The following is a 72,089-nucleotide window of genomic DNA, read 5'->3' on the forward strand; positions in this document are numbered from 1 at the left end:
ATAGAAATTTTTGATCATTATCAAACGGGTTTCTTTTCTCAGAAACTCATCTTGGAATCAGAAATAGAAAAATCTATTTCTGTTTCAGGAACTCATTCTGAAACAGAATGGTTATCATTCGCTGCCCAAGCGATGCAGGACGATATTATTACCGAAACCAAAACGTACATGTTTTGTCAAAAGATGCGCCAAACTTATATAGCCTCTAATCAGAAACTTGCCACGTGGCCGGAGGGACGGAGAGTTTTTTAATCAAAGCTCCGCTCGGTTCGATTTACGCCGAACGTGTCCGGGTGCACGAGGGCTTTGATCCCCCCAACTACTTTTCCTCGAAGACCGGATTACAAATGATGTACGGGGAAGGAGTGCCACGTGTCTTTTCTTCTTCCTATAATGAATCGAGCGTGGATTATATGGTCCGTGATGCATGATATGTATGATTTCGCCATTTTAAATCTCAGTGAAATTAGGGATAGAGTGCATTTATTTCACGAAAAATATAACGTTTTTGGAAAATAAATTATTTTTCAGGAAAATAGATAGTTTTTTTTTTGGTTTGGTGATATGTGATTGAAAATTTTTTCTGGTATATGGATCTCATTTGGAAAATAATTTCAAAATGTGTTCGCTTCGTCAACCCGCGCTTGTGGCCTATCGCTGAGGCCGGCTACTAGTGGAGGGAGGAAGAAGGAAAAAGAAAAAGAAAAAAGAAAAGAAAAGAAAAGAAAAAAGAAAGACAAGAAAAAAGAAAAAGAAAATAAAATAATAACAAATTCAAGATGAGCAATTCCGGAAAAGTATTTAGGGAATTCACTTTTCTAATTTTATACATAAATATTTTCCTTGAATGGAAAGTGTTTTCGGTTAACTTATCATTTTCGCGAACCAAACGAGTGAAAAATGAATGATTTCGAAAATATTTTCGTAAAAATGATATCTCTATCGCTCGAGATAATCATTTAATGAAAAATATTTTCATTACCAACGATAATTTATGTCTAAATATTTCTGCACACGATGAAAATATTTTTCGTTCGTTCATTCTTGTAAGCGATACAAGCGATTATTTTTTGAAAAAATGTTTTATGAATCATTCATTTTTCGCAAAATAAACGAAGCCAAAGAGTCACCTCATCGAGCTCGCGATCATGTTGATCCATGTCCACGATTCGTAGTTTCGGTGTGTAGGTTGCGGCTTTAATTAGTTGGTAGGTAAGACGATATTAATGGCCATAGGGACGATACAAGACATGCCAAAGTAGCGAGAGTCTTACGACTGACGTCGGCGTCCCCAGGGTGAGCTTCGGTCGATTGGAATCGAGGCCATTGGCTCGAACCCCGCAAATTGCGCGTAAATTTATTTGGGTCGGGGCTACCTACACGGCCTGAGTGATCGGGACTGAATTGATGAACGTGGCCTATAAGATATTTCATGAGCCTCCGAGTCTTTATGCTTGTGTTCTTTCTCGATCATGATTTTCACCGTAACGATTGTCACAGCATAAATTTTATTTTATTTTCCGAAAACATTTGAAAATCGACATATCTGTCGGATAGTAAAGAGATAGTAGTACATCAAAAAGAGACGGTACATTGATGGCCGCCTCATCAATCATCGTGCCTCAAGAACGTCTTCATCTTGCATGTCAAACGTTTGCATCGTTCAGCTACGAGCTAGGTTTTCCTTTTCATTGTAGACAGCAACGTGTCGTCTCCTACACACGTGAAATGCCCTGAGGAATATTAATTCGATTGCAGAGCCGTGGACGTCGACCGTTCTCTCTTGGATCCAGCGTTCGGGTTCTGCACATCACCAAAAAACTCTTCGTTCTTCTTGTTGACTTTTGGGCCCGTTTGTTCGACATGGGCCGATCATGGCCATGGTCATATCGCACAGTTTCATCTTTCTTTTCTTCTGTTTTTTGCTGATCAGCTGAATTGCTTCTGAAGAGTCTTGTCTGGTAATCTTTTGTAGCTAATATACCCGATGGACAGTTTATTGATAACACAAATGCATGCGGAAAATCGCGTTGATTCGACGCTCTTTCCGTAGGGTTTCTCATGGACTCGAACAGAGTAGTGAAGTATGATTGTGCATGATGTGATTTTAAGACCATGCGGTTCGCAGCTCATTGAGCCGAGAGGGGATTGCCAAATAGTTTCTGAGTCTTAGTCCTGATTCAGTTCCGCAAGTTTACAGTTATATGGTTGCGGTCGAGAACATAAATGCTAGCTGCACAGTCGCAGGGCCATATGCATGCACGGCGATGTGTTTTTTCCTTCCTTACTGATCTTGTACTTGGTTTATACACTTAGAGCTTAACTTCAATCTGCTTTTTCAAGTTCTGCAGCCGCTTCATATAAGTTGTGCTCGAATCATGTATTCATGATGCAATTCAATCAAATGGAGGAAACTGTGCCGACTTTTCTATGTTCAGTTCGACACGTAAAAACTCAAGTATTTACGTTATACACACATCAAATGGCAAGCTTCTGTCCCTCTCTTATCACACTATGCAGACACTAGACAAGAAAGTTAAGAAAAAATAAAACGAGCCGTTAATAGAGATTATATGCGGACGTGGATGTGCATGAGCATCGGAACAGCTAGTATGGGTCTGTGTGTTGAACATATACACGGCAAGCAAGCATATAATTTAGACATCCCAGTTGTGCATAAAATGACAGAATGTGCTGATATTGTTAGGCATAAACTGCTTCAGTGCTTATGTCTTTGAGCAATAAGCAACTACCAATGGACCACCGGATCCAGTTAAAAGAAGCTTCATTGTCAATTCTGATGAAAGACAATCAAACTGCAGAAAGAGCAAGTAAATGTATTATCCAGTTAGTCAGTTTGAATTTGCACCGAGTCTCATCTTGCGCAGAGGGAAAGAAAACCCTAGAACTTCTTCCATTTCTTTTACTTTTGCACCTATTAAGCATAGAATGAAAATGGAATTGTCTAACGTTGTGTACAATGATGAGCAAACAGAAAGAAATTACAATGAGATCATGGATTGCTCTACTAGAACTTGAATATCTAATGATGATGAATTAGAAGCAATCGGTGGGGTATAGAGTTACACTACTACGAGTCTTTTTCTTCTGATTCCTCCAAATAATTTTAAGACATCAACTTGTATGTATGCGTAGTTTCTGCTGCCAAAAAAGCCTTCAGAATACTCAGCTATGAAATTATATGATAATCACTCCTTATAATGGGAAAGCTAGCGGTACAATCCGTCACTCTAAGTTAATCTCGATTGTGGTTCTTTCCTTTTTACGGCATCAAAACTATCTTTACTCAAACACTGTGAATTATGAGTTTTGAACCCTAAATTCTAAATTGCTACAAAAATCAAGATCAATGGAATTAACCAGTGGTTCGACATCAATAGAAATCGATCATCAGGAATCCTCTAGCAGTAATTCTATTACGACTATCCAATCTGACAAAATCAACATAAGATGCCAATGGCTGACAACCAATTCGCAATCTCAATAAGGAATATCCGTAAACAGACAACACAGAAATTAAGCAAAGCAATAATAGCATGCCCTTAACAAGTTGACACTTGAATCATATATACCTTAGCTTACGCATGAAATGCAAGTTTTTCTTTGGCAATGATAGAGCTGAAGCAGTTGGAGGGCAACTCTCCTTTGGCGGGTCATTCTTGATTATTCTTCCTATTAGTTTTTTTCAATAGATTGCCTGCCAAAGGAGAGAAGCCCTACAACCAGTTCGCTCACCTATGTGAAGAGGCATTTTATGAACCTGATATGATGTATTTTGACACTTCTAACAATAAGTACTGTGTCAAAGACCATTGGAGAGATTTATATATAGGGCTAAAGAAGCTCTTCTATATCTTGGGTTTTTTTTTTCCGGATAGAAGATATGAGAGGGTACTTGAAGACAAGGCATATGCTATAGGATATACTGTTGTGATGTGTATAAGAAGTGCCCTGCTTTCTACACATTATATTCCATGCAGAAGTCCTTTCCCTCTTTTTTCTGATGGCAAAAGCTTCTTACACAAATCTGTTTTTGAGATTCTACAAACCATGATGTAGACATCTCTCCCTCTCTCCGCCTCCTGGTGTGGAGGTTGAAAGTAGAGGCAGATGCCTCTTTTTACTCATCGGAAGGTGGCTGCAAGATCCGGTTGTGCGAGGTATATGCTTTGTCATATTCTTCCCAAGGTCAATTTAATGCCGTCTTTGTTTTGAGGGAAGAAAGTAGTGAGCCAACCGGTTAAGGTAGAGAGAGTCAATCACGATCCTAAAAACGTGCATAATCTAGTGCAAGCTCATCCTTCCTTAAATTGCAATTAGTTTGTCCTTTTTCTAAATCGAAGAACTTTTTTAGCAACTAATGATTTAATCTAATTCCGACATTTTTCCCGGATTGAAAAACTGGCAACAGATTATAAAAGATAGGTATGGGAAGAGAGAGTTTCAGCAAGAGCTTGCACTGAAGTTGACTCGATCACGGTTGTTTTTTAGGTGCGTTTGATATTCAAGAATTGCACGTACTAAAAGGGCATTGTAAGCAATGATATTTAGCTTGAGAGTCTATGCTTATGTATCACTTCATAATACATCTTTCACTTCTTGTGATGCTACAATATTATAGTGAAAAGAACCCTCCATGCGGCCACCATTGCGCTCTCTCTCACACCCAAAATCATCGGACAAATGAATTATATGCACGCAATAAAATGAAATCGAATCAAAGCTTTATAGACTTGTCATGAATCTAAAATCCGAATTCAAGAGGTAAGAAGTCAAAATCTTTAGTAATGTGGGTATTAATTAGTCATTTCTCTTAACTGATTTTAGGAGTTCAATCGATTGAGAATTGAGTTGATAGCTAGCTCATTGATGCATGCAAATAAAGAAGATACATTTGTGGTGACTCCGTATAGGAAATATCACGAGTGAATAAGAAAATCAAAGACTTCACTTTGAATAGAAACTGTGCAAACACAAATCGTATTGGAATTCAATCAATGACAAAGTTTGGAAAATACAGCTACTACAACGGAACCAAACGTAAACAAATCGTGTTGAAATGTAATCGATGACAAAGTTTGAGAACACGAAGATACTACGTTGGAATTTAATCAACGACGTAACACCCATGATAGAGATATATGCCGGAATTTAATCGATGACGCGGAATTGAAAACTCCAGCTAAGAAACACGCCAAAATTTAATTGACGAAGCAAGTCTGGAAACAAAAAGTACGGTGCAGGAAAGTAAAAATAATTGAAAGATTGTCTTTTTGTTTGTTTGTGCGGGGGGTTTCTCTAGTAGATGATTGATTGTATTTATAGTGGTTGGTCATAACAGTTCCCGAGCGATTTTCCAGCGGTTGTATCCGTGTCCCTCCATCTCCGAAAGTTTTGTGCCCATATTCTCACGATGTCATGATCTTGTCTCCAAATGGTTGTTCCTTTAAAAAACGTGTGCTTTATAGTGGTTGGTCATAACTGTTCCCGAGCAATTTTCCAGCGGTTGTATCCGTGTCCCTCCATCTCCGAAAGTTTTGTGCCCATATTCTCACGATGCCATGATCTTGTCTCCAAACGGTTGTTCCTTTAAAAAACGTGTGCTTGTTGCTCCACTACTTCAATCACTTTATTCTCCGGTGACTTCAAACTTGTAATTGCATCTTAATGCTCTTTATGCGTTCAACTTTCTCCTGGCGCCTTGATAGTTTACCAATCTCATTAATTAATCACCGACGTGCGCCAATATGGATATTGATCCTTGTGGTCGTCAACAATGGGTCACGTGCTTGATAATATATATGCTTTAGTCACGTCTCTATCCATATCGACAACCTAGTCAGTTTTTGGTGCATATAGTAGTATTTCCATACACGAAGCAATTCCAAAGACCAAATACTATTTATAATATAATCCCCAGTTCTGCACTAAACCTTATTGACATCGATGGTTCAAGACTTATTGCAATCTAATACGGAAGGAAAGCCCATAAGACTCTCAATTATAGAATTCTAAATGTCAAAGAACAAAAAAATAAATAGAAGGAGAAAAAAGATGAGGAGAAATATAGGTGAAAAAAATGAAGAAAGCGTAAAAACATATATGGAGGAGTCTAGTAGAGAGAATTGTAGGTGCAGAGTGTGGCGATGAGGGATGAGATACATATGATGAGCGAAGGAAGCAGAGTGACATTAAGGAGTTAGATGTCGCCCAAGTTCCCAGCCAGAGTAATGGTGCTATCTACTACAACATGAGCGATGGTACCAGCTTTTGTCGAAAGCAAGCCGCCATTATACATTCCTCTCGAAAGCCGAGAAGACATGACGCGAGATAGTAGCGACAAGTTGACACCTGAAACGATGAGGAGTGTGAGGTAAACGCTACAGAATCTAATACATGATATCAAGAGCAAGCCTCTTTGGAGGTGATGCTCAACCAGACTCAAGTTTAGTTTGGATATCGTGTTTGCCATTCATGTTAGGTACCTATGAGTGTAAATATCTGCATTAAAAGCAAAAGTCAATATTGACAAATGCATGCCTAAAAAATAAGGAACCTAAAGGTAAAGGACAGTTTCTCCAGTATTGTGAAGTGAAGGAGCACTAAGTTGCCAAATAACAGAGAAATATACAAACGGGTGGATCGGGTCGGGTAAAAAATGATCTGATCCAAATTGACCAATTTCTATGCAATACAAATCCAATGACCCATATTCGATTCAGAGATATCCGATTCGACCTATATTGCTAAAACCCTTCCTGAAAAACTTATAAACAAACTGAGATGAGAGTACAGAGCGAGTGAGCGCGAAATCGAGTAAAGACGAGAAAGAGTCATAGAGGTAGATTGGATCTAAATAAGTTGTGAACTTATTTACCACCCATATTATTTTTGGTTTTACCATTCCAAACTCATTTGTAACTCATTTACTAAATATAGCTAACTCATATAATAACTCAGCCCATCAAATATAGGTTACGAAATGGGTCTATGACCCATTTTGACAAATCTAATTAAAATCAACATAAATGTGACCAGTACCCTAATGGTTTGGTTCTACTACCTGGAACAACATATTCCCCTTATCACTTGTATAGTTCTTTAAATACAACACGCCATGCTATTTGATGAGACATTCACACTAGAGGTGCGGTGAGGGGTGACTGCATACCACGTGGAACCAATATGGTCAAATAATTTCTAAGGTGACTATTCGAACTCACAAGATAGGTTCTAAATTCCAAAATTTCGGAATTAGGGAGTTCGGGGTCGATTATAAGATTTGGGGTCATACCATCCTACATTCTATCTTGTGCTTGTGCAGGTACCCTATACATGGTACCACCCTAGATAATCTTTCTCAATTAAATATAGATTTATTAATTTATTTATGAATTTCTCTTTTTCTTTATGAAATTTTGACATTTAAATGCGGGCAAACCCCAATCCCACTAGAGAAAACAAATCTCTAACTCCATTTATCCCTCCCTCTCTTTGTGACGAACTTGGCTATATATGTTAATGCTCTCACTAGAGTAGGATAGACTTCCGATGTTATTACCCTTTTAAGAATATATTACTATTAGACATCAACATGCATTTTATCAAGTAATTCAAATGTTTTGTGTTGAATGTTCAATGACAACTTTTTATCCAATGACACTTTCCTAAAAAATGCGGGGTAGAATAAGGTACCCTGCAACCCATGGAACTGACAAGTTCCAAGTTCTAGGATAGTTCCAAAAGCCAATAGAGTAGGTTTCAGGCCAAGGCAATATCCTACCCGTCCTGGAACTTGCAAACCCGTAGGCGCAGTGCATGTCCAAATTAGAAAAATCCGTAAGCTCTCTATTTTCACTTTCCCTTTTCTTGAAGGAAATAAATATTTTTGGTCGAAAGGGAAGTAAGTTCTTAGAGTGCAGCATTATAATATAATTAGCACTGCCTAAGAAATTATAAACCGATCAACTTGAACAAAATCTTACCTTCAAGCACTTCGGCCGAAACGAACATGATAGTCCCGAAATAACATACTGTGGAACGGAGTACGGAATGAATATGTGGAAGCTTAGGAATATGCCAATGCAAACCACAATTTCAGATGCCAATAAAATTTGCCTACAGTCAAATCAACGAGAACGATTACAATTTTTTTTCTTTGGTCAGAGAGAATGATTACAACGAGCATATCCAAAATCGGTAAAATATGATGAGTAAAAGGCGAGGCTAAACTTTCCGTTTTTACCTGTCTTCAAACATGTTACAAATGTAGTTTCCGACTACAATGTTTACGGGGAGAACCGTCAGGCCAAGGCACGCCAGGAATATGGCAACACCACTTGTGGACCAACTGAAGAAATATGTGGTAATGACACTGGATTCTGAAAGTAGTATCTCCATTGCATACTTTAGCATGAAATAAATCAATAACTGTACCTATTAGATAAAAAAATCGTTGATTAAAGGACATTCTGAACAGAGTGCTTTGGCTCCAGAAGAAATTACCTAAAACCTGAAAACATTTTAGGTGAAGAATAAGGATCGAGAATCAAGAGACTTCCCTTCACCAGCAGCTGGTGAAGACATATAAAGATGCGGGAAAGTAGGAATTAAAGATATCCATGTCTGATGGAACATTCAAAGATGCAGCTCAAGTTTAAGCTCTTGGTATGATCACAATATGAATGGAAGCCTTCCCACTTTCTTTTTCAAGGTGGCCTAGTACTTCAGATGTGACAACTCAAGATCAAGTGAAGTACCTATCCACAAAAACTAGAAGGGGCCGAGTACTCCAAAGTCAGAAGCCTATCATTTGAGGGTCTGCTAAGATGCATTACTCTAACGATCACCCTGGATAAGCCCCTCCCATAGAGAACGACAAAAACTCCAAGCTCAGTCTGCAACCTTTCGGTCAATGTAGTGAGAATGTCCATATTCATGTTCAAATCCTAGGACTATGGCAAATTCTCACACTGTGATCAGATGATATCATTAGCTGCCTGAGTAAAATGGACATACTTAACAGCTGGTTTGTACACACTTTATGTATTTAAGCTTTTCAACATCACATTATGATGAATACAAAAGACAATTTATGTGTCAAACTTCTAGAGCTGTAGGAAGGAATGGCAAACCTTAACAGAAGGTGTCAATAACCTATGCGCTGATTGAAGTGAAGTTGCTGCTCGGGGAGATTCTTCAGGAGTTCGTCGCGTCCTTCACATTCGTCATCACCATCTTCATCTTGCTCCTTTCTTCCTGAGCTGATAAGCAATGGTTTTTTTATGCCATTCTCCAGCGCATTACCCTCTTCTGGCTCTGCAATAAGCAAGTCCCTGCATTCTGAACTAATCTTTTATTCTTATAACACTCTCGGGGAGAAATGGAAGAGCTACAGACTTGGCAATTATTTTAGGTTGAAAGAAGATTCACAGAGAACACACACAACGATAATAACACAATAAATCGTCCCAGTCACAGATAATATCCCATCATCTAACACGACATTATTATCTAGACTATGGTGATTGTCCTCCAGGAAACCTGTTCCAATTTAGTCCTCTGGCAGACATCTTGTGCAGTGAAGTAGAATGACAGGCAAAAGCCATATGGCTAGATGCATTACTGCAATCCCGCTTAGAAAAATCAAAATGTCAAGTAAATGTAACTTTTTGGGGGTTGGGTTCAGACTACAGAAGAAAGGGTTTTGTAAAATGAAATAAAAAAGGCTTGTGACAGAGATATTTGCACTTTGCCTGATATCACACACACAGTCAATTACCGAGATCCTGTAGATAAGGTCACAGCTTTGAGTTTATCTCTCAAATATTTGTCTTGATAAAACAAGAAATTAAGCACAACCTTAGCTCCCTTGATGCCAACAAAGCCACCACCCAGCTGATCTAGATCTTCTTGGTTTCCATTGAATAAGGTGCTAGCATTACCATAACCTAAGAATCTCAAATGCTGAAATGGCATATGTCCATCCTTGCCAAACAGAAAGACGTTTGCTCCGATTTTCACAAATTAAGATCTAAAGGAGCAACGGATACTTCTATGCCATTTACTTGACAGGATGTCCTTGTATCAACATTATCAAGTCTAAAAGGATTAGATTAAATGCAAGTGCTTCAACAAGACATCTTAGCCAAGGATATGACCAGCAAATACAGAATAAAAGAAAAATATGAAAACACCATATACCAGCATTTGATTCCTGAGGTGTTTCATTTGCCTCCACCTCAAGAGAAGATTCCTTAAACGAGATCCACAACCATATTAAGTATATAAGCCAAACCACAGCCATTACCCATCCAGGCAAAGTGTCTTGATTAAATGTCAACTTGTACATCTTAAAATTGTATTGTAGTAGTCCAGCAAGAGCAGGACCACAGGCCATCCCAAGAGCACTTGCGCTGACAAAACCCACGGAGGCATGCATGCGGATCTTCAATGGCACACAGTCACTGATGTAACGCTGGTTAACAGCTCTAGCAGAACCTAACCTGAAATTGAAGAGATGCAAGTTTGTTATCCTTTTACTTTCCCATCACAGATGAACTAGCGTGAAGTCCTTCATTATGAAATACAAAAGCAGATGCAAAACCTGCCGCTATTAGATACTTTGGGGTTTCTTCAAGTCAGTAGCCTCTTTTTCTATCATTTCAATGCAATGAAGGCAGTGAGAACAAAAGCTATGGCCAAATTAGAGGAGGACAAAGAGCACGCTCCACCATCGGCGGACTGAATGAACCTCAACGTATTCTAGATGCTCTATGTTAGAATGGTGTCAAATGATGAAGTCTTTTTTTCCTCGTACTTGTTTTTCACTTCTTGCTTTTTATCCAGCGTTTTATAAAAAATTTGGATTTGGCCAATACAACAACCAGAAGTGCATAAGATAGGCAACTGGTCCTATTCTATCTGAAGATAATTGGTTCTGGTCAGAAATCTGGAGCCCAACTAATCTGTTAAGATGCAGAAAATATTCTGCACCTAACTTTCAAAACTCGTAGTTGTGCATGCGGTGTGGCATGGTATCGGAGGAAACGACTTTCAGTATAATCCATTGATTTGGATGCTAAAAGCTAACTGGATCATCAATGGAACCTTGTGTACCACTGTTACAAAGTTGAAAACAAATCATAATAACTAGCCAACTAATTCCACAGCTGATGTACAGTCGGCAGCCTCCTTGCGTAAGAAATCAGAAAAATGGGCTACTATGGATAATAGAATTAAATTCAAGAAAATCGACATTCTTAGTGCACAACTGCAGATTCAAAGAGAGCAGACTCTCTATTGCCTTCAGAAACACAAAAGATGTCCTCTGCTCTATGCGTTAGAAGACCAACGACAACTGCTTTAAACATAAAAAGATAATCCATATAGCTAATTCGACCTCTGTTTCCTATGGCTTTGGTTTTATATGCAAGGACTTCTGCCTTAATACGGAGTACAAATAGAGTCATGAGCTTGAGTAATCCTGATAAATGACAGTTTACATTGGTCAAATGAACTAAAAAAGCATTTATTGTTCATATCACACCATGGACTCATGAGAAAAGACAAGAAAAGGACTTTTTACTTGCCCACAAGAAAGCCGACCCACAAGAAGTATCACTATGGAATCAAGATCATATGCCAACGCGGACATGACATTGCCTACAAAGAGAACGATACTGCTGAATAGAAGAGGCCTGACGTATGATTTATTTGACCAAGCACTGAAATACACCGAGGAGAATATCTGTGCCATTGCCATTGCTCCAATCACAATACCACAAACTGTTGCTGCAGCTCCAAGACTCAGGGCATAGTCATCTGCTGTGGGGACTATGATGTATGTATTGACCATATAAAGGAACGTGTTGGCCAAGTTCAACATAAGTGACATAAAATGATATCTTTGATCTTCAACATGTTCATCAACAGGAGCAGGTAGCTCTTCTTGCAAAATGAGTGCATGTTGTGCCAGAAAGTTAAGGAAATTAGTTGAATGTGTTAATCTGTCCACAGCAGCTTTCATTGAGTCAATGACAGAATCCTGCAAACACGTGGCATAATGAAACAAAATCCAAGACTGGATCCCTACATGAGAGAAATCAACTTTTGGCTGCAGGGAAGAACTAAGCTGGCAACATGATGTACTTGAGCAAGTTGAACAGAGAACTAAATCTAAGGGAAACCTGGAGAGGAAGAGGTGGCTGGTCATTTATTGATAGGTCGCTTCCCTGGCGGTCCTGAAGTTCCCCTAGGTTACGCGAAATTGCACCAACTACAGCCCCTATTCCCTGCTATACTCATGGAAATATCTTAAACAATCAAAGTTTTCGCGTAGACTGTCCATTTAGCAGTAGAGGACATGCAATGCAGTACATTTAATTTGACAATCACAATCCTCTAGAAGAATTTCGATAAGCGACAAGAGTAAAAGAAGATGTAACCATTTCAGCATATTACCAAATTCTTGAGCAATTGCTGCAGCTGGGAGTAAGGGTGATTTGCACGAGTCTTGATATAGTGGTCGGTGAATTGACAACCAAAACGCTTATCAAACTTCTTCAGTATCTTACGCAAACCTATTGCATTTATTTCGATGAAATAAAGAAACTTCAGAAGATCACTTCCCACAATTCTGTAGGCTTCTCTTTCTTCAGATATTTGAGATATATCAGGTTGCTCCTGAAGAGCTTCTTGCTGCTCGCCAAGCTTAGCTATCCTGCTCGCAAGTAGGCCTTGTTGTTCCAACAGGAAAAGGACGATTTTTTCAATCTGGAATCATACGAAGAATGAAGCAGTTGAAACCTGTTTCGTAGACTCAAGTAAAGGGAGAAAAGCATGAGACATTGCATTGTCGATTTTTCCATAAAAGAATTACCTGCACGCACATGCTCTCACACAAACACGACACCCCACCTGCATCACCACTTACTTCTTAAGCACAGAATGCACGCCATCATGTCCATCCACAACCCATGAGATACTAAAAAAATGGATTTTTTTACCTGTGCAACCGTGTAATTAGTGCACTTGCTAAGTAACAAAACAAGGAATTTTCCAGTTTTCAAAGTAGCTTTGAATAGCAACTCATTTCCTATTATGCATACTTAACAATACCCTTTGAGCACTCACTAACATGACCTAAGAAACTAATTGCACCTTCCTTTGAAGCGGCCATATGCTCCTGCAAGCTAAGAGAGAGAGACATAGAAGCCGCAAGTACTCGTGTAGTACATGCCCATATATACTGCAGGTTGAGCACTCTGGCTGTTAACCTGTTGATATTCAATAAACAAAGCTACTTTATCCCTAGCATAGACAAACAAATGACTTTCTTCATCTTCAAAATAAATACAGCTTTTTTTGTTCAATAGGAAAAAGACAAGCAGGCACAGGATTGTCGTTTTGTCAACCTGCTAAATCAATTACATAAAACACTTCGTGACTAGTTCAAAATTTACCAGCCGTTCACAAAAAAGCAAAGCTGAATGAGTCGCATAAAAAATGACTCCAGAGACATACAATAATAAAATAGCCAACCAATATCGCATCCTATTCAGCGACCGTGTTTGAAGCATGAATTTCACATTTTCTTTGCTACTATAACACCAACTCTCATGAACAAGTATATACTTCAAGGGATGTGATACCTGGTTATCTAGCATCCTTGAAAAATCCTTCAGGACACGCCGCGGATCTTGTATTCCAAGCTCAATTTGTTGAGCATATTGTCTCACCTTTTTCTTCATCATCTTATAATCGATGTAGTACCTATAAAAAGAATCAGAATACACCGAATTTAGAGAAAATTTCTCAATGTACAAATATGTGAAAGTAGCAAAAAGTAAAACAAAGAACAATGCTTTAGACAATTAGGCTGCGCATAACAATTTGCCAAATAGTGTTTGATTCTGTTCTTTTGTTCCCAGAATCAGTTTGGGAACAGAAATGCGATTGTTTAATTTTTTGATTCTGGGCACAATTTTGTCAAAAATTGTTCCCAGAATCAGTTTTCAAGAATAAAAAAAAAGTAGCTTCTTGATTCTGGGAACAATTTTGAAAATCAATTTTTTTTTCTTCTCCCTTTTCTTGGTTTTTAATGTAGCTTCTAATGTCCGGCCGAGGACCGCCCTCGCCGGATCTAACGAGAATAAAATATTTTAATAAAAAATATTATTAAAATAAAAAATATTTTACCGGCCATGGCAAAAAAAAATAAAAAAATATATTTTTAATAAAAATATTTTACTAAAAAATATTATTAATAAAAAAATATTTTACCTGCCATGGCCGGTGACCAGGCCATGGCAAAAAAAGAAAAAAATATATTTTTAATAAAATATTTTAATAAAAAATATTATTAATAAAAAAAATATTTTACCTGCCATGGCCAAAAAAAAATAAAAATGTATATTTTTAATAAAAATATTATTAATAAAAAAAATATTTTACGGGCCATGGCCGGCGATCAGGCCATGGCCAAAAAAAAGAAAAAAAAATATTTTTAATAAAAAAATATTTTACCAGACATGGCCGGCGACCAGGTCATGGCCAAAAAAAATAAAAATATATATTTTTAATAAAAAATATTATTAATAAAAAAATATTTTATCAGCCATGGCCCAAAAAAATAAAAATGTATATTTCTAATAAAAAATATTATTAATAAAAAAATATTTTACCGGCCATGGCCGGCAACCAGGCCATGGCCAAAAAAAATAAAAATATTTTAATAAAAAAAATATTTTACCGGTCATGGCTGGCGACCAGGCCATGGCAAAAAAAAATAAAAAATACTTTTAATAAAAATATTATTAATATTTTACCGGTCATGGCCGGCGAGCAGGCCATGGCCAAGAAGGAGGAAAAGAAAAAAAGAAAAGAAAAAAAAGAAAGAAATATTAAAATATTTAAAAATATTATTAATAAAAAGAAATTTTGTGGCGTTACCAAACGCATTTCTGTTCTTTTTCTATTCTAGGGATGGAATTTTGGGCCGTTAACAAACGCCTCAAAATGCTCAGAATCAATTCCGGGCACAGAATAAAAAAGAATCATTTCTGAGCAGAATCTGTTCCCGGACACATAATCGTTGTCATGCGCAGCCTTAGTGTGACCTTTGTTGAAATAGTTTGTTATCATGAAAAGAGGTGAATCTTAGTTATGAAAAGAGATGGCAAATGGTGCTGTCTCTTGAGCATCAAAGAAGCAAACATGTATAGCTCAATCAACGATGGAATCTGAATTTATATCACCATTGGCTGCTGGTAAAAAGGCTGAATTATAGAATTTGCTATTGGATATAGAGTTGTGGTCACAACCAATGGCAGCCATATCTATACATTGTGATTATGAGACAACTATGTCTAGGGAATACAATAAATATACAATTGAAAATCTAGACATATTAGTTTGTGACATAAGTATATTCGACAATTAATTACTAATAAAATTATTTCAGTAATTTATGTTCAGATAAATAATAACTTGGCTGAACCATTCACTAAGGGACCTCGAGAAGTTTAATTAGCAATACTACCAAAGGAATGGGTCTTAGACCAATTGATAATAGTCAAGTATACTAGAAACACAACTTTATAATTTCTAATGAAATTATCAAAGTTCAATGGGTAACAACAGGCTATTATATATTTATGGTGATCGATTACTGGGACACAATGTTAGCACTCACAGAAAGTTAAGAGGATGGGTGTAAGAAAACACTCTTAATGAAGTTCAAGGTTTTAGCAAGGCAATGTAAGTTAATAAGTTAGGAACTTCACATATACGCACATAAGAAGTGGTGCTGTTTCTAGCAAAAGTTGGATTAACTTTTGTAAATGTTCATGAATATAGGAGGGAGCACAAGGCTATAAAAGTGCTAAGGCATACGAAATTTCTAACCGAACGTGTATAAATTCATATGTGTGATCATTTGATTTACAAATGGAATCATGGTTCAAAATTTAATCTACCACTGATTTCGTTAATGGAATTATTTACATTGTTGAGGTGTGGTTCATACTCCTTAGCGATAAGACAGCACGAGGGTCCTACTTGAGGGCTTTTATAGTTTGAGCTCGAAAAAGAAAGTTTCATGTTTCTTAATTAAATGGTTTCCTAATTGAAGTAAGTTTCCTAGAAAAAGGTTTCCTATTTTGAATCAAATTATTGCCTATATATATATGTCCTCTTTCTCTTTGAAAGATGTAACAGAGAGGTGCGATGTGCTAATTAAAATGGAATCCTCAACTGGACGTAGCCCTAGTTTAAGGGTGAACTAGGATACAACTTTGCGTCTCAAATTCTCTTTCTCGCTTTTACTCTTTGTTTTCTTTGTGATTGTGCGCCGAATCCTAACATATATTATTGAAAAGTTCAAATCTTAATAGATACCTTCTTGTACGTATGAACTTATGTATATTAGTATATATAACAAATTGAGTAAGGGATTGTGAAATAGTTTGTTATCATGAAAAAAGGCGACTCTTAGTTATGAAAAGAGGTGACTCTTGGTTATTAAAAAAAATGATTGTTGACTTGAAAAGTGGCGATGGTTCATCATGAAAGGTGGTGATGGTGGGAATAAGGTACCTATTCTCAAGAGATGCGTCGATTGGTTGTCTATAAATAGCATCGAATCATACATTGTTCATCATAATTATTCAAAATAACAACTTCTTCTTCGTAACTCTCCTTCTCTTTGCATAACACATTTGAGGTGAAATTTCAAGAAAGAAATTGAATAATTGTCGAACTCGTTTCTCTGTGGCTCTATTTTATATCTTGGAGGTATATTTATTATAATCACGGCAGCAACAATAGTGGAGCCAAATAATACCTAAAGGGTAGTGATCGTCATCACGCACCAATGCATCAAAGATCTATAACTACTACTCTATCTTCAGCAACAATCAAATTTCCCCAACAAACGAGTTCATCAATTACTCAATTTCTCCATTGGAATTTCACCTTAAATGTGTTATCAAAGTTATGTGTATGAAAAGAGAAGAAGAGTGTTACTAAGTAGAAGTTGTTTTGAATAGTTGTGCTGAACAATGTATGATCTGGTGTTATTTATAGACAACCAATTAACACATCTCTTAGAATAGGTACCTTATCTCCACTATCACCACTTTTCATGTCAATAATAACATTTTTTCATGATAAAGAGTCACATCTTTTTATAATCAAAAGTCACATCTTTTCATGATAACAAACTATTTCAACACTTTTCCACTGCCCTTTTTCTGCTATACATGAATGTGAGCTTATGTAATGACATGGCCGGTTTGATGAGATAATTTTAAGTTGTGATCATGCAGGAATATATAAACTACTTGGTAAATGATCCAATAGATTCATTTTGAAATCTACAGATGTAAAAGAAAATTGAAGGTCTGTTAAGATCACGAATGCATTATGATGATCTTACGTGATTTTAGATTAACAAGAAAACTGATAATGACAGTTTCGAAAAATTTTCAACATTTGACATCTCAAGGAGGTGAAGGGAACTGTTCACTGAGCAACAATGACAAACGTTAGACAGGTGATATAACACCATCTAGAAACAAATTGCATTGCTTTAGATCTCAACATGGGATCGTGATCAAATCACCACCAATGCCTATCTCGATTAGTCTCCCTAGGACTCGAGCAAAAGAAAGGGCAACGGAACCACATTTAACGTATTAGACATACCCTTGCCATTCCGCAATTCGACTTTCCTTCAACTTTTTGCCAAATGCAACAATCTTTCTCTGCAAACAAAGTATAAGAGATAAGAGAATACAAAATAAATAAAAAAGAAGCTAAATATTGCTGTTTTGCAATCTTAATAAAATCATGAGACATGAGTTGGCTATCAATAAGAAGGATAGTGATGAAAGAATATAATGCAAAGTCACAAGTACGCTAGTTAAATGGGCGGGTTGGATGGGTTTGGGTTGGGTCGGAGATGATCCGACCCAAATTGACCCATGTATATGTAAGACAAATTTAGTAACCCATACCCGACCTGAATTGACACTTTTAACCCGTTTTAGCAATTTTTTTCCTTCAATTGTTGCCTTTGAAGAATGAGTGACTCCATGGACCAGCTCATCGAGTTAGTGAGGGAGCTTGAAGGTCGGTTCTGGATGAAACATGAAGATGGTGGTGAAAGTATGGCCTGAGCCATTCATAAATTATGAAACGGGGGCTTTGGTTTTGGGTTAAATATAGACAGGATCTTAATATATTTGGCTTGATGAAACTTCTTCAAAAAATGTTGATGAACCGATAATACCAAGGTCGAGGAGACTGTCTGAGCTTTATGAAGCCACCAATGAGCTTCACCTTGTAGCTTTCTTGCAAATTGTGAGCTGCTTGTCTACGATGATGCTGCCAAAGAAGAAAAATGGAGGAAGACCATGAATGGAGAAATTGAAGCTAGCGAGAATAATCAAACATGGGAGCTTACTGATCTTCCGAAGGAGAAGAAAGTGATCGGTGTCAAATGGGTGTACAAGGCAAAAAAGAACAAGAAAGGTGAAGTGACAAGGTATAGGGCTAGATTAGTCGCGAAGGGATTCAAGCAAAAGGCCAGGATCGACTATGATGAAGTTTTTGGCCTATCATTCGCATGGAAACGAATAGATTAATCATTTTTGTTGCAACTCAAAATTATTGGCAAATTTATCAAATGGATGTCAAATCAACATTTTTAAATGGCATTCTTGATAAGGAGATTTATGTTGAACAATCCACAGAGTTTATTGTGAAAGGTCACAAAGACAAAGTGCTGAGGTTGAAGAAAGCTCTATATGGGCTTAAACAAGTACCAAGAGCATGGAATTCCAAAATTGATGTTTCTTTCAAGGCAAATGGCTTCTCTCAATGTCCATATGAGGATGCACTTATTTGAAGCAAGAAAAATGTGATGTTCTATTGGCTTGCTCATATGTCGATGACCTTGTTTTTACAGGAAATAATTTAGCAATTCTTGATGCTTTTAAGGCATCCATGACGAAGGAATTTAAGATGATTGAAAATGGTCTCATCATGAATTTATTTCCTTGGCATAAAAGTGAAGCAAAGTATAGGTGGGATTTTCATTTCCCAAAAAGGATATGCAGAAAATATCCTTGAAAAATTCAATATAAAAAATTGTACACCTGTCGATACACCAATGGAGTGCGAAGCTGAGCTTTAGAAATTTGATGATGGTGTCGATATTGATCCAACATACTATAGAAGCTTGATTGGAAGCTTGAGATACTTGACATGTAAGGAACTGGATATCATGTACAGTGTTGAAATTGTGAGTCGGTATATTGAGGAACGGAAGTCATCTCATCTTCGTCCAAAATCATCTTCGACAAATGACGTATCACGTTATGAGGAAAGAGTCATTTGGGCCATTCTCACCAAATTCAAAGACTTCTCCCTCTTGCACATGATTTTTATCCACGTGTTGAACAACAAGAAAGAAGGTTGGCAAACTTCCTTCCAGTGTATTGATCGCTTGCATCTTTCGGCACAAGGATTCGACTTTACTGATGTCACCACTTAGAGCCTGCTGAACATCGAGATTGGGAAGAAAACACTTGAAAAGATGAAGCTGAGAATGACTCCTGATGGATGGGTAAATCATAAGGATGAACTGATCCATATAGGCCAAGGAGATGATGAACGAGCAAAGGTTATTCTTAAGGAAAGATTGCCAGAATAGGCTGAAAAGGAAAGGAAGAAGAAAGCCAAGGCACTAGTGTAGAGACAATCCATTTGACCCCATTGACCCAAGAGATCACCATCACCGGTGGAAACATTTGCTACTCCTGCTGCCGCTCTCGCGCAACTCCAAGCTGATGTTTGAGAAATCAAAACTACCATTTTCAATATTTCTTGATACTTAGTGAAACTTGAGCAGTCCATCCTAAATCCAGAGTGTTATAATCCAAACCTCCTACCTCATCCAAGTAGAGAAAACGCACTCGCACCTCCTAAATGATGTTATCTTTTGTGCTCCTGTTTTCTTATTTGCTGCAGTTGGTTGTACCCCCAAACTGTTGAATTAATGAAACTAACTTTTGCATATTATCCACTATTCTTATTATTATTTTTATGCTGATGACAAAAAGGGGGAGAGATTTGATGTGATAATATCTGAGCCAATGTTTGTTGTTTATAAAATATGCTCCAAAAATATTAGCATCACGACAGGGAGAGTTAGACAGGAAGAGTTATATGGATAGTTGATAATGTTTTCTAACATATATCATGTTATCTCTTAATGCACGTGCTTTGATGATTTCTTAATTATCTCATGCATTCTGAAACATCATCAAACTATGGATCTTTGTAGTTCATTCTCATCCTTAAAAATTGTTTAGACTGCGTCTCCTCATTCCTTGAAAATATGGAGATTCAGATATCTGCATTTTGTAAGTTCTTCAAATGCAGATTTTTACTTTTACTGCAACTTTATCAAACATCAACTTCTCACATCTGCGGGACACTAACCTTCCAAGCGTGGGCAAATCCCGTAACACTAACATTTTATTCCCATGAGGACAAACAACCCCTAGACAAATCATAAATCCTGACATTGACTCTTGACTCAAATGACTCTAGAAAAAATATACAATGCATAGGTCTCAACAAAGCACGGGAAATACTTAAAGACTCATTCTCGGCTTTCCCAGCCAGCTCTTAATATTTTTTCCATAAATTTCTCTAGAAGACTCCAAATTGGATGAAACTTGATTCATAGGAAAGAAGAAACATAGTGCTTTCCATACATATATCATCTGGCTACATTGAAGCACGAAATCAAGGAAGCTCAAAAAGATTCTGCCAGCAAAGATGGACTTAACCTCTAAGCAATTTCGCATCAAGTGTTGGATAAGCCCTAATCTCCATGAGATGTTCCTGACAGAAATTGAAGAGGAGGAATATAAAATTTGTATTTCTCAATATGTATTTGTACATGTACATGGCTGTATTTATTGTACAATAAGCAATCAGGAAATAAATAAACATGATGTCATTTTCCTATTTAATCTTCTGAATATTCCATCAATATTCCTTAATGCCGATTGTGCCGATTGTCTGAATCAATTAGTGGAGTCAAAGGATCAAATCAAATCCTTTCTCCAACACTCCCCCTCAAGCCGGCGGCTTATATATGTCGAAGACGCCAAGCTTGCTCAACAGATATGCATGTTGTCTTTGGCATAACGGCTTAGTGAAAATATCTGCAGGTTGTTCCGCAGTTCCAATTCCTCGAGTTATGATAGTTCCTTCTTGAATTTTTTCACGAGTGAAGTGGCAATCAACTTCTATATGTTTCGTCCTTTCATGAAAGATTGGATTTGCTGCTAGTTTAAGTGTAGCATCATTGTCACAAAATAGTTTGCTTGCTCCATCAATTTGTACCCCAAGGTCCGAAAGCAAACCCCGTATCCAAACTATTTCGCAAACAGTTTTTGCCATAGCTCGATATTCAGATTCGGCTGATGACAATGAGACGGTTGATTGCTTCTTTGTCTTCCATGAAATCAAGGATCTTCCCAATTTAATGCAAAAGCCTGTGATAGATCTTCTGGTCATCGGGCAAGTAGCGTAATCCGTATCACAATAAGCTGTCATCTTCATGTCGCAATCACGAGATAAGAGAATTCCAAGTCCTGGGCATCCCTTCAAATACTTTACAACCTTCAATGCTGCTGTCATATGGGACTGCTTCGGACTATGCATGAATTGGCTGAGTATCTGCACTACATAACATATATCAGGTCTAGTCATGGTGAGATATATTAATTTTCCCACAAGTCGCTGATATCCTGATGGGTCTTTAAGCAATGGATCCTCATTAGACGATGATAAACTCGTATCATATTCAAGCGTTGTAAGCTTGACATTCTGTTCAATAGGAATGACAGCCGGCCTACATCCTGATAATCCTGCTTCTGATATGATTTCCAAAACGAATTTCCGCTGACTGAGTGATATTCCTTTGTCCGATCGAGCTATCTCAATACCAAGGAAATATTTGGGAGGTCCCAAATCTTTGATATGGAAAGTAGAATGCAGATAATCCTTGAAATTTCTAATGGCAGAATCATCATTTCCCATAATGAGTATGTCATCAACATATATTAACAAATAAATTGATGAAGCACCTTTGGTCCATGTGAATAAAGCATAGTCATGCTTGGAGTGCTTAAAGCCCGCATGCATGAGTGCATTGGTGAATTTTGCATACCACTGTCGAGAAGCCTGCTTAAGTCCATATAGGGATTTACGAAGACGACATACCCGAGACTCCCCCTGTCGTCGTAAACCCTGTGGAAGTTCCATGTAGATTTCTTCGTCTAGATCACCATGAAGGAAAGCATTATGAACGTCCATTTGATGCAACTGCCAATTACGAAATGCAGCAATGGATAGAAAAGAACGCACAGTCACCTCTTTGGCAACGGGAGAAAATGTTTCATGATAGTCAAAACCTTTCCGTTGTGTGAATCCTTTCGCAACTAGTCGAGCCTTGTAGCGTTCAACTGAACCATCTGCCTTGTATTTGATTTTATATACCCATTTGCAGCCAATTGATTTCCTATGTGAAGGCAATGGAACTATGTCCCAATTATGATTTTTAATAAGGGCATCTAGTTCGACCTTCATAGCCTGTTGCCAGCGTAGGTCACATGCCGCTTCTTCATAAGAAGTTGGTTCCTGTTCTTCAGATATGCGACTAATATAACACATGTGCTCTGGTGACAGTCGACTAAAAGAGACGTATGAAGAAACAGGATAATGTGTACCTTGAGACTCCAATGTAGGGCATATATAGTCTTTAGTCCATGTAGGTGGACGAACAGGACGTCTCGAGCGTCGGGGTTGCTCGGCAATCGATCGTTCCAGGGGTGATAAAGAAGATTCAATATGTGGCTGTGCAAGCGAAGCAGATGAAGTGTCCTCCTCATGTAAAGCTACTGGGGAATCGACTGCTTGGTTTGATGATTCAGGAATTGTTGACATCTGAATCGGTGGAACGAAGATGTATTGTGGGGTTGCAGATAAATCTTCTTCTGATAAGAACTGACGATGATTTGGCTCCGATATAAACGTATGAGATGAAGATGTCAAATCCTCGAACGGAAATATATCTTCATAAAAAACAACATCTCGGCTAACAAAGAAGCGACCTGTAGATATCTCCATAACCCTGTATCCTTTCTGTAGAGGAGGATATCCCATGAAAACACATAGGAGGGCACGAGGATCCATTTTGTCCCGAGGGCCCACAGTCGTCGCATAACATAAACAGCCAAATACTCTTAGATGTCCAATCTCTGGTTGTTTCCCAAAGAGCATCTCAAAAGGAGTTCGTCCTTCAAGAATTCGAGTTGGCATGCGATTGATCAAATAGGCCGCTGTAACCACACAATCTCCCTAAAAGGTTTCAGGAATGGAGGCTTGGTATTTAAGTGCTCGAGCTACTTCTAAGAGATGGCGATGTTTACGTTCTACAATCCCATTTTGTTGGGGAGTGTATGTGCAAGAGCTTTCGTGAAGTATCCCATGAGAAGCAAGAAAAGATTTGCACTCTGTAGTGAAAAATTCACGCCCATTGTCTGTGCGAATTCTTTGAATGGATTTATGGAATTGATTCTTGATCAAGGAAAAGAAATTCGACAGATTGGAAAAGGTTTGGTTCTTGGATTGCATGAGGAACACCCAAGTAGCGCGAGTATAATCATCGACAATTGTTAGAAAATACCGAGACCCATCATGATGTGGAGTGTGATAGGGACCCCAGATGTCTACATGAATTAGAGAAAAAATACTAGTAGCTCGAGATGTGCTTTTTGGAAACGGTGCTCGTGATTGCTTTGCCAAAGGGCAGATTGTACAGTTTGGATAAGGAAAACGAGCACTATGACCCAAACGCCTATGAGAAAGAAAATTTTTATTGCTAGTGGTAGCATTACATGAAATGCTTTTTGATAAATCAAAATCCTTTGGAAAGCTTATCCAAAAATATAGTCCTTGCGCAACACTACCCAAGCCCATCAGTTTGCCAGTCGAATGGTCCTGAAAGAAGCAATTTTCTGAATTGAATATGACGCGACAAGAGTTGTCTTCACAAATCTTAGAAACAGATATGAGATTGAATTCAAATTCAGGAATGTAGAGGACATTTTTTAGGATAATGTTTGGACTAAGATGGACAGTTCCAATTTTGGTAACATGAGTGATGGTACCATTGGGAAGACGAACAGTCACAGAAGAATGAATTTTCTTGTGAACATCAGAAAAAATGTGTTCATCACAGATTATATGGTCACTAGCGCCTGAATCAATTATCCATGCATCAACTGAAACAGCATTGTTATTGCAGAAAGAAATACCTGAAAAACTTGCACTTTTGTCGGTATTCTTTAATTGATTCAGAGTCCTCATAATATGTTGATACTGATCATGAGTAATGGTCTGATTTGCCCTTTCAGTCCCTTGTGCCAAAACTTGGTAAGCTGAAAAATCTTTCTCCTTTTTTTCTTTGTCATTTGGTTTTCCATGCAATTTCCAGCACGTATCAATAGTGTGATATGGGCGCTTGCAATATTCACAGTATTTACCTTTATTTTTGGAATTTGGCCCACTTCCTCTTTGTGATGATGTGGCACTTCGTGGGCCATGAGATGGCTTGAAAGCAGGGGCTGACGTGGCCTGATAATAGCCATTCGATTCGCTCAAGTGACTGATCAAATGATGGCCGTTGGATCCAACCTTTTGATCTTGACCGTCCGTTCGAAAAGAACTTCTAGGGTTCTCCTCTTCTTTTCTGCTCCACGCCGCTTGATGAAGCCCCAAAGGTGGAACACTCCCATGGCTTCCGACGATGCTTGTAACGCTCCGATATGGTGGTTCCGATGGTGCTGTGAGAGTGATGCTCTCAACTCGTCCGTGCTCGGCTGTGGCCAGTCGCTGGCTCTCCTCTTGGACGGCCAGTTGATAGATCCGGCCGAGCGGTGGCATTGGCTCCATCGCCAATATCTGCGACCTAAAATGTGAGTATGTTTCATTCAGAATGAGTAAGAATCGTGTTACTTTCTCCCTGTCCTTCATTGCTCGATATTGTCGGAGTGTAGCCTCGGATCCCTCCAACTGTTCCTCGGCCGCCTCGAGCTCGTTCCACAGAGCCGAGAGTCGGTTGAAGCAAGCAGTGACCGAAAGGTTCCCTTGCTTCAATTCCGACAAGGCTTGAGTGATTGTAAATAGCTTCGCTCGGTCAAGGCGCCCATACATTTCACGGATGTTCTCCCACATTACCTTCGAATCCTCGGTTGGTGGGAGTCCGGCCGCGACGTCGGAAGCGAGGCAATTTCCGATCCAAGTGCGAACCAACTGATTGCACTTCCGCCAATGCCATTGGAGTCGTTCTTCGGTCGGAAAAGTGACGGCTCCGTCGAGGAAGCCGTCCTTGTCTTTCGTAACAAGAGCTCGTCGGAAGTCCCGAGCCCAAGTGTTGTAGTTGTCCGGTCCGGTGAGCTGTAGGTTGATGAGCCGCAGCTCTGGTCCGTCGGCCGGTGACGTATAGAGGGTGTCGCCGGGCTCGGGGCGGCCGCTGCTGACTGGGAACGAGTAGGGCAGAAATCCGGGTTGGAAAGCCGGGTAGGGATTCGTCCCTAAACCCAGTGTAAAGGATCCGGGTCCGTGATTCGGGGCTGTCCAACCCGGTCCTCCATTCGAATTGGTCTCCCGCGGAAGGGGAGTTCCACGGTGCAGGAATGCCATCCTCTCCAAGTGGACCATGTTGTGCCCTTGTCGACTTGGCCCGATGGCCCATTGTCCTTGAATAGGATACCAATGAACTCGGAGGCCACTGGGTTGAACTAGGAATCGGCTGGAACAGGAGCAGATTGAACGGGAGCAGGAGCAGATCCGGCGAGTGCCGCGCGAAAGACCGCTCCTCTTCATTCGGATCAACCAGATCTGAATCTTGATGTTGAGTCGAGTTAGGGGTTTCCTCCATTGAAGAATTGTCGGTATTCGGTATGATATAAAAAAAAAATTGAATTCCTACTCGGGTGCTGATTTGTTTTGCAGAATTGGGATCGCAACAACAAGTCAGAAACCAACCGGAGGCAATTCTAAGGTAGCGAAAGTTAGACCAGGAAGTACTGCTTTGATACCATGACAAAAATTGAAGAGGAGGAATATAAAATTTGTATTTCTCAATATGTATTTGTACATGTACATGGCTGTATTTATTGTACAATAAGCAATCAGGAAATAAATAAACATGATGTCATTTTCCTATTTAATCTTCTGAATATTCCATCAATATTCCTTAATGCCGATTGTGCCGATTGTCTGAATCAATTAGTGGACTCAAAGGATCAAATCAAATCCTTTCTCCAACAGTTCCTTTGTCATTTTTTGAAAATTTTCAATAATTTATCCAGTTATTGTAACTCATGTTTGTGATTTTTTGTGCATACGCTATGGAAAGTTGGATTACCCCTGACATGGGAACCGCCAGCTCAGGGCCCAAACAAATAACATACTGGCAAATGTTTGTGGAGAATCACAAAAAGTTGCTTGAGAATGGACAGAAGTGGGTGAAGGAGACGGCAGATAAATGTATGTTCGTCTCAACTCTAATTGCCACAGTGTTGTTCGCTGTTACTTTCACTGTGCCTGGAACCAATAATGACAATAATGGATTCCCATTAAAGGACTCTATCCTAGTTTTTCCAATTTCAGATGGGTTAGGTTTGCTCTGCTCCGTAATGGCCATCGTTGTATTCTTAGCCATCTTAACTTCGCGGGATGAGCCGCTAGATTTTCTTGACAATAAGAAGATCATAATGAGCCTTTCTTCTCTCTTCCTCTCCTTGACTTTCATGCTGGTGGCCTTCGCTGCAACTCTCACGTTTGTGCTGGATAAGACATTGGAGTGGGTTGTTATTCCCATTACTTTGCCGAACTCTCTTCCCGTGACTTTATTCATAGTACTTCAACTTCCCCTGCTATTCCAAATGGTTAAATCCACTTATGGACCTAGCATCTTTCGTGTCGAGGGCATACGGAAGTGAGGCATAATTATTGGACGAGATCATGTGATTGACGAATTTAATTTACGCATATTTGTCTTCGTTATAGTTGGTTGTAGCTGGGCAAATGCGATAATGTATTTCCTCAAAGTATATGAACAATTACTATTCAAAATTATGTTTCACTACCTTGTTACGAAAAATCTATTTATAGAATGATTTGATCAACTTAAAGTTTCATCCTACATATATTTCTAAATGGAATCTATGTATGCATAAAAGATTAATTTACGCATTTAGTACTAAAATATGTGGACCACGGAAAATTTCTTTTTTGAAAACTACTTTTGTTTAGCTTTTATTTTTATAATTTAGATGCAGGAATATCTTCTTCGATTTAAATATTCAGCCTCCAGCGAAATCTATATAGTGTTTTATTTTTATTTTTTTGACCAAAAAAGGGCAACTCTATTCACCCCCTCTTTGGCTTGATACACACCATTTATTTTTGATTGACTAAAATAACCGTACATGTTAGGAAACAACATCAATCACCCATTCGCCCTAGTTTTTTTTTTTTTTTTGGTGTCCGGGCCAGCTTACGCGCACCTCGACTATTCATCGGGAGAGACTAGCACAGCAACCCACCGCCATGGCCCCCCACTTAAATCACAAGTGCTCAGCTGAGGAATCGAACTTGGGACCAGTGCGCCTAACCACACAATCCCAAGTACGCCCGAACCAACTGAGCTACCTATGGGTGGGTGCCCTAGTTTTATCTTTCCCATTGCTATTCTTCACCTTCTATTTTTATCTCTAACTAACTAAAATATCCTTCTACTTTGCACAGTGATGAATCATTAATTAAGCATATTTTTTCTCCCTCATGTTTTGTTTCCCATTACCGCCGCTTCTTCTCCCATCTTCTTTTTAAATTATGACCTATTAAATTTTGTAATATTCTAAGTTTGTAACTTTAGTCCATAAAATCTAACTTTGCTTTTACCTACCTCATCTTGCTCCACTTGTTGCCTTACCAGATGCCCGGCAGGGCATTCTTTAAGGAGAAATTTTTCCCCATCCGGGATAGGGCCTCGTGTTGTCCCATTGTCATATAAATGAATAGAAATGTTACATAAAAGAATCAACATCAAAGCAAAGTAGTATTTTACATATGGCCTGAAGAATAGGAATAAGGTGACTTTGCCCCAATTTGATGAATTGGGGTTAAAGTTCTTCGAGAACACACTCAAATTTTGCCCAATTTCTTTAATTTGGGGCAAACAAATCTGTAATGACGGCATGTAGAGACTTGTTTGTTGACTTCGTCTTGCTGGGGTTGAATGTTATATAATAAATTAATGTCACGTCAAAAATTCAGCAAGACAAATCGTCGATGGCGTTCAAGTAAATAATTTTTAACAAATGTAGCACTCGAGTGATTGCTCGAAAAGTTTTGGCATTGAAGTAATTGCTGCTGTATAAAAGTAATGGCATTTGTGGAATTTTTACCTGTCAGTTTTTGTGTAGATAATTTAATATTTAGATGAGGACATGTTCGAATCTCCACACCATTAAGAGTAGTTAATTTAATATTTGGATTAATCACTTATATTGTCGCTTCCATATTATCCAATTATTGAGATTAATAAGTACGGCATTTCATCGGCTGAAGATTAACCTAGCTAGCTAATGTGAGCTTCTTCGTCATTGAAATTTTTTATCGCTTCTATGTACTTCATCATACATGACAATCATTAGTGGATAGTTTAAGTTGTCCGAAATACAAATTCATCGTATATCATATGGTTTCTAACACTTTCTTCGCGTGTTGGTTGGCCTAACACATGAACTGCAGGATGCAAATGTCGCTGCATCGAACGACTAAGTGGAGGCAAGAATACTAATACCCAAACAGATATAGAATGACATTAAAGGACTTGTCCCGTGTTCCATTGTTATATTCGTACTACAAATTTAAATATTCTGGAAAATAGATCCATAACATAGATACAAATCTCTCAATAAACTGAAATTGACTCTTAATTAGTGGAAGCAATGAATGGAAAAAACAACAAGAAAATTAATTTGACATACAAATTTCAATTTGCTCATGTGACGTGCTCATTGGTTGTCACCTCAGCGTAAACTCTTCTTTCAAAAGTAAAGACCCCATGAAGATGACTCGTTCTCTTTTCTGATAATGCTACATGTACTGCATGTTGCTCAAGAACATGATATTACGTATGGATGTCGTCTGATGAAAAGTTGATTTTCGCATTCTATATATTGGACCCTCGGAACGATATGGTTGAAAGGCCAACCTACTTTTATGTAAATAGCAATTTTCTTCTCTAAGGCTCCGTTTGTTTAGCAAATAATGTTTTGTATATCTAAAAAAGATTTTTAAAAAGTCATTTTTTAAGAAAATGACAATTTTTCGGTATTTCCAGTGTTTGGATAAGGACAGTAGGAGTGCACGAGAACGAGAGTTGAAAATGAGTCATCTGATTATTGCATTTAGTTTCTATTGCGGAAGTCGGATAAAAGGGAGGTTAGTAAAGACGAAGGGCCTAATTCCAAAAAAAACCCCAAACTTTACACTTTATCCCAATTATACCCTGAACTTTTTTTTGTCTCAAGAAAAACCTCAAACTTTTCTCCGAGTCCCAAATCTACCCTACCGTTATAACTCTGTCCAATTAACGTCAGAAAAAAAAAAAAAAAAAAACAGAACAGCAGCTGTGGCGTGGCCAAGCCTTCGCCGGTGGCCGCCGCCACGGCCCGCCGGGGAAGGAGCGGCGGCCCTCACCTGGGCCTTCGGGAAGGCCCAGGCGAGGGCCGCCGACCCCAGGCGAGGCCTCGCCTGGGGTCGCCCACCCTGGGCAAGGCCTCGCCTGGGGTCGCCCACCTTGGGCGAGGCCTCGGTTGGGCCTCTTGTCGGCCTTCGGGCGAGTCGCCGGCGAGGGCTGCGCCCCCGATCCGGGGAGGGCGCGACCTTCGCCCGAGATCGGGGGGCTGCAGCCCTCGCCGGCGACTCGCCGGGACCGCGAGGTCGCCGGCCTTCGGGAAGGCCCGGGTGAGGGCCGCCGCTCCTTCCCGGCGGGCGTGGCGGCGGCCACCGGCGAAGGCTTGGCCACGCCGCAGCTGCTGTTCTGTTTTTTTTTTTTTTTCTGACGTTAATTGGACAGAGTTATAACGGTAGGGTAGATTTGGGACTCGGAGAAAAGTTTGAGGTTTTTCTTGAGACAAAAAAAAGTTCAGGGTATAATTGGGACAAAGTGTAAAGTTTGGGGTTTTTTTTGGAATTAGGCCAAAGACGAAGAGGTGTCAATTTCAAGTGCACCCAAGCATGTTACATTTGAGGAGTTCCCCGGTAGCTTGAAAAGAGCACTTGGGTTGGACCATAAACAAAAACTTGAATGCGAACATGAGTAGGTAGAGAGAAAAATTAATCGGTGGATCCACAAACTCTCAAGCTAATATAAGCCAATGAAAATGCAATCAAGAAAACCCGCCTACCAAACCGAAAAAGAGAATCTTTTCAAACATCAAACCCTGTCCGACCGACGTCGTCGCCCACGCCGGCCCCCGATGTGACGATTGTGCCACCAGCAGCGGAGTACTCTGCGACGGTCTTTGCTGCGTCGACAATTGTGCCAGCATCGGAGTACTTTGTGCGGGTCTCCGCTGAGTCGACAATTGCGCCAGTCTCTGCTGCGTCGACAATTGTGCCGGCAGAGTGCTCTGCGTCGGCGCCAGCATGACGATCGTGGCAGCGGAGTATTCCACGCCGGCGCCCGATGTGACAATCGTGCCAGGGGAGTACTCCGTAACTGCCCTGGTAGTGGCTCTTGCACAGTCACTTGTGCCGGCCGACTACTACACACCCGCGCCTCATGTGACTGTCGTACTAGGCGATTACCACTCACCGGCGCCGGACGTGACTGTTGCAAAATACTACTTGACGGTTGTGCTAGTGGATTGTCACCTATGTAGCACCGATACGTTCAAAAGGCCGGCGTGTCCGTGTCGGACGCATCCGACATGCTCGGACACGCTCCGACACGTGGTCAACAGGTGTCGAATATCCGATACGTGATCAACGCGCCGGACACGCCGGCGATACGCGAGTCCCTTCGTCACCGAGAGAGATGAGCGTGGCGATGAAGAAGAAGGTGTAGGGGAAGATGAGAGGCTACACGCCGTCATCTCCTTCACCTCGCGCTTCTCCGGCGACAGTCATCTCCTTTGCGTCCCGCTTCTCTGGCGCCGAGGACGACGCCCTCGATGCCGTCATCACCTCCGCATCCCGCTAGAGCGCTTCTCCGGTGCCAACGACGACGCCCTTCGCGCCATCATCTCCTTCGCGTCCCGCTTCTCTGGCGTGAGGACGACGCTCTTTTGAATCCCTACTCTCTCGCTGCTCCGTTTTATGCTTTGGTTTTTTTTCGGTGTAGAGAAATTAGGGTTAGGTGAGAGGAGAATAGGGATGAGCTGAAGTGATGGTCATGGGGAAGGCACGATATTATTGTTGATTTGATTTTCACCATTTTTCCTCCTCTTTTCTCTTTTTTCAAGGTTGAAATAGGCTGCTCTGGTATGGGGAAATGGAACATCCAGAACAGCCACTTTAATGCTGCTCTATTTTTTCCCTCGGCGGACTACTTCCTCTCCACCTCCTCCGAGCTCGAATTTCCAGTCTTATTTATTTATGACAAGCTTCATAAATAAATTGGCTTTTCTCGATTTAATTCCCTAAAAAATTTTAAATTTTAGATTTAATCTCAAATCTATTATGAACTTTTTTTTGTCTCAAAATAAATTCTCAACTTTCATCCAAATCTCAAATACATCATGATCGTCCAAGTCACCATTAATTATCCAACATGGCAGTCCAAGTCGCTATTACTTATCTAACATGGCATGCCACATCAGATAAAATAAATAAAAAGAAAAAGAAAACAGAGATAAAGAGATAAAGAGAAAGAAAAGAAAAAGCAAACAAAAGAAAAACCTTAGAGAGAGAGGCGGCCATGGCAGCTCAAGCTCTAAGCTCCTAGCGGCCATGGTCGCTCGTTCTTCCAGCTTGCGACGGCTAGCTTCGAGCTCACGGCAGCCATGGCCGTTGGAGTTTCGAGCTACGAAGCTCACGGCGACCATGGCCGCTAGAGTTCCGAGCCACGAAGCTCGCGGAGGCCATGGTCGCTCGAACTTCGGGTGCGACGGCCATGGTCGCTCAGCATGATGTCTAAGTGGAGAACACGAGCAAATAGAGCTCTGTTTTCGTTTACTCTCTAGAGAAACGAGCTTTGTTTTTGTTGTGATTTGAGTTGGTGTATTTCGGAATTTGATTTGGGAAATGCTCAGGAGTGCATCCCCACATTTGGAGTTTGAATCCGATCCATGTTAGCCGGCATCTTTCAAGAATGTGAATTGGGTTTGGGATTAACTTGCAATAGAGCAAAATGATGGCATCGCTCTTGCTTGCTTCTCTGCTACCTATCTTAACCCTCAAGAGAATTGCTCACGACTGTTCTCAGTTTCAGTGGCTTCGCTCGTACAAATTTGGGCTTGACGGTGAGGCATCACCTTTAAGGTCTATGTGTAATTCTAAGCTAGCATCTTCCCATTCTCAGGCGGCTTCCTCGGTGCGTCAATCAAGCTTGTGATCTTTTAGGTGAGTGGTGCCATATGGCCATGGCCGCCGTCGCCCCTCTCTCTCCCCTTCGCTTGTCCCCATCTCTGTCTGCTCGCGTGCCCTGCTCTATCATCATGTGCTCGCGGCAACCATGGCCATGGCCAGTCTAGTTTCGTGCTCGTTGCAACCGGGAGCTTGAGCGACCATGGCCGCCAGGAGCTTTGAGCTTGAGCGGCCATGGCCGCCTCTCTCTCTCAAGTTTTCTTTTTTCGTTTTTCCCTTTTTTGCTTTTTCTTCTGTTCCTCTTTCTTTCTCTCAATTTTTCTTTTCCTTCTCATGTGTGTTTTCTAATGTGGCTGTACACGTGGATGCCACCTTAGAGAACTAATGATGACTTGGACAATGAGAATAGATTTGGGACTGAAATGAAAGTTGCGGATTTATTTTGAGATAAGAAAAAGTTCGGAGTAGATTTGAAACTGAGCCTAAAGTTTGAGGTTTTTCAGGGTATTTGGCCCTTTTTCTTATGATATATTGGATGTATTAAGGAAAGTTCCTAATGTCAAGTGGCTCGTTTGGTTAACGTTAATATTTTTAGTGTAAATTCATTCTATGGTTTTTTTTTAATTTATTTATTTATGAATTTGAATCAGATTTAAAAATGATAATTTATCGTGTATATATAAAAATATACATTTAATATACAATGTGTCCCAATATATTGAAATTCTCTATTTTTTGATAAATGACATGTCGCGTGTCGTGTTGTGTCGTGTGTTGGTGTTGGTACAACATAGATTGTTACTACCCTATTTTGCACTGTTCGAATCTCACGGGAGTGTCGTAATTGTAATTGTAATTGTAAATAGTCACTTCCCTTTTCGAGCGTGGGACCGTCCAATCTAAATCTACCATTCTCGCGAAATTGTTAAAATTCAGTCGCAAGGCCACTCACCTGACCGTGCAAGAAATGTCGTTCATACGCGTCCTCGAAATCATCCAGATCACTTGGCAAACACGGGAAAGCTTCATCCATCCTTTGCTTTCGCGATCTCCTCTCTTCCTGCTCTTGTTTGGAACTCACGTCACGCTTCCTTCCTGGCTTATGTAGGCACGGTAATCTACCAGTAATCTAAGATACATGGAGAGCGCAGGAAAAGTCAGGATAAAAAAAAAAAAAGAAGCTCCAAATTTTCGCTGATCTAAAGCTGTCTCACCTGGTAAAAACTTTGCTGATAATCCTCCAAAAGGGACACCGGAACAAGAGATTAATTGAACAACAGTGTTGGCAGGGTAAAGGAAGGAATGGCTGCGAGAGAGAAGCCCGAGTCCAGGGAAATGGTGAAGTGAATTAATGCCTTTTATAGGCAGAGTATAGGAAGATGGCCAAAGTGGGGTCAACATTGAAGGCTTTTTTTTTCGCCCAAAATAATGGCTTTACAAGATGATTATTCAAGGCACAAATTACCATAATAAATAAATTAGGATCAATCAAGGATAGCATATGCACAATCAGATTCAAGTCTTCAGGAACAATTTCTTCAGGACACCTTCCCGGAACATTAGCTTAGCTAGTTTAAGCAAATTGTCAGCTTTGCCTTTTATTTTTATTTTCCATGACCTCTATCTACTTGAGCTCCGACAATGAAATTGCATAGCATATACAGGTGTTGTTTCAGAGAACTTTATCTCTTCAGAAAGTTGGAGTCCTCTGATACCGTGTTCGAGCCGACTTAAATCAAATCTGGTTTCATCTTTTGTCAAGGAGTCATTGCACTCTTATAATCCTTCACCATTGGATTGAGATGTAACGAGTCTCAGCTGTTCAACATATATCGCCCTAGACGGTTGTGATTTTTTTGGTTTTTGATCCAATAGTGAGAAGTCCAAAATCACAACCGTCTAGGCCAATATATGTTGAACAGTTGGTATTTGTTGCATCTCAATCCAACAAAATAAAAGATCATAAGAATACGATACCTCTTAGGGACCATAGATTCACCTTATAGACTAGGCGATACCAAAAAATGACTAGACTTATCAATTGCCCTACGAAACCACTGGGGTTTGCCCCGGTTGTCACCCTTCCTACTTGGAAAGGGGGAGGTGGGGAGCTCGATTCTCCACCTTCTCAGGAGGGCTAGGGGTGGAGACGTGTAGTTTCAGATGTGGATTTCAACTCTCACACCCTGTAAGAGGTAGGGTAAAAGTCTAAGAGTGAGTTAAAAGTTAGAGTAGGACGGATTAAAAATAAAAAATAAATTGCCCTACGAGTAAAAGTATTATTGCCTAATTATGCTTAATCTGTATTTATGAGGCACACGATAACAATCATACAGCATGATTAATTACTAACTTTCATCTCCCTTTTTGGCATTCGATCATGAGTTTCATGTGTGATTGTGAAAATTTAATCGATTGGCTGTATAATTATGCACCTTTTCGTTTTCATTCTTCTTCTAGCAAAATATATTAGATATCTTTTTCAACTTTCTATTTGTACTTTTTTCGCAATTATCTATAGTTGAATTTTTATTTCCGTTTTCGCAGAAATTTTAGTGTTAATTATTAGATGGCTTAATGTCATCCAATAAGCCCATCGAAACAACACCACTTTCGAATTTTCCCATTGACAGAATGATTGTTAGGGATGTATGTGTGTGTGTGTATATGTAACAAGTACTTGAGTTATTTAGCATCAAATGAAAATTTGGTCAATTAACTAAAAATAGTGTGCTTTTGCTAAAAAAAGGTACGAAAAAAGGGCCCCCATATGTAAACTTGAATATGATGTCAACCTCAAAATGTCCGCGCAAGAACAATTATAGATTTCCCTTCAATATTTTATGTGGCAGTTTTATTGACCAATTTATAGGCATGCAGCACTAATGTGTTTGAGTATATATAGATCTCTAGACTATTATATATAGTAAAGAGAATCTCATAATTTCAAGAATTTCAATCATTTTTTCACTTCCCCCGTATCTTTAATGACTTGTTTTACAAATGAATAAATTCATTAATGTTCTTTTATCTCTCAAATGTTTTAGTATCAAAATTTGGAGGTTTCTTACTATGCCACAAAATTTTTAGCGTGGTATTGTGGAGCTGCCCCTTTTCTTTACTTAGGGAGATTATATAAGCTCTAAGCTGGCTAAAGATTTCAAGGTTTGAAATATTCTTCATTTTTGTACATTTATCAAGTCCCTTTTCATCTGATATTTTCATTAATAATTTCCTTCCTTTATTTAATGATTTAAATATTTTATAACAAAATGATTTTTCTTTATTTTGTAAATGTCAATTTCTTGTACACAGCCAAAGCGTTTGCACATTTGCTAATATTTATAAAGGGAAGAGATATAATGCTCATTCATCTCAAAAAGTTAGAAAAAAATTCTCCAAAACAAGGGAAAGATGATGATCGACCATTCTGTTTTATTCTCTTCGGTCAGATAGCTCAAGTAGATGATGAAATTCAATAATATTTAAATTTATGGTTTTTATTCTTTTTCTTCACATCAATCAGGGTTTTTCTATTTACCCACTAATTTACTTCCCAAATTCCCAATTTCCATAGTTGGAATTTCGTCAAGATATTTCACATCAGGAAATCTTCTTTTAGGTTTTTTTTTTATTGTCATATATATTTTTTTGTGATATCGTCAAGTTAGGATGAACAGATCAATCCATCAAAAGAAAATACAAAAACTAAATGGTAATTAGAGGTTTACTATCCTCAAAATCCCGACTTCACTTTTATTTAAGTATTCAGGCGATAATATAGTTACATTGATATAAGTATGAATGACGTATGCATTAATATAAGTATTGAGTCGATAGTATAATCACACAATCATTTTCCTCTTTCACTCATTTTCAATCTGCAGCTCAATGTCCCCTGTTTTGACTCTAATGGGAATAGGGTTCATGCAGAACCTGTATGAAACAAAAATGATTCCCATAACCATAATTAGAACCATGAAGGTTATCGCCAAAAGGGCCCCCACTCCGGCATACTGAGGAGGCTGCCAACTAGGACTCGCCTTCCACTCATGTTAAACGCTGCGAAAGGGACCGAGGAGCTGTTCGGCGCCAATGCCGCGGCAGCAGAGACTTTGGCCGAGGCGATGGTGATGGCGGCGGAGGGGGCGGTGGCAGCGAAAGCGGTAGCAGCAGCAAAGGGGACGGTGACGGTGGCGGCGGCAGCGACGGTGGCGGTGGTGGAGGAGGCAGCAGCAGAGGAGGGGACGGTGGCGGTGGTGGAAGTGGTGGCGGCGGCGGTGGCGGAAGAGGAGGCAGTGGCGATGGCGGCGGAGGGGGTGGCAATGCCGACGGTGGCAGTGGTGAAAGCGGCAGCGGCGTTGGAGGGGACGGTGAAGGCAGCGACCGCGGGGGAACGGGCGGCGACGGTGATGATGACCGGGGGGGGGGGGGGGAGGGGGCGGCAACGGTGACGGCGACTGTGGAAGTGGCGGCGGTGGCGGAGGGGACGGCGGCGGCGGTGGCGGCGGCGACGGCAGGGGATAGGGAAGTGCTGGGGACGGCGTCAATGGCAGAAGCGGAGGTGGCGGTGATGGGGATGGAGGGACGGTGATGGCGACGGTGGCGGTGGAGGCTGAGGAGACGGTGGCGGCGGCGACGGCGGGGGAGGGGGCGGCAGCGGCGAGAGAAACGATGATTAAAACTAAGAAAGCAGCCATTTTATGTTTTTGCTTATCTCTCTTTTCCAGGATAATAATATTTATAGGGGAGAGGGAGATGGGGCAGGCCGCAGGCGTTCACACGAAAGTGTCAAATTACGCTGTCAACACCAAATCGTACCACTACAGCATTCGCAAAGGAATTTACAAAGTTTTGTATTTGATCCATTTTTGTTTAACGAAAATGTTCCTTCTGTTGGCACCCAAAATTACCCCTGGTGGGAGTGGGCCGTTCACAAGTTACAGAAGATGTAAAGTACGGCCCACATGGCGAAAATCCGAAAAAGGCCGCAAGTCAGGCCCAGAAACGTTGAGAAGACCCAAGGTAATTATCGACAGGACACGTCATAGAGGTGTCGATAAGTTTAAAATCACGAGCCTTGCACGTGACATCGACGAGTTCAAGATCACGAGCTTTGCACGTGACGTCGACGAATCCAAGATCACGAGCTTTGCACGGAATTTCGTCAAGATATTTCATATCAGGATATCTTCTTTTGGGTTTTTTTTTTATTGTCACACATATTTTTTTGTGATATCGTCAAGTTATGATGAATAGATCAATCCATCAAAAGAAAATACAAAAACTAAATGGTAATTAGAGGTTTACTTTCATCAAAATCCCGACTTCACTTTTATTTAAGTATTCAGGCGATAATATAGTTACATTGATATAAGTACGAATGACGTAAGCATTAATACAAGTATTGAGTCGATAGTATAGTCACACAATCATTTTCCTGTTTCACTCATTTCCAATCTGCAGCTCAATGTCCCCTGTTTTGACTCTCATGGGAATAGGGTTGTTGCAGAACCTGTATGAAACAAAAAGGATTCTCATAACCATAATTAAGACCATGAAGGTTACCGCCAAAAGGGCCCCCCACTCCGGCATACTGAGGAGGCTGCCAACTAGGACTCGCCTTCCACCCATGTTAAACGCTGCGAAAGAGACCGAGAAGCTCTTCGGCGCCAACGCCACGACAGCAGCGACTGTGGCCGAGGCGGTGGTGATGGCGGCGAAGGGGGCGACGGTAGCGGAAGCGGAAGGGACGGTGGCTATGGCGGCGGCAGCGACGGTGGCGGCGGTGGAAAAGGCAGCAGCAGCGGAGGGGACGGTGGCGGTGGTGGAAGTGGTGGCGGTGGTAGAAGCGGAGGCAGTGGCGATGGCGGCGGAGGGGGCGGCAATGCCGACGGTGGCAGTGGTGAAACCGGCAGCGGCGTTGGAGGGAACGGTGAAGGCAGAGACCGCGGAGGAACAGGCGGCGACGGTGATGATGACTAAGGGGGAGGGGGCGGCAACGGCGACGGCGACGGTGGAAGCAGCGGCGGTGGCGGGGGAGGGGGCGGCGGTGGCTGAGGGGACGGATGCGGCGGCGACGTCAGGGAATTGGGAAGTGCTGGCGACGGCGTCATTGGCAGAAGCGGAGGCGGCGGTGATGGGGACGGAGGGCCGGTGACTGCGACGGTGGCGATGGAGGCTGAGGGGACGGTGGCAGCGGCGACGGCGGGGGAGGGGGCGGCGGTGGCTAGAGAAACGGTGATTAAAACTAAGAAAGCAGCTATTTTATGTTTTTGCTTATCTCTCTTTTCCAGGATAATAATATTTATAGGGGAGAGGTAGATGGGGCAGGCCGCAGGCGTTCACACGAAAGTGTCAAATTAAGCTGTCAACACCAAATAGTACCACTACAGCATTCGAAAAGGAATTTACAAAGTTTTGTATTTGATCCATTTTTGGTTAACGAAAATGTTCCTTCTGTTGGCACCCAAAATTACCCCTGGTGGGAGTGGGCCGTTCACAAGTTACAGAAGATGTAAAGTACGGCCCACATGGCGAAAATCCGAAAAAGGCCGCAAGTCAGGCCCAGAAACGTTGAGAAGACCCAAGGTAATTATCGACACGACACGTCATAGAGGTGTCGACAAGTTTAAAATCACGAGCCTTGCACGTGACATCGACGAGTTCAAGATCACGAGCTTTGCACATGACGTCGACGAATCCAAGATCACGAGCTTTGCACGTGACGTCGACGAATCCAAGATCACGAACTTTGCACGTGACGTCGACGAATCCAAGATCACGAGCTTTGCACGGAATTCCGTCAGGATATCTTATTTTGGGTTTTTTGTTTTATTGTCATACATATTTTTTTTGTGATATCGTCAAGTTAGGATGAACAGATCAATCCAACAATAGAAAATACAAAAACTAAATGGTAATTAGAGGTTTACTTTCCTCAAAATCCCGACTTCACTTTTATTTAAGTATTCGGGCGATAATATAGTTACATTAATATAAGTATGAATGACGTATGCATTAATATACGTATTGAGTCGATAGTATAGTCACACAATCATTTTCCTGTTTCACTCATTTCCAATCTGCAGCTCAATGTCCCCTGTTTTGACTCTCATGGGAATAGGGTTCTTGCAGAACCTGTATGAAACAAAAAGGATTCTCATAACCATAATTAGGACCATGAAGGTTACCGCCAAAAGGTCCCCCCACTCCGGCATACTGAGGAGGCTGCCAACTAGGACTCGCCTTCCACCCATGTTAAACGCTGCGAAAGGGACCGAGGAGCTGTTCGGCGCCAATGCCGCGGTAGCAGCGACTATGGTCGAGACGGTGGTGATGGCGGCGGAGGGGGCAGCGACGGCGGAAGCGGCAGCAGCAGCGGACGGGACGGTGGCGGCGGCAGCGACGGTGGCGGTGGTGGAAGAGGCAGCAGCAGCGGAGGGGACGGTGGCGGTGGTGGAAGTGGTGGCGGTGGCGGTGGCGGAAGCGGAGGCAGTGGCGATTGCGGCGGAGGGGGCGGCAATGCCGACGGTGGCGGTGGTGAAAGCGGCAGCGGCGTTGGAGGGGACAGTGAAGGCAGCGACCGCGGGGGAGCGGGCGGCGACGGTGATGATGACGGAGGGAGAGTGGGCGGAAACGGCGACGGCGTCGGTGGAAGCGGTGGCAGTGGCGGAGGGGACGGCGGCGGCGGTGTCGGCGGTGACGGCAGGGGATGGGGAAGTGCTGGCGATGGCGTCAATGGCAGAAGCGGAGGCGGCGGTGATGGGGACGGAGGGGCGGTGATGGCGACGGTGGCGGTGGAGGCTCAGGGGACGGTGGCGACGGCGACGGCGGGTGAGGGGGCGGCGGCGGCGAGAGAAACGGTGATTAAAACTAAGAAAGCAGCCATTTTATATTTTTGCTTATCTCTCTTTTCCAGGATAATAATATTTATAGGGGAGAGGGAGATGGGGCAGGCCGCAGGGGTTCACACGAAAGTATCAAATTACGCTGTCAATACCAAATCGTACCACTACAGCATTCGAAAAGGAATGTACAAAGTTTTGTATTGGATCCATTTTTGGTTAACGAAAATGTTCCTTCTGTTGGCACCCAAAATTAACCTTGGTGGGAGTGGGCCGTTCACAAGTTACAGAAGATGTAAAGTACGGCCCACATGGCGAAAATCCAAAAAAGGCCGCAAGTCAGGCCCAGAAACGTTGAGAAGACCTAAGGTAATTATCGAATGGACAAGTCATAGAGGTGTCGACAAGTTTAAAATCACGATCCTTGCACGTGACATCGACGAGTTCAAGATCACGAGCTTTGCACGTGACATCGACGAATCCAAGATCACGAGCTTTGCACGTGACGTCAACGAATCCAAGATCACAAGCTTTGCACGGAATTTCGTCAGGATATCTTCTTTTGGGTTTTTTTTTTATTGTCATACATATTTTTTTGCGATATCGTCAAGTTAGGATGAACATATCAATCTATCAAAAGAAAATACAAAAACTAAATGGTAATTAGAGGTTTAATTTCCTCAAAATCCAGACTTCACTTTTATTTAAATATTCAGGCGATAATATAGTTATATTGATATAAGTATGAATAACGTATGCATTAATATAAGTATTGAGTCGATAGTATAGTCACACAATCATTTTCCTGTTTCACTCATTTTCAATCTGCAGCTCAATGTCCCCTGTTTTGACTCTCATGGGAATAGGGTTCATGCAGAATCGGTACGAAATAAAAATGATTCCCATAACCATAATTAGGACCATGAAGGTTAGCGCCAAAAGGGCCCCCACTCCGTCATACTGAGGAGGCTGCCAACTAGGACTCGCCTTGCACCCATGTTAAACGTTGCGAAAGGGACCGAGGAGCTGTTCGGCGCCAATGCCGCGGCAGCAGCGACTTTGGCCGAGGCGGTGGTGACGGCGTCGGAGGGGGCGGCGGCGACGGAAGCGGCAGTAGCAGCATCAGCAAAGGGGACGTTGGCGGTGGTGGCGGCAACGACGGTGGCGGTGGAGGAGGAGGCAGCAGCAGCGGAGGGGACGGTGGCGGTGGTGGAAGTGTTGGTGGCGGCGGTGGCGGAAGAGGAGGCAGTGGCGATGGCGGCGGAGGGGGTGGCAATGCCGACGGTGGCAGTGGTGAAAGCGGCAGTGGCTTTGGAGGTGACGGTGACGGCACCGACCACGGGGGAACGGGCGGCGACGGTCATGATGACGGGGGGGGGGGGGGGGGGGAGGGGGCGGCAACGGTGACGGCGACGGTGGAAGTGGCGGCGGTGGCGGAGGGGACGGCGACGGCGGCGGCGGCGGCGACGGCACGGGATGGGGAAGTGCTGGCGACGGCGTCAATGGCAGAAGCGGAGGCGGCGGTGATGGGTACGGAGGGACGGTGATGGCGACGGTGGCGGTGGAGGCTGAGGGGACGGTGGCGGCGGCGACAGCGGGGGAGGGGTGGGTGGCGGCGAGAGAAACGATGATTAAAACTAAGAAAGCAGCCATTTTATGTTTTTGATTATCTCTCTTTTTCAGGACAATAATATTTATAGGGGAGAGGGAGATGGGGCAGGCCGCAAGCGTTCACACGAAAGTTTCAAATTACGCTGTCAACACCAAATCGTACCACTACAGCATTCGAAAAGGAATTTACAAAGTTTTGTATTCGATCCATTTTTGGTTAACGAAAATGTTCCTTCTTTTGGCACCCAAAATTACCCCTGGTGGGAGTGGGCCGTTCACAAGTTACAGAAGATGTAAAGTACGCCCACATGGCGAAAATCCGAAAAAGGCCGCAAGTCAGGCCCATAAACGTTGAGAAGACCTAAGGTAATTATGGACACGACACGTCATAGAGGTGTTGACAAGTTTAAAATCACGAGCCTTGCACGTGACATCGACGAGTTCAAGATCACGAGCTTTGCACGTGACGTCGACCAATCCAAGATCACGAGCTTTGCACGTGATATCGACGAATCCAAGATCACGAGCTTTGCACGGAATTTCGTCAGGATATCTTCTTTTGGGTTTTTTTTTAATTGTCATACATATTTTTTTTGTGATATCGTCAAGTTAGGATGAACAGATCAATCCAACAAAAGAAAATACAAATACTAAATGGTAATTAGAGGTTTAATTTCCTCAAAATCCAGACTTCACTTTTATTTAAGTATTCAGGCGATAATATAGTTACATTGATATTAGTATGAATGACGTATGCATTAATATAAGTATTGAGTGGATAGGATAGTCACACAATCATTTTCCTATTTCACTCATTTCCAATCTGCAGCTCAATGTCCCCTGTTTTGATTCTCATGGGAATAGAGTTCTTGCAGAACCTGTATGAAACAAAAATTATTCTCATAACCATAATTAGGACCTTGAAGGTTACCGCCAAAAGGGCCCCCCACTCCGGCATACTGAGTAGGCTGCCAACTAGGACTCGCCTTCCATCCATGTTAAACGCTGCGAAAGGGACCGAGGAGATGTTTGGCGCCAATGCCGCTGCAGCAGCGACTATGGCCGAGGCAGTGGTGATGGCGGCGGAGGGGGCGGCGGCGGCGGAATCGGCAGCAGCAGCGGACGGGACGGTGGCGGTGGCGGCGGCAGCGACGGTGACGGTAGTGGAAGAGGCAACAACAGCGGAGGGGACGGCGGCGGTGGTGCAAGTGGTGGCGTTGGCGGTGGCGGAAGCGGAGGCAGTGGCGATTGCGGCGGAGGGGGCGGCAATGCCGACGGTGGCGGTGGTGAAAGCGGCAGCGGCGTTGGAGGGGACAGTGAAGGCAGCGACCGCGGGGGAGCGGGCGGCGACGGTGATGATGACGGAGGGAGAGTGGGCGGAAACGGCGACGGCGTCGGTGGAAGCGGTGGCAGTGGCGGAGGGGACGGCGGCGGCGGTGGCGGCGGCAGGGCATGGGGAAGTGCTGGTGACGGCGTCAATGGCAGAAGCCGAGGCGGCGGTGATGGGGACGGAGGGGCGGTGACGGCGACGGTGGCGGTGGAGGCTGAGGGGACGGTGGCGGCGGCGACGGCGGGTGAGGGGGCGGCGGCGGCGAGAGAAACGGTGATTAAAACTAAGAAAGCAGCCATTTTATGTTTTTGCTTATCTCTCTTTTCCAGGATAATAATATTTTTAGGGGAGAGGGAGATGGGGCAGGCCGCAGGCGTTCACACGAAAGTGTCAAATTACGCTGTCAACACCAAATCGTACCGCTATAGCATTCGAAAAGGAATTTATAAAGTTTTGTATTGGATCCATTTTTGGTTAACGAAAATGTTCTTTCTGTTGGCACCCAAAATTAACCTTAGTGGGAGTGGGCCGTTCACAAGTTACAGAAGATGTAAAGTACGGCCCACATGGCGAAAATCCAAAAAAGTCCGCAAATCAGGCCCAGAAACGTTGAGAAGACCTAAGGTAATTATCGAATGGACACGTCATAGAGGTGTCGACAAGTTTAAAATCACGATCCTTGCACGTGACATCGACGAGTTCAAGATCACGAGCTTTGCACGTGACGTCGACGAATCCAAGATCACGAGCTTTGCACGTGACGTCGACGAATCCAAGATCACGAGCTTTATACGGAATTTCGTTAGGATATCTTCTTTTGGGTTTTTATTTTTATTGTCATACATATTTTTTAGTGATATCGTCAAGTTAGGATGAACAGATCAATCCATCAAAAGAAAATACAAAAACTAAATGTTAATTAGAGGTTTACTTTCCTCAAAATCCAGACTTCACTTTTATTTAAATATTCAGGCGATAATATAGTTACATTGATATAAGTATGAATGCCGTATGCATTAATATAAGTATTGAGTCGATAGTATAGTCACACAATCATTTTCCTGTTTCACTCATTTTCAATCTGCAGCTCAATGTCCCCTGTTTTGACTCTCATGGGAATAGGGTTCATGCAGAACCTATACGAAACAAAAAGGATTCCCATAACCATATTTAGGACCATCTAGGTTAGCGCCAAAAGGGCCCCCACTCCGTCATACTGAGGAGGCTGCCAACTAGGACTCGCCTTCCACCCATGTTAAATGCTGCGAAAGGGACCGAGGAGCTGTTCGGCGCCAATGCCGCGGTAGCCGCGAGTTTGGCTGAGGCGGTGGTGACGGCGGTGGAGGGGGCGGAGGCGGCGGAAGCGGCAGCAGCGGCATCAGCAAAGGGGATGATGGCGGTGGCGGCGGCAACGACGGTGGCGGTGGTGGAGGAGGCAACAGCAGCGGAGGGGACGGTGGCAGGTGGTAGAAGTGTTGGTGGCGGTGGTGGCGGAAGAGGAGGCAGTGGCGATGGCGGCGGAGGGGGTGGCAATGCCGACGGTGGCAGTGGTGAAAGCGGCAGCGGCGTTGGAGGGGACGGTGACGGTAGCGACCGCGGGGGAACGGGCGGCGGCGGTGATGATGACGGGGGGGGGGGGGTAGGGGACGGCAACGGTGACGGCGACGGTGGAAGTGGCGGCGGTGGCGGAGGGGACGGCGACGGCGGTGGCGGCGGCGACGGCAGGGGATGGGGAAGTGCTAGCGACGGCGTCAATGGCAGAAGCGGAGGCGGCGGTGATGGGGACGGAGGGACGGCGACGGCGACGGTGGCGGTGGAGGCTGAGGGGACGGTGGCGGCGGCGACGGCGTGGGAGGGGTCGGCGGCGGCGAGAGAAATGATGATTAAAACTAAGAAAGCAGCCATTTTATGTTTTTGCTTATCTCTCTTTTCCAGGATTATAATATTTATAGGGGAGAGGGAGATGGGGCAGGCCGCAGGCGTTCAGACGAAAGTGTCAAATTACGCTGTCAACACCAAATCGTACCACTACAGCATTCGGAAAGGAATTTACAAAGTTTTGTATTTGATCCATTTTTGGTTAACGAAAATGTTACTTCTGTTGGCACCCAAAATTACCCCTGGTGGGAGTGGGCCGTTCACAAGTTCCAGAAGATGTAAAGTACACCCACATGGCGAAAATCCGAAAAAGGCCGCAAGTCAGGCCCAGAAACTTTGAGAAGACCTAAGGTAATTATCGACAGGACACGTCATAGAGGTGTCGAAAAGTTTAAAATCACGAGGCTTGCACGTGACATCGACGAGTTCAAGATCACGAGCTTTGCACGTGACGTCGACGAATCTAAGATCACGAGCTTTGCACGTGACGTCGACGAATCGAAGATCACGAGCTTTGCACTCAATTTCGTCAAGATATTTCATATCAGGATATCTTCTTTTGGGTTTTTTTTTATTGTCATACATTTTTTTTTGTGATATCGTCAAGTTAGGATGAACAGATCAATCCATCAAAAGAAAATACAAAAACTAAATGGTAACTAGAGGTTTACTTTCCTCAAAATCCTGACTTCACTTTTATTTAAGTATTCAGGCGAGAATATAGTTACATTGATATAAGTATGAATGACGTATGCATTAATATAAGTATTGAGTCGATAGTGTAGTCACACAAACATTTCCCTGTTTCAGTCATTTCCAATCTGCAGCCCAATGTCCCCTGTTTTGACTCTCATGGGAATAGGGTTCTTGCAGAACCTGTATGAAAAAAAAAGGATTCCCATAATCATAATTAGGACAATGAAGGTTACCGCCAAAAGGGCCCCTAGTCCGGCATACTGAGGAGGCTGCCAACCAGGACTCGCCTTCCACCAATGTTAAACGCTGCGAAAGGGACCGAGGAGCTGTTCTGCGCCAACGACGCGGTAGCAGCGACTGTGGCCGAGGCGGTGGTGATGGCGGCGAAGGGGGCGGCGGCAGCGGAAGCGGAAGGGACGTTGGATGTGGCGGCGGCAGCGACGGTGGCGGTGGTGGAAAAGGCAGCAGCAGTGGAGGGGACGGTGGCGGTGGTGGAAGTGGTGGCGGTGGCGGTGGTAGAAGCGGAGGCAGTGGCGATTGCGGCGGAGGGGGCGGAAAGGCCGACGGTGGCGGTGGAGAAACCGGCAGCGGGGTTGGAGGGAACGGTGAAGGCAACGACCGCGGGGGAACAGGCGGCGACGGTGATGATGACGGAGGGGGAGGAGGGGCAACGGCGACGGCGACGGTGGAAGCGGCGGCGGTGGCGGAGGGGATGGCGGCGGTGGTGGCGGGGTAGGGGGCGGCGGTGGCTGAGGGGACGGTGGCGGCGGTGACGTCAAGGAATGGGGAAGTGCTGGCGATGGCGTCAATGGCAGAAGCGGAGGCGGCGGTGATGGGGATGGAGGGGCGGTGACGGCGACGGTGGCGGTGGAGGCTGAGGGGACGGTGGCTGCGGCGACGGCGGGGGAGGGGGTGGCGGTGGCTAGAGAAACGGTGATTAAAACTAAAAAAGCATCCATTTTCCGCTTTTGCTTATCTCTCTTTTTCAGGATAATAATATTTATAGGGAAGAGGGAGATGGGGCAGGCCGCAGGCATTCACACGAAAGTGTCAAATTAAGCTGTCAACACCAAATCGTACCACTACAGCATTTGAAAAGGAATTTACAAAGTTTTGTATTTGATCAATTTTTGGTTGACGAAAATGTCCCTTCTGTTGGCACCCAAAATTACCCCTGGTGGGAGTGGGCCGTTCACAAGTTACAGAAGATGTAAAGTACGACCCACATGGCTAAAATCCGAAAAAGGCCGCAAGTCATGTCCAGAAACGTTGAGAAGAACTAAGGTAATTATTGACATGACACGTCATAGAGGTGTCGACAAGTTTAAAATCACGAGCCTTGCACGTGACATCGACGAGTTCAAGATCACGAGCTTTGCACGTGACGTCCTCGAATCCAAGATCACCAGCTTTGCACGTGACGTCGACGAATCCAAGATCATGGGCTTTGCACAGAATTTCGTCAAGATATTTCATATGAGGATATCTTCTTTTGGGTTTTTTTTTACTATCATACATATTTTTTTTGTGATATCTTCAAGTTAGGATGAACAGATCAATCCATCAAAAGAAAATACAAAAACTAAATGGTAATTAGAGGTTTACTTTTCTCAAAATCCCGACTTTACTTTTATTTAAGTATTCGGGCAATAATATAGTTACATTGATACAAGTATGAATGACGTATGCATTAATATAAGTATTGTGTCGATAGTGTAGTCACACAATCATTTCCTTGTTTCACTCATTTCAAATCTGCAGCCCAATGTCCCCTGTTTTGACTCTCGTGGGAATAGGGTTCTGGCAGAACATGTATGAAACAAAAAGGATTCCCATAACAATAATTAAGACCATGAAGGTTACCGCCAAAAGGGCCGCCCACTCCGGCATACTGAGGAGGCTGCAACCTAGGACCCGCCTTCCACCCATGTTAAACGCTGCGAAAGGGACCGAGAAGCTGTTCGGCACCAACGCCGCGGCAGCAGTGACTGTGGCCGAGGCGGTGGTGATGGCGGCGGCGGCGAGAGAAACGGTGATTAAAACTAAGAAAGCAGCCATTTTATATTTTTGCTTATCTCTCTTTTCCAGGATAATAATATTTATAGGGGAGAGCGAGATGGGGCAGGCCGCAACCATTTACACGAAAGTGTCAAATTACGCTGTCAACACCGAATCGTACCACTACAGCATTCGAAAAAGAATTTACAAAGTTTTGTATTTGATCCATTTTTGGTTAACGAAAATGTTCGTTATGTTGGCATCCAAAATTACCCCCGGTGGGAGTTGGCCGATCACAAGTTACAGAAGATGTAAAGTACGGCCGACATGGCAAAAATCCGAAAAAGGACGCAAGTCAGGCCTAGAAACATTGAGAAGACCTAAGGTAATTATCGACAGGACACGTCGTAGAAGTGTCGACAAGTTTAAAAGCACGAGCCTTGCACGTGACATCGACGAGTTCAAGATCACGAGCTTTGCACGTGCCGTCGACGAATCCAAGATCACGAGCTTTGCACGTGACGTCGACGAATCCAAGATCACGAGCTTTGCACGGAATTTCGTCAAGATATTTCATATCAGGATATCTTCTTTTGGGTTTTTTTTTTGTTGTCATTCATATTTTTTTGTGATATCGTCAAGTAAAGATGAACATATCAATCCATCAAAAGAAAATACAAAAACTAAATGGTAATTAGAGGTTTACTTTCCTCAAAATCCGGACTTCACTTTTATTTAAGTATTCAGGCGATAATATAGTTACATTGATATAAGTATGAATGACATATGCATTAATATAAGTATTCTGTCGATAGTGTAATCACACAATCATTTCCCTGTTTCACTCATTTCCAATTTGCAGCCCAATGTCCCCTGTTTTGACTCTCATGGGAATAGGGTTCTTGCAGAACCTATATGAAACAAAAAGGATTCCCATAACCATAATTAGGACAATGAAGGTTATCGCCAAAAGGGCCCCCCCACTCCGGCATACTGAGGAGGCTGCTAACTAGGACTCGCCTTCCACCCATGTTAAACGCTGCGAAAGGGACCGAGGAGCTATTCGGTGCCAATGCCGCGGTAGCAGCGACTGTGGCCGAGGCGGTGGTGATGGCAGCAGCGGCGAGAGAAACGGTGATTAAAACAAAGAAAGCAGCCATTTTATGTTTTTGCTTATCTCTCTTTTCCAGGATAATAATATTTATAGGAGAGAGGGAGATGGGGCAGGCCGCAGGCGTTCACACGAAAGTGTCAAATTACGCTGTCAACACCAAATCGTACCACTACAGCATTCGAAAAGGAATTTACAAAGTTTTGTATTTGATCCATTTTTGGTTAACGAAAATGTTCCTTCTGTTGGCACCCAAAATTACCCCCGGTGGGAATGGGCTATTCACAAGTTACAGAAGATGTAAAGTACGGCCCACATGGCGAAAATCCGAAAAAGGCCGCAAGTCAGGCCTAGAAACATTGAGAAGACCTAAGGTAATTATCGACAGGACACGTCATAGAGGTGTCGACAAGTTTAAAAGCACGAGCCTTGCACGTGACATCGACGAGTTCAAGATCACGAGCTTTGCACGTGACGTCGACGAATCCAAGATCACGAGCTTTGCACGTGACGTCGACGAATCCAAGATCACGAGCTTTGCACGGAATTTCGTCAAGATATTTCATATCAGGATATCTTCTTTTGGGTTTTTTTTTATTGTCATACATATTTTTTTGTGATATCGTCAAGTTAGGATGATTAGATCATTCCATCAAAAGAAAATACAAATACTAAATGGTAATTAGTGGTTTACTTTTCTCAAAATCCACACTTCACTTTTATTTAAGTATTTAGGCGATAATATAGTTACATTGATATAAGTATGAATGACGTATGCATTAATATAAGTATTGAGTCGATAGTGTAGTCACACAATCATTTCCCTGTTTCACTCATTTCAAATCTGCAGCCCAATGTCCCCTGTTTTGACTCTCGTGGGAATAGGGTTCTTGCAGAACCTGTATGAAACAAAAAGGACTCGCATAACCATAATTAGGACAATGAAGGTTACCGCCAAAAGGGCCCCCCACTCCGGCATACTGAGGAGGCTGCCAACTAGGACTCGTCTTCCATCCTTGTTAAACGCTGCGAAAGGGACCGAGGAGCTGTTCGTCCCCAACGCCGCGGCAGTAGCGACTGTGGCCGAGGCGGTGGTGATGGCGTTGACGGCGAGAGAAACGGTGACTAAAACTAAGAAAGCAGCCATTTTATGTTTTTGCTTATCTCACTTTTCCAGGATAATAACATTTATAGGGGAGAGGGAGATGGGGCAGGCCGTAGGCATGTACACGAAAGTGTCAAATTACGCTGTCAACACCAAATCGTACCACTACATCATTCGAAAAAGAATTTACAAAGTTTTGTATTTGATCCATTTTTGGTTAACGAAAATGTTCCTTCCGTTGGTACCCAAAATTACCTCCGATGGGAGTGGGCTGTTCACAAGTTACAGAAGATGTAAAGTACGGTCCACAGGGCGAAAATCCGAAAAAGGCCGCAAGTCAGGCCCAGAAACATTGAGAAGACCTAAGGTAATTATCGACAGGACACGTTATAGAGGTGTCGACAAGTTTAAAATCACGAGCCTTGCACGTGACATCGACGGGTTCAAGATCACGAGCTTTGCACGTGACGTCCTCGAATCCAAGATCACGGGCTTTGCACATGACGTCGACGAATCCAAGATCACGGGCTTTGCACGGAATTTCGTCAAGATATTTCATATGAGGATATCTTCTTTTGGGTTTTTTTTTTACTATCATACATATTTTTTTTTTGATATCTTCAAGTTAGGATGAACAGATCAATCCATCAAAAGAAAATACAAAAACTAAATGGTAATTAGAGGTTTACTTTTCTCAAAATCCCGACTTTACTTTTATTTAAGTATTCAGGCAATAATATAGTTACATTGATATAAGTATGAATGACGTATGCATTAATATAAGTATTGTGTCGATAGTGCAGTCACACAATCATTTCCTTGTTTCACTCATTTCAAATCTGCAGCCCAATGTCCCCTGTTTTGACTCTCGTGGGAATAGGGTTCTGGCCGAACATGTATGAAACAAAAAGGATTCCCATAACAATAATTAAGACCATGAAGGTTACCGCCAAAAGGGCCGCCCACTCCGGCATACTGAGGAGGCTGCAACCTAGGACCCGCCTTCCACCCATGTTAATCGCTGTGAAAGGGACCGAGAAGCTGTTCGGCACCAACGCCGCGGCAGTAGTGACTGTGGCCGAGGCGGTGGTGATGGCGGCGGCGGCGAGAGAAACGGTGATTAAAACTAAGAAAGCAGACATTTTATATTTTTGCTTATCTCTCTTTTCCAGGATCATAATATTTATAGGGGAGAGGGAGATGGGGCAGGCCGAAACCATTTACACGAAAGTGTCAAATTACGCTGTCGACACCAAATTGTACCACTACAGCATTCGAAAAAGAATTTACAAAGTTTTGTATTTGATCCATTTTTGGTTAACGAAAATGTTCCTTCCGTTGGCACCCAAAATTACCTCCGATGGGAGTGGGTCGTTCACAAGTTACAGAAGATGTAAAGTACGGTCCACATTGCGAAAATCCGAAAAAGGTCGCAAGTCAGGCCCAGAAACATTGAGAAGGCCTAAGGTAATTATCGACACGACACGTCATAGAGGTGTCGACAAGTTTAAAAGCACGAGCCTTGCACGTGACATCGACGAGTTCAAGATCACGAGCTTTGCACGTGACGTCGACGAATCCAAGATCACGAGCTTTGCACGTGACGTCGACGAATCTAAGATCACGAGCTTCGCACGGAATTTCGTCAAGATATTTCATATCAGGATATCTTCTTTTGGGTTTTTTTTTTTACTGTCACACATATTTTTTTGTGATATCGTCAAGTTAGGATGATTAGATCATTCCATCAAAAGAAAATACAAAAACTAAATGGTAATTAGAGGTTTACTTTCCTCAAAATCCGGACTTCACTTTTATTTAAGTATTCAGGCGATAATATAGTTACATTGATATAAGTATGAATGACATATGCATTAATATAAGTATTGTGTCGATAGTGTAATCACACAATCATTTCCCTGTTTCACTCATTTCCAATTTGCAGCCCAATGTCCCCTGTTTTGACTCTCATGGGAATAGGGTTCTTGCAGAACCTATATGAAACAAAAAGGATTCCCATAACCATAATTAGGACAATGAAGGTTATCGCCAAATGGGCCCCCCCACTCCGGCATACTGAGGAGGCTGCTAACTAGGACTCGCCTTCCACCCATGTTAAACGCTGCGAAAGGGACCGAGGAGCTATTCGGTGCCAATGCCGCGGCAGCAGCGACTGTGGCCGAGGCGGTGGTGATGGCAGCAACGGCGAGAGAAACGGTGATTAAAACAAAGAAAGCAGCCATTTTATGTTTTTGCTTATCTCTCTTTTCCAGGATAATAATATTTATAGGGCAGAGGGAGATGGGGCAGGCCGCAGGCGTTCACACGAAAGTGTCAAATTACGCTGTCAACACCAAATCGTACCACTACAGCATTCGAAAAGGAATTTACAAAGTTTTGTATTTGATCCATTTTTGGTTAACGAAAATGTTCCTTCTGTTGGCACCCAAAATTACCCCCGGTGGGAGTGGGCTATTCACAAGTTACAGAAGATATAAAGTACGGCCCACATGGCGAAAATCCGAAAAAGGCCGCAAGTCAGGCCTAGAAAAATTGAGAAGACCTAAGGTAATTATCGACAGGACACGTCATAGAGGTGTCGACAAGTTTAAAAGCACGAGCCTTGCACGTGACATCGACGAGTTCAAGATCACGAGCTTTGCACGTGACGTCGACGAATCCAAGATCACGAGCTTTGCACGTGACGTCGACGAATCCAAGATCACGAGATTTGCACGGAATTTCGTCAAGATGTTTCATATCAGGATATCTTCTTTTGGGTTTTTTTTTATTGTCATACATATTTTTTTGTGATATCTTCAAGTTAGGATGATTAGATCATTCCATCAAAAGAAAATACAAATACTAAATGGTAATTAGTGGTTTACTTTTCTCAAAATCCACACTTCACTTTTATTTAAGTGTTTAGGCGATAATATAGTTACATTGATATAAGTATGAATGACATATGCATTAATATAAGTACTGAGTCGATGATGTAGTAACAAAATCATTTCCCTCTTTCACTCATTTCCAATCTGAAGCCCATTGTCCCCTGTTTTGACTCTCATGGGAATAGGGTTCTTGCACAACCTGTATGAAACAAAAAGGATTCCCATCACCATAATTAGGACCATGAAGGTTACCGCCAAAAGGGCCCCCCACTCCGGCATACTTAGGAGGCTGCCAACTAGGACTCGCCTTCCACCCTTGTTAAACGCTGCGAAAGGGACCGAGGAGATGTTCGTCGCCAACGCCGCGGCAGCAGCGACTGTGGCCGAGGCGGTGGGGATGGGGGTGGCGGCGAGAGAAACGGTGACTAAAACTAAGAAAGCAGCCATTTTATATTTTTGTTTATCTCTCTTTTCCAGGATAATAATATTTATAGGGGAGAGGGAGATGGGGCAGGCCGAAACCATTTACACGAAAGTGTCAAATTACGCTGTCGACACCAAATCGTACCACTACAGCATTCGAAAAAGAATTTACAAAGTTTTGTATTTGATCCATTTTTGGTTAACGAAAATGTTCCTTCCGTTGGCACCCAAAATTACCTCCGATGGGAGTGGGCCGTTCACAAGTTACAGAAGATGTAAAGTACGGTCCATTGGGCGAAAATCCGAAAAAGGCCGCAAGTCAGGCACAAAAACATTGAGAAGACCTAAGGTAATTATCGATAGGACACGTCATAGATGTGTCGACAAGTTTAAAAGCACGAGCCTTGCACGTGACATCGACGAGTTCAGGATCACGAGCTTTGCACGTGACGTCGACGAATCCAAGATCACGAGCTTTACACGTGACGTCGACGAATCCAAGATCACGAGCTTGGCACGAAATTTCGTCAAGATATTTCATATCAGGATATGTTCTTTTTAGTTTTTTTTTTATTATCGTACATATTTTTTTGTGATATCGTCAAGTTAAGATGAACAGATCAATCCATCAAAAGAAAATACAAAAACTAAATGGTAATTAGAGGTTTACTTTTCTCAAAATCCCCACTTCACTTTTATATAAGTATTCAGGCGATAATATAGTTACATTGATATAAGTATGAATGACATATGCATTAATATAAGTACTGAGTCGATGGTGTAGTAACAAAATCATTTCCCTCTTTCACTCATTTCCAATCTGAAGCCCAATGTCCCCTGTTTTGACTCTCATGGGAATAGGGTTCTTGCACAACCTGTATGAAACAAAAAGGATTCCCATAACCATAATTAGGACTATGAAGGTTACCGCCAAAAGGGCCCCCCACTCCGGCATACTTAGGAGGCTGCCAACTAGAACTCGCCTTCCACCCTTGTTAAACGCTGCGAAAGGGACCGAGGAGATGTTCGTCGCCAACGCCGCGGCAGCAGCGAGTGTGGCCGAGGCGGTGGTGATGGCGGTGGCGGCGAGAGAAACGGAGATTAAAACTAAGAAAGCAGCCATTTTATATTTTTGCTTATCTCTCTTTTCCAGGATAATAATATTTATAGGGGAGAGGGAGATGGGGCAGGCCGAAACCCTTTACACGAAAGTGTCAAATTACGCTGTCGACACCAAATCGTACCACTACAGCAGTCGAAAAAGAATTTACAAAGTTTATGATTTGATCCATTTTTGGTTAACGAAAATGTTACTTCTGTTGGCACCCAAAATTACCTCCGGTGGGAGTCGGCCGTTCACAAGTTACAGAAGATGTAAAGTACGGTCAACATGGCGAAAATCCGAAAAAGGCCGCAAGCCAGGCCCAGAAACATCGAGAAGACCTAAGGTAATTATCGACAGGACACGTCATAGAGGTGTCGACAAGTTTAAAATCACGAGCCTTGCACGTGACATCGACGAGTTCAAGATCACGAGCTTTGCACGTGACGTCGACGAATCCAAGATCACAAGCTTTGGATGTAACGTCGACGAATCCAAGATCACGAGCTTTGCACGGAATTTCGTCAAGATATTTCATATTAGGATATCTTCTTTTGGGTTTTTTTTTATTGTCATACATATTTTTTTGTGATATCGTCAAGTTAGGATGAACAGATCAATCCATCAAAAGAACATACAAAAACTAAATGGTAATTAGAGGTTTACTTTTCTCAAAATCCCCACTTCACTTTTATTTAAGTATTGAGGCGATAATATAGTTACATTGATATAAGTATGAATGACGTATGCGTTACTATAAGTATTGAGTCGATAGTGTAGTCGCACAATCATTTCCCTGTTTCACTCATTTCCAATCTGCAGTCACATGTCCCATGTTTTGACTCTCATGGGAATAGGGTTCTTGCAGAACCTGTATGAAACAAAAAGGATTCCCATAACCATAATTAGGACAATGAAGGTTACCGTCAAAAGGGCCCCCCACTCCGGCATACTGAGGAGGCTGCCAACTAGGACTCGCCTTCCATCCTTGTTAAACGCTGCGAAAGGGACCGAGGACCTGTTCGTCGCCAACGCCGTGGCAGCAGCGACTGTGGCCCAGGCGGTGGTGATGGCGGCGACGGCGAGAGGAACGGTGATTAAAACTAAGAAAGCAGCCATTTTATGTTTTTGCTGATCTCTCTTTTCCAGGATAATAATATTTATAGGGGAGAGGGAGATGGGGCAGGCCGCAGGCATTTACACGAAAGTGTCAAATTACGCTGTCAACACTAAATCGTACCACTACAGCATTCGAAAAAGAATTTACAAAGTTTTGTATTTGATCCATTTTTGGTTAACGAAAATGTTCCTTCTATTTGCACCCAAAATTATCCTCGGTGGGAGTGGGCCGTTCACAAGTTACAGAAGATGTAAAGTACGGCCCACATGGCGAAAATCCGAGAAAGGCCACAAGTCAGGCCCAGAAACATTGAGAAGACCTAAGGTAATTATCGATAGGACACGTCATAGAGGTGTCGACAAGTTTAAAATCACGAGCCTTGTACGTGACATCGACGAGTTCAAGATCACGAGCTTTGCATGTGACGTCGACGAATCCAAGATCATGAGCTTTGCCCGTGACGTCGACGAATCCAAGATCACGAGCTTTGCACGGAATTTCATAAAGATATTTCATATGAGGATATGTTCTTTTGGGTGTTTTTTTACTGTCATACATATTTTTTTGTGATGTTTTCAAGTTAGGATGAACAGATCAATCCATCAAAAGAAAATACAAAAACTAAATGGTAATTAGAGGTTTACTTTTCTCTAAATCCCAACTTCACTTTTATTTATGTATTCAAGCGATAATATAGTTACATTGATATAAGTATGAATGACATATGCATTAATATAATCATTGTGTCGATAGTGTAGTCACACAATCATTTCCTTGTTTCACTCGTTTTGAATCTGCATCCCAATGTCCCCTGTTTTGACTCTCATGGGAATAGGCTTTTTGCAGAACATGTATGAAACAAAAAGGATTCCCATAACCATAATTAGGACCATGAAGGTTACCGCCAAAAGGGCCCTTCACTCCGGCATACCGAGGAGGCTGCCAACTAGGACCCGCCATCCGCCCATGTTAAACGCTGCGAAAGGGACCGAGAAGCTGTTCGGCGCCAACGCCGCGGCAGCAGCTACTGTGGCCGAGGCAGTGGTAATGGCGGCGGCGGCAAGAGAAACGGTGATTAAAACTAAGAAAGCAGCCATTTTATGTTTTTGCTTATCTCTCTTTTCCATGATAATAATATTTATAGTGGAGAAGGAGATGGGGCAGGCTGCATGCATTTGCACGAAAGTGTCAAATTACGCAATCAACACCAAATCGTACCACTACAGCATTCGAAAAAGAATTTACAAAGTTTTGTATTTGATCCATTTTTGGTTAACGAAAATGTTCTTTCTGTTGGCACCCAAAATTACCCCCTGTGGGAGTGGGCCGTTCACAAGTTACAGAAGATGTAAAGTTCGGCCCACATGGCGAAAATCCGAGAAAGGCCACAAGTCAGGCCCAGAAACATTGAGAAGACCTAAGGTAATTATCGACAGGACACGTCATAGAGGTGTCGAAAAGTTTAAAATCACGAGCCTTGCACGTGACATCGAGGAGTTCAAGATCAAGAGCTTTGCACGTGACGTCGACGAAACCAAGATCACGATCTTTGCACGTGATGTCGACGAATCCAAGATCACGAGCTTTATACGGAATTTCGTTAGGATATCTTCTTTTGGGTTTTTATTTTTATTGTCATACATATTTTTTAGTGATATCGTCAAGTTATGATGAACAGATCAATCCATCAAAAGAAAATACAAAAACTAAATGTTAATTAGAGGTTTACTTTCCTCAAAATCCAGACTTCACTTTTATTTAAATATTCAGGCGATAATATAGTTACATTGATATAAGTACGAATGACGTATGCATTAATATAAGTATTGAGTCGATAGATTAGTCACACAATCATTTCCCTGTTTCACTCATTTCCAATCTGCAGCCCAATGTCCCCTGTTTTGACTCTCATGGGAATAGGGTTCTTGCACAACCTGTATGAAACAAAAAGGATTCCCATAACCATAATTAGGACCATGAAGGTTACCGCCAAAAGGGCCCCCCACTCCGGCATACTTAGGAGGCTGCCAACTAAGACCCGCCTTCCGCCCATGTTAAACGCTGCGAAAGGGACCGAGGAGCTGTTCATCGCCAACGCCGCGGCAGCAGCGACTGTGGCCGAGGCAGTGGTAATGGCTGCGGCGGCGAGAGAAATGGTGATTAAAACTACGAAAGCAGCCATTTTATGTTTTTGCTTATCTATCTTTTCCAGGATAATAATATTTATAGGGCAGAGGGAGATGGGGCAGGCCGCAGGCGTTCACACGAAAGTGTCAAATTACGCTGTCAACACCAAATCGTACCACTACAGCATTCGAAAAGGAATTTACAAAGTTTTGTATTTGATCCATTTTTGGTTAACGAAAATGTTACTTCTGTTGGCACCCAAAATTACCTCTTGTGGGAGTGGGCCGTTCACAAGTTACAGAGGATGTAAAGTACGTCCCACATGGCGAAAAACTGAAAAAGGCCGCAAGTCAGGCTCAGAAACATTGAGAAGACCTAAGGTAATTATCGACAGGACACGTCATAGAGGTGTCGACAAGTTTAAAATCACGAGCCTTGCACGTGACATCGACGAGTTCAAGATCACGAGCTTTGCACGTGACGTCGACGAATCCAAGATCACGAGCTTTGCACGTGACGTTGAAGAGTCCAAGATCACGAGCTTTGCACGGAATTTCATCAAGATATTTCATATGAGGATATCTTCTTTTGGGTTTTTGTTTTTATTGTCATACATATTTTTTTGTGATATCGTTAAGTCAGGATGAACAGATCAATCCATCAAAAGAAAATACAAAAACTAAATGGTAATTAGAGGTTTACTTAAAATACCAACTTCACTTTTATTTAAGTATTTAGGCGATAATATAGTTACATTGATATAAGTATGAATGACGTATGCATTAATATAAGTATTGAGTCGATAGTGTAGTCACACAATCATTTCCCTGTTTCACTCATTTCCAATATGCAGCCCAATGTCGCCTGTTTTGACTCTCATGCGAATAGGGTTTTTGCAGAACATGTATGAAACAAAACAGATTCCCATAATCATAGTTAGGACCATGAAGGTTACCGCCTAAAGGGCCCTCCACTCCGGCATACTAAGGAGGCTGTCAACTAGGACTCGCCTTCCACCCTTGTTAAACGCTGCGAAAGGGATCGAGGAGCTGTTCGTCGTCAACGCCGCGGCAGCAGCGACTGTGGCCGAGGCGGTGGTGATGGCGGCGACGGCGAGAGAAACGGTGATTAAAACAAAGAAACCAGCCATTTTATGTTTTTGCTTATCTCTCTTTTCCAGGATAATAATATTTATAGGGGAGAGGGAGATGGGGCAGGCCGCAGGCATTTACACGAAAGTGTCAAATTACGCTGTCAACACCAAATCGTACCACTACAGCATTCGAAAAAGAATTTACAAAGTTTTGTATTTGATCCATTTTTGGTTAACGAATATGTTTCTTCTCTTGGCAACCAAAATTACCCTCGGTGGGAGTGGGGCGTTCACAAGTTACAGAAGATGTAAAGTACAGCCCACATGGTGAAAATTTGAAAAAGGCCGCAAGTCAGGCCCAGAAACATTGAAAAGACCTAAGGTAATTATCGACATGATACGTCATAGAGGTGTCAACAAGTTTAAAATCACGAGCCTTGCACGTGACATCGACAAGTTCAAGATCACGAGTTTTGCACGTGACGTCGACGAATCCAAGATCAAGAGCTTTGCACGTGACATCGACGAATCCAAGATCACGAGCGTTGCACGGAATTTCGTCAAGATATTTCATATGAGGATATGTTCTTTCGGGTTTTTTTTTACTGTCATACATATTTTTTTGTGACATCTTCAAGTTAGGATGAACAGAATCCATCAAAAGAAAATACAAAAACTAAATGGTAATTAGAGGTTTACATTTCTCAAAATCCCCACTTCACTTTTATTTAAGTATTCAGGCGATAATATAGTTACATTGATATAAGTATGAATGACATATGCATTAATATAAGTATTGTGTCGATGGTGTGGTCACACAATCATTTCCCTGTTTCACTCATTTCCAATCTGCAGCCCAATGTCCCCTGTTTTGACTCTCATGGGAATAGGGTTTTTGCAGAACATGTATGAAATAAAAAGGATTCCCATAACCATAATTAGGACAATGAAGGTTACCGCCAAAAGGGCCCCCCACTCCGGCATACCGAGGAGGCTGCCAACTAGGACCGCCTTCCACCCCTGTTAAACGCTGCGAAAGGGACCGAGGAGCTGTTCGTCGTCAACGCCGCGGCAGCAGCGACTGTGGCCGAGGCGGTGGTGATGGCGGCGACGGCGAGAGAAACGGTGATTAAAACAAAGAAAACAGCCATTTTATGTTTTTGCTTATCTCTCTTTTCCAGGATAATAATATTTATAGGGGAGAGGGAGATGGGGCAGGCCGCAGGCGTTCACACGAAAGTGTGAAATTACGCTGTCAATACCAAATCGGACCACTACAGCATTCGAAAAGGAATTTACAAAGTTTTGTATTTGATCCATTTTTGGTTAACGAAAATGTTCCGTCTGTTGACACCCAAAATTACCCCCGTTGGGAGTGGGCCGTTCACAAGTTACAGAAGATGTAAAGTACGGCCCACATGGCGAAAATCCGAAAAAGGCCGCAAGTCAGGCCCAGAAACATTGAGAAGACCTAAGGTAATTATCGACAGGACACGTTATAGAGGTGTCGACAAGTTTAAAAGCAAGAGCCTTGCACGTGACATCAACGAGTTCAAGATCACGAGCTTTGCACGTGACGTCGACGAATCCAAGATCACGAGCTTTGCACGTGACGTCGACGAGTCCAAGATCACGAGCTTTGAACGGAATTTCGTCAAGATATTTCATATGAGGATATCTTCTTTTGGGTTTTTGTTTTTATTGTCATACATATTTTTTTGTGATATCGTCAAGTTAGGATGAACAGATCAATCCATCAAAAGAAAATACAAAAACTAAATGGTAATTAGAGGTTTACTTAAAATACCAACTTCACTTTTATTTAAGTATTTAGGCGATAATATAGTTACAATGATATAAGTATGAATGACGTATGCATTAATATAAGTATTGAGTCGATAGTGTAGTCACACAATCATTTCCCTGTTTCACTCATTTCCAATCTGCAGCCCAATGTCCCCTGTTTTGACTCTCATGGGAATAGGATTTTTGCAGAACACGTATGAAACAAAAAGGATTCCCATAACACTAATTAGGACCATGAAGGTTACCGCCAAAAGGGCCCCCCACTCCGGCATACTGAGGAGGCTGTCAACTAGGACTCGCCTTCCACCCTAGTTAAACGCTGCAAAAGGGACCGAGGAGCTGTTCGTCGCCAACGATGCGGCAGCAGCGACTGTGGCCGAGGCGGTGGTGATAGCGGCGGCGGCGGGAGAAACGGTGATTAAAACTAAGAAAGCATCCATTTTATGTTTTTGCTTATCTCTCTTTTCCAGGATAATAGTATTTGTAGGGGAGGAGGAGATGGGGCATGCCGCAGGCATTTACACGAAAGTGTCAAATTATGCTGTCAACACCAAATCGTACCACTACAGCATTCGAAAAAGAATTTACAAAGTTTTGTATTTGATCCATTTTTGGTTAACGAAAATGTTCCTTCTGTTGGCACCCAAAATTACCCTCGGTGGGAGTGGGCCGTTCACAAGTTACAGAAGATGTAAAGTACGGCCCACATGGCGAAAATTTGAAAAAGGCCGCAAGCCAGGCCCAGAAACATTGAGAAGACCTAAGGTAATTATCGACAGGACACGTCATAGAGGTGTCGACAAGTTTAAAAGCACGAGCCTTGCACGTGACATCGACGAGTTCAGGATCACGAGCTTTGCACGTGACGTCGACGAATACAAGATCACGAGCTTTGCACGTGACGTCGACGAATCCAAGATCACGAGCGTTGCACGGAATTTCGTCAAGATATTTCATATGAGGATATGTTCTTTTGGGTTTTTTTTTACTGTCATACACAATTTTTTGTGATATCTTCAAGTTAGGATGAACAGATCAATCCATCAAAAGAAAATACAAAAACTAAATGGTAATTAGAGGTTTACTTTTCTCAAAATCCGGACTTCACTTTTATTTAAGTATTCAGGCGATAATATAATTACATTGATATAAGTATGAATGACGTATGCATTAATATAAGTATTGAGTTGATATTGTAGTCACACAATCATTTTTCTGTTTCACTCATTTTCAATCTGCAGCCCAATGTCCCCTGTTTTGACTCTCATGGGAATAGGGTTTTTGCAGAACATGTATGAAACAAAAAGGATTCCCATAACCATAATTAGGACCATGAAGGTTACCGCCAAAAGGGCCCCGCACCCCGGCATACTAAGGAGGCTGCCAACTGGGACGCGCCTTCCCCCATGTTAAACGCTGCGAAAGGGACCGAGGAGCTGTTCGGCACCAACGCCGCGGCAGCAGCGACTGTGGCCGAGGCGGTGGTGATGGCGGCGGCGGCGAGAGAAACGGTGATTAAAACTAAGAAAGCAGCCATTTTATGTTTTTGCTTATCTCTCTTATCCAGGATAATAATATTTATAGGAGAGCGGGAGATGGGGCAGGCCGCAGGCATTCACACGAAAGTGTTAAATTACGCTGTCAATACCAAATGGGACCACTACAGCATTCGAAAACGAATTTACAAAGTTTTGTATTTGATCCATTTTTGGTTAACGAAAATGTTCCTTCTGTTGGCACCCAAAATTACCCCCGTTGGGAGTGGGCCGTTCACAAGTTACAGAAGATGTAAAGTACGGCCCACATGGCGAAAATCCGAAAAAGGCCGCAAGTCAGGCCTAGAAAAATTGAGAAGACCTAAGGTAATTATCGACAGGACACGTCATAGAGGTGTCGACAAGTTTAAAAGCACGAGCCTTGCACGTGACATCGACGAGTTCAAGATCACGAGCTTTGCACGTGACGTCGACGAATACAAGATCACGAGCTTTGCACGTGTCGTCGACGAATCCAAGATCACGAGCTTTGCACGGAATTTCGTCAAGATATTTCATTTGAGGATGTCTTCTTTTGAGTTTTTTTTTTACTGTCATACATATTTTTTTGTGATATCTTCAAGTTAAGATGAACAGATCAATCCATCAAAAGAAAATAGAAAAACTAAATGGTAATTAGAGGTATACTTTCCTCAAAATCCCGACTTCACTTTTATTTTAGTATTCAGGCGATAATATAGTTACATTGATATAAGTATGAATGACGTATGCATTAATATAAGTATTGAGTCGATATTGTAGTCACACAATCATTTTCCTCTTTCACTCATTTTCAATATGCAGCCCAATGTCCCCTGTTTTGACTCTCATGGGAATAGGGTTTTTGCAGAACATGTATGAAACAAAAAGGTTTCCCATAACCTTAATTAGGACCATGAAGGTTACCGCCAAAAGGGCCCCCCACTCCGGCATACCGAGGAGGCTGCCAACTAAGACCCGCCTTCCGCCCATGTTAAACGCTGTGAAAGGGACCGAGGAGCTGTTCGGCGCCAACGCCGCGGCAACAGCGACTGTGGCCGAGGCGGTTTGGATGGCGGCGGCGGCGATAGAAACGGTGATTAAAACTAAGAAAGCATCCATTTTATGTTTTTGCTTATCTCTCTTTTCCAGGATAATAATATTTATAGGGGAGAGGGAGATGGGGCAGGCCGCAGGCGTTCACACGAAAGTGTCAAATTACGCTGTCAACACCAAATCGGACCACTATAGCATTCGAAAAGGAATTTACAAAGTTTTGTATTTGATCCATTTTTGGTTAACGAAAATGTTCCTTCTGTTGGCACCCAAAATTACCCCCGGTGGGAGTGGGCCGTTCACAAGTTACAGAAGATGTAAAGTACGGCCCACATGGCGAAAATCCGAAAAAGGCCGCAAGTCAGGCCCAGAAAAATTGAGAAGACCTAAGTTAATTATCGACAGGACACGTCATAGAGGTGTCGACAATTTTAAAATCACAAGCCTTGCACGTGACATCAACGAGTTCAAGATCGCAAGCTTTGTACGTGACGTCGACGAATCCAACATCACGAGCTTTGCACGTGACGTCGACGAATCCAAGATCACGAGCTTTGCACGGAATTTCGTCAAGATGTTTCATATCACGATATCTTCTTTTGGGTTTTTTTTTGTTGTCATACATATTTTTTTGTGATATCGTCAAGTTAGGATGAACAGATCAATCCATCAAAAGAAAATACAAAAACTAAATAGTAATTAGAGATTTACTTTCCTCAAAATACCGACTTCACTTTTATTTAAGTATTCAGGCGATAATATAGTTACATTGATATAAGTATGAATGACGTATGCATTAATATAAGTATTGAGTCGATAGTGTAGTCACACAATCATTTCCCTTTTTCACTCATGTCCAATCTACAGCCCAATGTCCCCTGTTTTGACTCTCATGCGAATGGGGTTCTTACAGAACGTGTATGAAACAAAAAGGATTCACATAACCATAATTAGGACCATGAAGGTTACTGCCGAAAGGGCCCCCCACTCCGATATACTGAGGAGGCTGCCAACTAGGACGCGCCTTCCACCCTTGTTAAACGCTGCGAAAGGGACCAAGGAGCTGTTCGGCGCCAACGCCGCGGCAGCAGCGACTGTGGCCGAGGCGGTGGTGATGGCGGCGGCGGCGAGAGAAACGGTGATTAAAACTACGAAAGCAGCCATTTTATGTTTTTGTTTATCTCTCTTTTCCAGGATAATAATATTTATAGGGGAGAGGAAGATGGGGCAGGCCGCGGGCATTTACACGAAAGTGTCAAAATACGCTGTCAACACCAAATCGTACCACTACAGGTTTCGAAAAAGAATTTACAAAGTTTTGTATTTGATCCATTTTTGGTTAACGAAAATGTTCCTTCTGTTGGCACCCAAAATTACCCTCGGTGGGATTGGGCAGTTCACAAGTTACAGAAGATGTAAAGTACGGCCCACATGGCGAAAATCTGAAAAATGCCACAAGTCAGGCCCAGAAACATTGAGAAGACCTAAGGTAATTATCGACAGGACACGTCATAGAGGTGTCGACAAGTTTAAAAGCACGAGCCTTGCACGTGACATCGGCGAGTTCAAGATCACGAGCTTTGCACGTGACGTCGACGAATCCAAGGTCACGAGCTTTGCACGTGACGTCGACGAATCCAAGATCATGACCTTTGCACGGAATTTCGTCAAGATATTTCATATGAGGATATCTTCTTTTGGGTTTTTTTTTTTACTGTCATACATATTTTTTTATGATATCTTCAAGTTAGGATGAATAGATCAATCCATCAAAAGAAAATACAAAAACTAAATGGTAATTAGAGGTTTACTTTTCTCAAAATCCCGACTTCACTTTTATTTAAGTGTTCAAGCGATAATATAGTTACATTGATATAAGTATGAATGACATATGCATTAATATAAGTATTGTGTCGATAGTGTAGTCACACAATCATTTCCCTGTTTCACTCATTTCCAATCTGCAGCCCAATGTCCCCTGTTTTGACTCTCCTGCGAATAGGGTTTTTGCAGAACATGTATGAAACAAAAGGATTCCCATAACCATAATTAGGACCATGAAGGTTACCGCCAAAAGGGACCCCACTCCGGCATACTGAGGAGGCTGTCAACTAGGACCAGCCTTCTCCCCATGTTAAACGCTGCGAAAGGGACCGAGAAGCTGTTCGGCGCCAACGCCGCGGCAGCAGCGACTGTGGCCGAGGCGGTGGTAATGGCGGCGGCGGAGAGAGAAACGGTGATTAAAACTAAGAAAGCATCCATTTTATGTTTTTGTTTATCTCTCTTTTCCAGGATAATAATATTTATAGGGGAGGAGGAGATGGGGCAGGCCGCAGGCATTGACACGAAAGTGTCAAATTACGCTGTCAACACCAAATCGTACCACTACAGCATTCGAAAAGGAATTTACAAAGTTTTGTATTTGATCCATTTGTGGTTAACGAAAATGTTCCTTCTGTTGGCACCAAAAATTACCACCGGTGGGGGTGGGCCGTTCACAAGTTATCCAAGATGTAAAATACGGCCCACATGGCGAAAATCCGAAAAAGGCCACAAGTCACGCCCAGAAACATTAAGAAGACCTAAGGTAATTATCGACAGGACACGTCATAGAGGTGTCGACAAGTTTAAAATCACGAGCCTTGCACGTGACATCGACGAGTTCAAGATCACGAGCTTTGCACGTGACGTCGACAAATCCAAGATCACGAGCTTTGCACGTGACGTTGACGAATCCAAGATCACGAGCTTTGCACGGAATTTCGTCAAGATATTTCATATAAGGATATCTTCTTTTGGGTTTTTTTTTTTATTGTCATACATATTTTTTTATGATAGCGTCAAGTTAGGATGAACAGATCAATCCGTCAAAAGAAAATACAAAATCTAAATGGTAATTAGAGGTTTACTTTCCTGAAAATCCCGACTTCACTTTTATTTAAGTATTCAGGCGATAATATAGTTACAATGATATAAGTATGAATGACGTATACATTAATATAAGTATTGAGTCGATAGTGTAGTCACACAATCATTTTCCTGTTTCACTCATTTCCAATCTGCAGCCCAATGTCCCCTGTTTTGACTCACATGGGAATAGGATTCTTGCAGAACCTGTATGAAAGAAAAAGGATTCCTGTAATCATAATTATGACCATGAAGGTTACCGCCAAAAGGGTCCCCCACTCCGGCATACTGAGGAGGCTGCCAACTAGGACTCGCCTTCCACCCTTGTTAAACGCTGTGAAAGGCACCGAGGAGCTGTTCGTCGCCAACACCGCGGCAGCAGCGACTGTGGCCGAGGCGGTGGTGATGGCGGTGACGGCGAGAGAAACGGTGATTAAAACTAAGAAAGCATCCATTTTATGTTTTTGCTTATCTCTCTTTTCCAGGATAATAATATTTATAGGGGAGAGGGAAATGGGGCAGGCCGTGGGCATTTACACGAAAGTGTCAAAATACGCTGTCAACACCACATCGTACTACTACAGCATTGGAAAATGAATTTGCAAAGTTTTGTAATTGATCCATTTTTTGTTAACGAAAATGTTCCTTCTTTTGGGACCCAAAATTACCCACGGTGGGAGTGGGCCGTTCACAAGTTACAGAAGATGTAAAGTACGGCCCACATAGCAAAAATTCGAAAAAGGCCGCAAGTTAGGCCTAGAAACATTGAGAAGACCTAAGGTAATTATTGACAGGACACGTGTCGACAAGTTCAAAATCACGAGCCTTGCACGTGACATCGACGAGTTCAAGATCACGAGCTTTGCACGTGACGTCGACGAATCCAAGATCACGAGCTTTGCACGTGACGTCGATGAATCCAAGATCACGGGCTTTGTACGGAATTTCGTCAAGATATTTCATATGAGGATATCTTCTTGTGGGTTTTTTTTTTACTGTCATACATATTTTTTTGTGATATCTTCAAGTTAGGATGAATAGATCAATCCATCAAAAGAAAATACAAAACCTAAATGGTAATTAGAGGTTTACTTTTCTCAAAATCTCGACATCACTTTTATTTAAGTATTTAGGCGATAATATAGTTACATTGATATAAGTACGAATGACCTATGCATTAATATAAGTATTGTGTCGATAGTGTAGTCACACAATCATTTTCCCGTTTCACTCATTTCCAATCTGCAGCCCAATGTCCCCTGTTTTGACTCTCATGGAAATAGGGTTTTTGCAGAACATGTTTGAAACAAAAAGGATTCCCACAACCATAATTAGGACCATGAAGGTTACCTCCAAAAGGGCCCCCCACTCCGGCATACTGAGGAGGCTGCCAACTGGGACCCGCCTTCCGCCCATGTTAAACGCTGCGAAAGGGACCGAGAAGCTGTTCGGCGCCAACGCCGCGGCAGCAGCGACTGTGGCCGAGGCGGTGGTGATGGCGGTGGCGGCGAGAGAAACGGTGATTAAAACTAAGAAAGCAGCCATTTTATGTTTTTGCTTATCTCTCTTTTCCAGGATAATAATATTTATAAGGGAGAGGGAGATGGGGCAGGCCGCCGGCGTTCACACGAAAGTGTCAAATTACGCTGTCATCACCAAATCGTACCACTACAGCATTCGAAAAGAAATTTACAAAGTTTTGTATTTGATCCATTTTTGGTTAAAGAAAATGTTCCTTCTGTTGGCACCCGAAATTACCCCCGGTGGGGGTGGGCCATTCACAAGTTATCGAAGATGTAAAGTACGGCCCACATGGCGAAAATCCGAAAAAGGCCGCAAGTCAGGCCCAGAAACATTGAGAAGACCTAAGGTAATTATCGACAGGACACGTCATAGAGGTGTCGACAAGTTTAAAATCACGAGCCTTGCACGTGACATCGACGAGTTCAAGATCACGAGCTTTGCACGTGATGTCGATGAATCCAAGATCACGAGCTTTGCACGTGACGTTGACGAATCAAAGATCACGAGATTTGCACGGAATTTCGTCAAGATATTTCATATTAGGATATCTTCTTTTGGGGTTTTTTTTTTTATTGTCATACATATTTTTTTGTGATATCGTCAAGTTAGGATGAACAGATCAATCCGTCAAAAGAAAATACAAAATCTAAATGGTAATTAGAGGTTTACTTTCCTGAAAATCCCGACTTCACTTTTATTTAAGTATTCAAGCGATAATATAGTTACAATGATATAAGTATGAATGACGTATACATTAATATAAGTATTGAGTCGATAGTGTAGTCACACAATCATTTCCAATCTGCAGCCCAATGTCCCCTGTTTTGACTCACATGGGAATAGGGTTCTTGTAGAACCTGTATGAAAGAAAAAGGATTCCTATAACCATAATTATAACCATGAAGGTTACCGCCAGAAGGGTCCCCTACTCCTGCATACTGAGGAGGCTACCAACAAGGACTCGCCTTCCACCCTTGTTAAACGCTGCGAAAGGGACCAAGAAGCTGTTCGTCGCCTACACCGCTGCAGCAGCGACTGTGGCCGAGGAGGTGGTGATGGCGGTGACGGCCAGAGAAACGGTGATTAAAACTAAGAAAGCATCCATTTTATGTTTTTGCTTATCTCTCTTTTCCAGGATAATAATATTTATAGGGGAGAGGGAGATGGGGCAGGCCGCGGGCATTTACACGAAAGTGTCAAAATACGCTGTCAACACCAAATCGTACCACTACAGGTTTCGAAAAAGAATTTACAAAGTTTTGTATTTGATCCATTTTTGGTTAACGAAAATGTTCCTTCTGTTGGCACCCAAAATTATCCTCGGTGGGAGTGGGCCGTTCACAAGTTACAGAAGATGCAAAGTACGGCCCACATTGTGAAAATTAGAAAAAGGCCGCAAGTCAGGCCAAGAAACATTGAGAAGACCTAAGGTAATTATCGATAGGACACGTCATAGAGGTGTCGACAGGTTTAAAAGCACGAGCCTTGCACGTTACATCGACGAGTTCAAGATCACGAGCTTTGCACGTGACGTCGACGAATCCAAGATCACGAGCTTTGCACGTGACGTCGATGAATCCAAGATCACGGGCTTTGCATGGAATTTCGTCAAGATATTTCATATGAGGATATCATCTTGTGGGTTTTTTTTTTACTGTCATACATATTTTTTTGTGATATCTTGAAGTTAGGATGAATAGATCAATCCATCAAAAGAAAATACAAAAACTAAATGGTAATTAGAGGTTTACTTTTCTCAAAATCCCCACTTCACTTTTATTTAAGTATTCAGGCGATAATATAGTTACATTGATATAAGTATGAATGACCTATGCATTAATATAAGTATTGTGTCGATAGTGTTGTCACACAATCATTTCCCTGTTTCACTCATTTCCAATCTGCAGTCCAATGTCCCCTGTTTTGACTCTCATGGGAATAGGGTTTTTGCAAAACATGTATGAAACAAAAAGTATTCCCATAACCATAATTAGGACCATGAAGGTTACCGCCAAAAGGGCCCCCCACTCCGGCATACTGAGGAGGATGCCAACTGGGACCCGCCTTCCGCCCATGTTAAACGCTGCGAAAGGGAACGAGAAGCTGTTCGGCGCCAAAGCCGCAGCAGCAGCGACTGTGGCCGAGGCGGTGGTGATGGCGGCGGCGGCGGCGGCGAGACAAACGGTGATGAAAACTAAGAAAGCAGCCATTTTATGTTTTTGCTTATCTCTCTTTTCCAGGATAATAATATTTATAGGGGAGAGGGAGATGAGGCAGGCCGCCGGCGTTCACACGAAAGTGTCAAATTACGCTGTCATCACCAAATCGTACCACTACAGCATTCGAAAAGAAATTTACAAAGTTTTGTATTTGTTCCATTTTTGGTTAAAGAAAATGTTCCTTCTGTTGGCACCCGAAATTACCCCCGGTGGGGGTGGGCCGTTCACAAGTTATCGAAGATGTAAAGTACGGCCCACATGGCGAAAATCCGAAAAAGGCCGCAAGTCAGGTCCAGAAACATTGAGAAGACCTAAGGTAATTATCGACAGGACACGTCATAGAGGTGTCGACAAGTTTAAAATCACGAGCCTTGCACGTGACATCGACGAGTTCAAGATCACGAGCTTTGCACGTGATGTCGACGAATCCAAGATCACGAGCTTTGCACGTGACGTTGACGAATCAAAGATCACGAGATTTGCACGGAATTTCGTCAAGATATTTCATATGAGGATATCTTCTTTTGGGTTTTTTTTTAATTGTCATACATATTTTTTTGTGATATCGTCAAGTTAGGATGAACAGATCAATCCGTCAAAAGAAAATACAAAATCTAAATGGTAATTAGAGGTTTACTTTCCTCAAAATCCCGACTTCACTTTTATTTAAGTATTCAGGCGATAATATAGTTACAATGATATAAGTATGAATGACGTATACATTAATATAAGTATTGAGTCGATAGTGTAGTCACACAATCATTTCCCTGTTTCACTCATTTCCAATCTGCAGCCCAATGTCCCCTGTTTTGACTCACATGGGAATAGGGTTCTTGCAGAACCTGTATGAAAGAAAAAGGATTCCTATAACCATAATTATGACCATGAAGGTTACCGACAAAAGGGTCCCCCACTCCGGCATACTGAGGAGGCTGCCAACAAGGACTCGCCTTCCACCCTTGTTAAACGCTGCGAAAGGGACCGAGAAGATGTTCGTCGCCAACACCGCAGCAGCAGCGACTGTGGCCGAGGCGGTGGTGATGGCGGTGACGGCGAGAGAAACGGTGATTAAAACTAAGAAAGCAGCAATTTTATGTTTTTGCTTATCTCTCTTTTCCAGGATAATAATATTTATAGGGGAGAGGGAGATGGAGCAGGCCGCGGGCATTTACACGAAAGTGTCAAAATACGCTGTCAACACCAAATCGTACCACTACAGCATTCGAAAAAGAATTTACAAAGTTTTGTATTTGATCCATTTTTGGTTAACGAAAATGTTCCTTCTGTTTGCACCCAAAATTATCCTCGGTGGGAGTGGGCCGTTCACAAGTTACAGAAGATGTAAAGTACGGCCAACATTGTGAAAATTCGAAAAAGGCCGCAAGTCAGTCCTAGAAACATTGAGAAGACCTAAGGTAATTATCGACAGGACACGTCATAGAGGTGTCGACAAGTTTAAAATCACGAGCCTTGAACGTGACATCAACGAGTTCAAGATCACGAGCTTTGCATGTGATGTCGACGAATCCAAGATCACGACCTTTGCACGTGACATCGACAAATCCAAGATCATGAGCTTTGCACGGAATTTCGTCAAGATATTTCATATGAAGATATCTTCTTGTTGGTTTTTTTTTTTACTGTCATACATATTTTTTGTGATATCTTCAAGTTAGGATGAACAGATCAATCCATCAAAAGAAAGTACAAAAACTAAATGGTAATTAGAGGTTTACTTTTCTCAAAATGCCGACTTCACTTTTATTTAAGTATTCAGGCGATAATATAGTTACATTGATATAGGTATGAATGACGTATGCATTAATATAAGTATTGTGTCGATAGTGTAGTCACACAATCATTTCCCTGTTTCACTCATTTCCAATCTGAAGCCCAATGTCCCCTGTCTTGACTATCATGGGAATAGGGTTTTTACAGAACATGTGTGAAACAAAAAGGATTCCCAAAACCATAATTAGGACCAGGAAGGTTGCCGCCAAAAGGGCCCCCCAC

General features: G+C 42.3%; 3 protein-coding genes and 1 pseudogene across 3 annotated transcripts; 3 read left to right on the forward strand and 1 right to left on the reverse strand.

Moving 5' to 3' along the window:
• Nucleotides 1–6,133: 6,133 nt before the first annotated feature.
• Nucleotides 6,134–13,787, reverse strand: LOC115664150 (SPX domain-containing membrane protein At4g22990-like; annotated as a pseudogene).
• Nucleotides 13,788–26,519: 12,732 nt separating this feature from the next.
• LOC115669089 (uncharacterized) lies at nucleotides 26,520–27,113 on the forward strand. The gene has a single exon (XM_030590408.2). It carries the CDS (start codon nucleotides 26,520–26,522, stop codon nucleotides 27,111–27,113), a length of 594 nt encoding a protein of 197 aa, XP_030446268.1.
• A 14,445-nt stretch (nucleotides 27,114–41,558) lies between these two features.
• On the forward strand, nucleotides 41,559–43,696 carry LOC130140075 (uncharacterized). Its single transcript, XM_056318446.1, has 2 exons — nucleotides 41,559–41,698; nucleotides 43,003–43,696. Exons 1-2 carry the CDS (start codon nucleotides 41,559–41,561, stop codon nucleotides 43,694–43,696), a joined length of 834 nt encoding a protein of 277 aa, XP_056174421.1.
• Nucleotides 43,697–44,755: 1,059 nt separating this feature from the next.
• Nucleotides 44,756–46,265, forward strand: LOC130140076 (uncharacterized). Its single transcript, XM_056318447.1, has 2 exons — nucleotides 44,756–45,089; nucleotides 46,192–46,265. The coding sequence occupies exons 1-2, from the start codon at nucleotides 44,756–44,758 to the stop codon at nucleotides 46,263–46,265; spliced, it is 408 nt and encodes a 135-aa protein (XP_056174422.1).
• The last annotated feature ends 25,824 nt before the right edge of the window (nucleotides 46,266–72,089 follow it).

The sequence above is a fragment of the Syzygium oleosum genome, unplaced genomic scaffold, assembly GCF_021117445.2.
Source record: "Syzygium oleosum isolate NSW1041296 unplaced genomic scaffold, Sole_v2.1 Sole_v2.15, whole genome shotgun sequence".
In the NCBI taxonomy this organism is placed as follows: Eukaryota; Viridiplantae; Streptophyta; class Magnoliopsida; order Myrtales; family Myrtaceae; genus Syzygium; species Syzygium oleosum.

Coding starts and splice junctions, on each gene's coding strand:
- LOC115669089 (XM_030590408.2), top strand. CDS start 26,520: ATGGAAAGTTGGATTACCCCTGACATGGGAACCGCCAGCTCAGGGCCC.
- LOC130140076 (XM_056318447.1), top strand. CDS start 44,756: ATGTTAAATGCTGCGAAAGGGACCGAGGAGCTGTTCGGCGCCAATGCC. Junction 45,090..46,191: donor CGTTGGAGGGGACGGTGACG/GTAGCGACCGCG, acceptor TCCCTGTTTCAG/TCATTTCCAATCTGCAGCCC.
- LOC130140075 (XM_056318446.1), top strand. CDS start 41,559: ATGTTAAACGTTGCGAAAGGGACCGAGGAGCTGTTCGGCGCCAATGCC. Junction 41,699..43,002: donor GCAGCATCAGCAAAGGGGAC/GTTGGCGGTGGT, acceptor TCCAATCTGCAG/CTCAATGTCCCCTGTTTTGA.